The sequence below is a fragment of the Pleurodeles waltl genome, chromosome 1_2 (genome assembly GCF_031143425.1).
Source record: "Pleurodeles waltl isolate 20211129_DDA chromosome 1_2, aPleWal1.hap1.20221129, whole genome shotgun sequence".
NCBI lineage: Eukaryota > Metazoa > Chordata > Amphibia > Caudata > Salamandridae > Pleurodeles > Pleurodeles waltl.
Window position 1 is genome coordinate 230,844,461 of NC_090437.1, and position 72,089 is coordinate 230,916,549.

Below are 72,089 nucleotides of genomic sequence, written 5' to 3' on the forward strand. Positions count from 1 at the left end.
GACAAACATCTCATTGGACATGTGTGTAGGAAAGTACAATCTTGCCTGGCATGTTACCCCCATATTTCACTGTATATATGTTGTTTTAGTTGTATGTGTCACTGGGACCCTGCCAGCCAGGGCCTCAGTGCTCATAAGTGTGCCCTGTATGTGTTACCTGTGTTATGACTAACTGTCTCACTGAGGCTCTGCTAATCAGAACCTCAGTGGTTATGCTCTCTCATTTCTTTCCAAATTGTCACTAACAGGCTAGTGACCAATTTTACCAATTTACATTGGCATACCTAAACACCCTTATAATTCCCTAGTATATGGTACTGAGGTACCCAGGGTATTGGGGTTCCAGGAGATCCCTATGGGCTGCAGCATTTCTTTTGCCACCCATAGGGAGCTCTGACAATTCTTACACAGGCCTGCCACTGCAGCCTGAGTGAAATAACGTCCACGTTATTTCACAGCCATTTTACACTGCACTTAAGTAACTTATAAGTCACCTATATGTCTAACCTTTACCTGGTAAAGGTTGGGTGCTAAGTTACTTAGTGTGTGGGCACCCTGGCACTAGCCAAGGTGCCCCCACATTGTTCAGGGCCAATTCCCCGGACTTTGTGAGTGCGGGGACACCATTACACGCATGCACTATACATAGGTCACTACCTATGTAGAGCTTCACAATGGTAACTCCGAATATGGCCATGTAACATGTCTAAGATCATGGAATTGCCCCACCAATGCCATCCTGGTATTGGGGAGACAATCCCAGGATTCCCCGGGTCTCTAGCACAGACCTGGGTACTGCCAAACTGCCTTTCCCGGGGTTTCCCGGGGTTTCACTGCAGCTGCTACTGCTGCCAACCCCTCAGACAGGTTTCTGCCCTCCTGGGGTCCAGCCAGGCTTGGCCCAGGAAGGCAGAACAAAGGACTTCCTCATAGAGAGGGTGTTACACCCTCTCCCTTTGGAAAAAGGTGTCAGGGCTGGGGAGGAGTAGCCTCCCCCAGCCTCTGGAAATGCTTTGATGGGCACAGATGGTGCCCATCTCTGCATAAGCCAGTCTACACCGGTTCAGGGATCCCTCAGCCCTGCTCTGGTGCGAAACTGGACAAAGGAAAGGGGAGTGACCACTCCCCTGACCTGCACCTCCCCTGGGAGGTGCCCAGAGCTCCTCCAGTGTGCTCCAGACCTCTGCCATCTTGGAAACAGAGGTGCTGCTGGCACACTGGACTGCTCCGAGTGGCCAGGGCCAGCAGGTGACGCCAGAGACTCCTTCTGATAGGCTCCTTCAGGTGTTGCTAGCCTATCCTCTCTCCTAGATAGCCAAACCTCCTTTTCTGGCTATTTAGGGTCTCTGCTTTGGGGAATTCCTTAGATAACGAATGCAAGAGCTCATCAGAGTTCCTCTGCATCTCTCTCTTCACCTTCTGCCAAGGAATCGACTGCTGACCGCGCTGGAAGCCTGCAAAAACTGCAACAAAGTAGCAAAGACGACTACTGCGACCTTGTAAAGCTGATTCTGCCGCCTTCTCGACTGTTTTCCTGGTGGTGCATGCTGTGGGGGTAGTCTGCCTCCTCTCTGCACTAGAAGCTCCGAAGAAATCTCCCGTGGGTCGACGGAATCTTCCCCCTGCAACCGCAGGCACCAAAGAACTGCATCACCGGTCCTCTGGTTCTCCTCTCAGCACGACGAGCGAGGTCCCTTGAACTCAGCAACTCTGTCCAAGTGACTCCCACAGTCCAGTGACTCTTCAGTCCAAGTTTGGTGGAGGTAAGTCCTTGCCTCCCCACGCCAGACTGCATTGCTGAGAACCGCGTCTTTTGCAGCTACTCCGGCTCCTGTGCACTCACCTGTGCACTCACCGAGGATTTCCTTTGTGCACAGCCAAGCCTGGGTCCCCAGCACTCTAACCTGCATTGCACGACCTCCTGAGTTGTCCTCCGGTGGCGTGGGACTCTCTTGTGCAACTTTGGGTGAGCACCGATTCACTCCACTTTGTAGTGCCTTTTCTGGCATTTCTGTGGGTGCTGCTTGCTTCTGAGTGGGCTCCTTCTCTTGTTGGGTGCCCCCTCTGTCTCCTCACGCAGTTGGCGACATCCTGGTCCCTCCTGAGCCACAGCAGCATCCAAAAACCCTAACCGCGACCCTTGCAGCTAGCAAGGCTTGTTTGCGGTCTTTCTGCGGGGAAAACACTTCTGTACGACTCTTCACGACGTGGGACATCCATCCTCCAAAGGGGAAGTTTCTAGCCCTTGTCGTTCGTGCAGAATCCTCAGCTTCTACCATCCGGTGGCAGCTTCTTTGCATCCACAGCTGGCATTTCTTGGGCATCTGCCCACTCCCGACTTGATTGTGACTTTTGGACTTGGTCCCCTTGTTCCACAGGTACCCTCGTCTGGAAATCCATTGTTGTTGCATTGCTGGTGTTGGTCTTTCCTGCAGAATTCCCCTATCACGACTTCTGTGCTCTTTGGGGAACTTAGGTGCACTTGGCACCCACTTTTCAGGGTCTTGGGGTGGGCTATTTTTCTAACCCTCACTGTTTTCTTACAGTCCCAGCGACCCTCTACAAGGTCACATAGGTTTGGGGTCCATTCGTGGTTCGCATTCCACTTCTAGAGTATATGGTTTGTGTTGCCCCTATCCCTATGTGCCCCCATTGCATTCTATTGTGACTATACATTGTTTGCACTGTTTTCTATTGCTATTACTGCATATTTTGGTATTGTGTACATATATCTTGTGTATATTTGCTATCCTCATACTGAGGGTACTCACTGAGATACTTTGGCATATTGTCATAAATATAAAGTATCTTTATTTTTAGTATATCTGTGTATTGTGTTTTCTTATGATATTGTGCAAGTGACACTAGTGGTACTGTAGGAGCTTCACTCGTCTCCTAGTTCAGCCTAAGCTGCTCTGCTAAGCTACCTTTTCTATCAGCCTAAGCTGCTAGACACCCCTCTACAGTAATAAGGGATACCTGGGCCTGGTGCAAGGTGTAAGTACCCCTTGGTACTCACTACAAGCCAGTCCAGCCTCCTACATTGGTTGTGCAGCGGTGGGATAAGTACTTTGCAACTACTTATCCCTTTTGTCATTGTACCTTTCATAAGAGAAAAATATACAAAACAAGTTCAGTGTATGTACACCTAACCAAAAAGTTTTGCTTTTCTCCTCTCACTTCTTTTATTAAGTGCTGAAAAGTACCTCTAAACTTTCAAAAAGTTCTTTAAAAGTTTTTAAAGTTTTTTTTCTGTCCTTTAACAAGTTCTGAAAACCTTTTCCTTCTTTTTCTGTCCTTTAAACACTTTCTATAATGTCTGGCACAGGCCAAATTGTTGATCTGTCCAAGACTGCTTATGGTCACCTTAGCTGGAAGGCAGCAAGGAGTCTCTGTGTAGAAAGAGGTTTAGGGGTAGGGAAGAATCCCTCTAGAGAACTATTAGTTAACATGCTAGTTGAACAAGATAAGACTTTTGTTGGTACTTCTGGTGAGAAAGTAGCTGATGGTTCCCACTCTGATTCTGGGGCACCCCTAGCAAAAGATTTGGGAGGGAATCTTTCCAACCTGCCCCTTAACAGGCCACCTAGCATAGCTGGTACTGATGTGAATTCACATCACAGTAATAGTGTTGTTTCTCATCACAGTAGAAGTATCACTTCTGTAGGCCAGAATGTTAGTGTGACATCTGTTAGGGCCAGGTCTCCTTCTGTTCATTCTCACCATTCTTCTGTTTCAAGACATGCCCTACCCACCCACCCTGATGACAGAGTGTTAGAAAGGGAGCTCAATAGATTGAGAGTGGAACAATCCAGGCTGAAGCTCAAGAAGCAACAGCTGGATTTAGATAGGCAGTCCTTAGAGATAGAAAGAGAAAGACAGAAATTGGGTTTAGAAACCCATGGTGGCAGCAGCAGTATTCCAAATAGTCATCCTGCAAAAGAGCATGATTCTAGGAATCTGCACAAGATAGTTCCCCCTTACAAGGAGGGGGATGACATTAACAAGTGGTTTGCTGCACTTGAGAGGGCCTGTGTTGTTCAGGAGGTCCCTCAAAGGCAGTGGGCTTCTATCCTATGGCTATCTTTCAGTGGAAAGGGTAGGCATAGGCTCCTTACTGTGAAGGAAAGTGATGCCAATAATTTTACAGTTCTTAAGAATGCACTCCTAGATGGTTATGGCTTAACCACTGAACAGTACAGGATGAAGTTCAGAGAAACCAAAAAGGAGTCTTCACAAGACTGGGTAGACTTTGTTGACCATTCAGTGAATGCCTTGGAGGGGTGGTTACATGGCAGTAAAGTTTCTGACTATGAAAGCCTGTATAACTTAATCCTGAGAGAGCATATACTTAATAATTGTGTGTCTGATTTGTTACACCAGTACCTGGTAGACTCTGATCTGACCTCTCCCCAAGAATTGGGAAAGACGGCAGACAAATGGGTCAGAACAAGGGTGAACAGAAAAGTTCATACAGGGGGTGACAAGGATGGCAAGAAGAAGAATGGTAAGTCTTCTGACAAGGGTGGGGACAAATCTAAAAATGAGTCTTCATCAGGCCCACAAAAACACTCTGGGGGGGTGGTGGGCCCAAATCCTCTTCAAATCAAAACAAAGCAAAGAAACCATGGTGCTATTTATGTAAAATAAAAGGCCATTGGACAATGGATCCCAGTTGTCCAAAGAAAAGCACCAATCCTCCTACCACTACAACCCCTGCTGCTACACCTAGTGCCCCTAATAATAGCAGTGGTGGTGGGAGCAAACCTACTAATAGCCAATCCAAGGGAGTAGCTGGGCTCACTTTTGGTAATTTAGTTGGGGTTGGTCTTGTTAGGGAGACCACAGAGGCTGTGTTAGTCTCTGAGGGGGCTATTGATTTAGCCACCTTGGTTGCTTGTCCCCTTAATATGGATAAGTACAAGCAACTACCCCTAATAAATGGTGTTGAGGTCCAGGCCTACAGGGACACAGGTGCCAGTGTTACCATGGTAATAGAGAAACTGGTCCACCCTGAACAACACCTACTTGGTCACCAGTACCAAGTAACCGATGCTCATAACAACACACTTAGCCACCCCATGGCTGTTGTAAATCTCAACTGGGGGGGTTACTGGTCCAAAGAAAGTTGTGGTTGCCTCAGATTTACCTGTAGACTGTCTACTAGGAAATGATTTAGAGACATCAGCTTGGTCAGATGTGGAGTTGGAGGCTCATGCAGCAATGCTGGGCATTCCAGGGCATATTTTTGCTTTAACCAGGGTTCAGGCCAAAAAGCAAAAAGGACAGGGTGACTTGGATCCTGAAAGAATGGACCAAGTGCTCCCTAAAGCTAGGGTTAGTAGAAGTAAATCACTACCTACTACCCCTCCCTCTACAGTGGATTCTACTTCTGAGAAAGAAGAATTTCCACCCTGTGCGGAACCAACACCAGAGGAGCTGGAAGCAGACACTGCTGAGCTTTTTGGTGAAGGGGGGCCTGCCAGGGAGGAGCTGAGTGTGGCACAGCATACCTGTCCCACACTAGAGGGTCTAAGGCAGCAAGCTGTCCAACAAGCAAATGGGGATGTCAGTGACTCTCACAGAGTTTACTGGGAGGACAAACTCTTGTACACTGAACCAAGGGATCCAAAACCTGGAGCTGCCAGGAGATTGGTGATTCCTCAGGAGTACAGAAAGTTCCTCCTAACTCTAGCCCACGACATTCCCTTAGCTGGACATTTGGGGCAAATGAAAACTTGGGACAGGCTTGTTCCCTTGTTTCATTGGCCTAGAATGTCAGAGGACACAAAGGAATTTTGTAAGTCCTGTGAAACCTGTCAAGCCAGTGGCAAGAAAGGTGGCACTCCAAAGGCACCCCTTATCCCACTGCCTGTGGTTGGGGTTCCCTTTGAAAGGGTAGGGGTTTACATAGTTGCCCCCCTTCACCCTCCTACTGCTTCAGGCAATAGGTTTATCTTGGTGGTAGTGGACCATGCCACCAGATATCCTGAAGCAATTCCTCTAAGGACCACTACAGCTCCTGCAGTGGCAAAGGCCCTCCTGGGAATCTTTTCCAGTGTGGGCTTCCCAAAAGAGGTGGTATCAGACAGGGGAAGCAATTTCATGTCTGCTTACCTAAAGGCCATGTGGAAGGAATGTGGTGTGACATACAAATTTACCACACCCTATCATCCACAAACAAATGGACTGGTGGAGAGATTTAACAAAACTCTCAAAGGCATGATTATGGGACTCCCTGAAAAACTCCGCAGGAGATGGGATATCCTGTTACCTTGCCTTCTTTTTGCTTACAGGGAGGTACCCCAAAAAGGAGTGGGCTTCAGCCCCTTTGAACTCCTATTTGGACACCCTGTGAGAGGTCCTCTAACACTTGTTAAGGAGGGTTGGGAACAACCTTTAAAAGCTCCAAAGCAAGACATAGTGGACTATGTACTTGGCCTAAGATCTAGAATGGCTGAGTACATGAAAAAGGCCAGTAAAAACCTTCAGGCCAGCCAAGAGCTCCAAAAGCAATGGCATGACCAGAAGGCTGTTTTGGTTCAGTACCAACCAGGGCAGAAAGTGTGGGTCTTAGAGCCTGTGGCCCCAAGAGCACTCCAAGACAAATGGAGTGGACCCCATATAATTGTTGAAAAGAAGGGAGAAGTCACCTACTTAGTTGACTTAGGCACTGCCAGGAGTCCCCTTAGGGTGCTCCATGTCAATCGCCTGAAACCCTACTATGACAGGGCTGATCTCACCCTGCTCATGGCAACAGATGAGGGACAGGAAAAAGAGAGTGACCCTCTCCCTGATCTCTTCTCTTCCACAGAACAAGATGCTCTAGTGGAAGGTGTAGTTTTGGCAGATTGTCTTACTGCTGAGCAGAAAGACCACTGCATAAATCTCCTGGGTCAGTTTTCAGAACTCTTCTCTACTGTGCAAGGCACCACTTTTTGGTGTGAGCACACTATAGATACTGGAGACAGCTTGCCTGTCAAAAGTAAGATCTATAGGCAGCCTGACCATGTCAGAGACTGCATAAAGCAAGAAGTACAGAAAATGCTTGAACTGGGATTGGTTGAGCACTCTGAAAGTCCATGGGCCTCTCCTGTGGTACTTGTACCAAAACCTCATTCCAAGGATGGAAAGAAGGAAATGCGGTTTTGTGTAGACTACAGAGGTCTCAACCAGGTAACCAAAACTGATGCTCACCCTATACCCAGGGCAGATGAGCTAATAGATACACTGGCATCTGCCAAGTCTCTAAGCACTTTTGATTTGACTGCAGGGTATTGGCAGATCAAGTTATCAGAAGATGCAAAAGCAAAAACTGCATTTTCAACCATTGGAGGACATTACCAATTCACAGTAATGCCTTTTGGATTGAAAAATGCTCCTGCCACTTTTCAAAGGTTGGTGAATACAGTCCTGCAAGGGCTGGAAGCTTTTAGTGCAGCATATCTAGATGATATAGCTGTCTTTAGCTCCAGCTGGGATGATCACCTGGTCCACCTATGGAAAGTTTTGGAGGCCCTGCAAAAGGCAGGTCTCACTATCAAGGCTTCAAAGTGCCAGATAGGGCAGGGAAAAGTGGTTTATCTGGGACACCTGGTAGGTGGAGAACAGATTGCACCACTTCAGGGGAAAATCCAAACTATTATAGATTGGGTTCCCCCTACAACTCAGACCCAGGTGAGAGCCTTCTTAGGCCTCACTGGGTATTACAGGAGGTTCATAAAGAACTATGGCTCCATTGCAGCCCCTCTTAATGACCTCACTTCTAAGAAAATGCCTAAAAAGGTATTATGGACAGCAAACTGTCAGAATGCTTTTGAGGAGCTGAAGCAGGCCATGTGCTCTGCACCTGTCCTGAAAAGCCCCTGTTACTCCCAAAAATTAATTGTCCAAACTGATGCATCTGAATTAGGGGTAGGGGCAGTCTTACCACAACGTAATTCTGAGGGCCAGGATCAACCTGTTGCTTTTATCAGCAGGAGGTTGACCCCTAGAGAAAAGCGTTGGTCTGCCATAGAGAGGGAGGCCTTTGCTGTGGTCTGGGCACTGAAGAAGTTGAGACCATACCTGTTTGGCACTCACTTCATTGTTCAGACCGACCACAAACCTCTACTTTGGCAAAAACAAATGAAAGGTGAAAACCCTAAATTGTTGAGGTGGTCCATATCCCTACAGGGAATGGATTATACAGTGGAACATAGACCTGGGAGTACCCACTCCAATGCAGATGGACTCTCCAGATATTTCCACTTAGACAATGAAGACTCATCAGGTCATGGCTAGTCTTATTGTCCTTCATTTGGGGGAGGGGGTTGTGTAGGAAAGTACCATCTTGCCTGGCATGTTACCCCCATATTTCACTGTATATATGTTGTTTTAGTTGTATGTGTCACTGGGACCCTGCCAGCCAGGGCCCCAGTGCTCATAAGTGTGCCCTGTATGTGTTACCTGTGTTATGACTAACTGTCTCACTGAGGCTCTGCTAATCAGAACCTCAGTGGTTATGCTCTCTCATTTCTTTCTAAATTGTCACTAACAGGCTAGTGACCAATTTTACCAATTTACATTGGCATACTGGAACACCCTTATAATTCCCTAGTATATGGTACTGAGGTACCCAGGGTATTGGGGTTCCAGGAGATCCCTATGGGCTGCAGCATTTCTTTTGCCACCCATAGGGAGCTCTGACAATTCTTACACAGGCCTGCCACTGCAGCCTGAGTGAAATAACGTCCACGTTATTTCACAGCCATTTTACACTGCACTTAAGTAACTTATAAGTCACCTATATGTCTAACCTTTACCTGGTAAAGGTTGGGTGCTAAGTTACTTAGTGTGTGGGCACCCTGGCACTAGCCAAGGTGCCCCCACATTGTTCAGGGCCAATTCCCCGGACTTTGTGAGTGCGGGGACACCATTACACGTGTGCACTATACATAGGTCACTACCTATGTGGAGCTTCACAATGGTAACTCCGAATATGGCCATGTAACATGTCTAAGATCATGGAATTGCCCCACCAATGCCATCCTGGTATTGGGGAGACAATCCCATGATTCCCCGGGTCTCTAGCACAGACCCGGGTACTGCCAAACTGCCTTTCCCAGGGTTTCACTGCAACTGCTACTGCTGCCAACCCCTCAGACAGTTTTCTGCCCTCCTGGGGTCCAGCCAGGCTTGGCCCAGGAAGGCAGAACAAAGGACTTCCTCAGAGAGAGGGTGTTACACCCTCTCCCTTTGGAAAAAGGTGTCAGGGCTGGGGAGGAGTAGCCTCCCCCAGCCTCTGGAAATGCTTTGATGGGCACAGATGGTGCCCATCTCTGCATAAGCCAGTCTACACCGGTTCAGGGATCCCTCAGCCCTGCTCTGGCACGAAACTGGACAAAGGAAAGGGGAGTGACCACTCCCCTGACCTGCACCTCCCCTGGGAGGTGCCCAGAGCTCCTCCAGTGTGCTCCAGACCTCTGCCATCTTGGAAACAGAGGTGCTGCTGGCACACTGGACTGCTCTGAGTGGCCAGGGCCAGCAGGTGACGTCAGAGACTCCTTCTGATAGGCTCCTTCAGGTGTTGCTAGCCTATCCTCTCTCCTAGGTAGCCAAACCTCCTTTTCTGGCTATTTAGGGTCTCTGCTTTGGGGAATTCCTTAGATAACGAATGCAAGAGCTCATCAGAGTTCCTCTGCATCTCTCTCTTCACCTTCTGCCAAGGAATCGACTGCTGACCGCGCTGGAAGCTTGCAAAACTGCAACAAAGTAGCAAAGACGACTACTGCGACCTTGTAAAGCTGATCCTGCCGCCTTCTCAACTGTTTTCCTGGTGGTGCATGCTGTGGGGGTAGTCTGCCTCCTCTCTGCACTAGAAGCTCCGAAGAAATCTCCCGTGGGTCGACGGAATCTTCCCCCTGCAACCGCAGGCACCAAAGAACTGCATCACCGGTCCTCTGGGTCTCCTCTCAGCACAACGAGCGAGGTCCCTTGAACTCAGCAACTCTGTCCAAGTGACTCCCACAGTCCAGTGACTCTTCAGTCCAAGTTTGGTGGAGGTAAGTCCTTGCCTCCCCACGCCAGACTGCATTGCTGAGAACCGCATCTTTTGCAGCTACTCCGGCTCCTATGCACTCACCGAGGATTTCCTTTGTGCACAGCCAAGCCTGGGTCCCCGGCACTCTAACCTGCATTGCACGACCTCCTGAGTTGTCCTCCGGTGGCGTGGGACTCTCTTGTGCAACTTCGGGTGAGCACCAATTCACTCCACTTTGTAGTGCCTTTTCCGGCACTTCTGTGGGTGCTGCTTGCTTCTGAGTGGGCTCCTTCTCTTGCTGGGTGCCCCCTCTGTCTCCTCACGCAGTTGGCGACATCCTGGTCCCTCCTGGACCACAGCAGCATCCAAAAACCCTAACCGCAATCCTTGCAGCTAGCAAGGCTTGTTTGTGATCTTTCTGTGGGAAAACACTTCTGCACGACTCTTCACGACGTGGGACATCCATCCTCCAAAGGGGAAGTTTCTAGCCCTTGTCGTTCATGCAGAATCCTCAGCTTCTACCATCCGGTGGCAGCTTCTTTGCATCCACAGCTGGCATTTCTTGGGCATCTGCCCACTCCCAACTGGATCGTGACTTTTGGACTTGGTCCCCTTTTTCCACAGGTACCCTCGTCTGGAAATCCATCGTTGTTGCATTGCTGGTGTTGGTCTTTCCTGCAGAATTCCCCTATCACGACTTCTGTGCTCTTTGGGGAACTTAGGTGCACTTGGCACCCACTTTTCAGGGTCTTGGGGTGGGCTATTTTTCTAACCCTCACTGTTTTCTTACAGTCCCAGCGACCCTCTACAAGGTCACATAGGTTTGGGGTCCATTCGTGGTTCGCATTCCACTTCTAGAGTATATGGTTTGTGTTGCCCCTATCCCTATGTGCCCCCATTGCATTCTATTGTGACTATACATTGTTTGCACTGTTTTCTATTGCTATTACTGCATATTTTGGTATTGTGTACATATATCTTGTGTATATTTGCTATCCTCATACTGAGGGTACTCACTGAGATACTTTGGCATATTGTCATAAAAATAAAGTACCTTTATTTTTAGTATATCTGTGTATTGTGTTTTCTTATGATATTGTGCAAGTGACACTAGTGGTACTGTAGGAGCTTCACTCGTCTCCTAGTTCAGCCTAAGCTGCTCTGCTAAGCTACCTTTTCTATCAGCCTAAGCTGCTAGACACCCCTCTACACTAATAAGGGATACCTGGGCCTGGTGCAAGGTGTAAGTACCCCTTGGTACTCACTACAAGCCAGTCCAGCCTCCTACAATGTGTAGGAGCGGAGTGCTCCAGTGAGGAGGAGGACTACATTGCCATAAGGGTAGATTTGCCACAATGACAGTCCACAATTGTCTCTTACATTTGTGGACTGTCATTGTGGCCAACAGAGGGAGAGTCGAATTGAGGACAGTGTCAGTTGTTTGGACACTTGCATTATCTTAAGCACAGAGCAAAGGAGAAAGTGGGTATGTACCACGGATAAATGTTACTGGACAGTTTTTCTGGTGAAAGACGTGCCTTCCACATATTCTTCCTCTGATGTATGTGGTGCCTCCTGTGACAGGGGTGTGGTAGATGGAGGCACACACACTTCAGGGGCTGATGATGTGAAACCCCTGTCTACGGGAGCTCTTATCTGTGGCAACACATAAGGCATCAAGGAGTATCTGCTAGTTTTTCAATGCAGTAGCAATGTTAAGGTGGTGGGCAGCCATGATGGCAACAAATGAGTCCTGTTTCCCCTCCATGGACGTCAAGACATTTTTAATTGCCCCCAGCTTGTTGACAGCCTTGCTGGTGCCACTTTGGCAGGGTATTGCTCATGCCTCTGCCTCATGACACCATTGATGTCAGCCGGGGATTGCTGGAGGCCATGAAACAGTGAGTAGATGCCTCTTATAGTGGCTGAGTTGTCCTTACTCAGACTGAGGTACTTATGGACTGCCTCTAGGGTGTCTGCCATGGTCCCCATCCACACCTGATCTACCAGCTCCCACTGGACTCCTCCCACAGTCTCTTAGAATGTAGGTTGTGGGTCCTGGGAGTCCAAGGCTCTGGGTGGGCTGGCCGGTAGTGAATGTTGGGTGGATCATCTGGAGACCCCACAATGCTGCCAAGTCTCTATGCGACCAGAGAGGTGTCTGTATTGCATCTGGTATTTGCTGGGAGTTATCAGGATATATGGTGTGCAGCTGGTCATCCACATCATCAGAAAAGACGGTCAGCTGGCCAGGAGGCATGGGTTCATCGTCTGCATTGAGATAGAGATAAGTTAATGATGATCTCTGCTAGATGTTGAAATGAGTAATCAGGTTGACATTCAAGTTTTCAGATGTAGCACTTTCAGTGCTTCATTTACGGGGCCTTACTAGCACACTGTGCAACTGGAGTGTCATTGTTTTTGATGCTCCAGTGGTGCAATGTGCTGGGTCATATTTACAAGACCGCGCACCTGGTGTGACTTTTCTTGGCCCTGTAAATCTGGACCCCTTTCACGCATAACACTGTGTGAAAGATGCCTTCCATGGGTGTTGCTGTGGGTGGGCCCATGCAACACTCATGGAATTGGAAGGAGTTTGACACATTCCCAGAATTACAAGTCTGGGAACGTGTCAGAATCCTACACCACCTCTGGTGTGGTGTTGAAGTGGTGCACAGGGAGAAATAACATTTCTCCCCCCTGTTTTTTCCTCTTTCTTTGTATGCTGAATTCTGCCACACAGTGATCCTACCCAGATCATACATTGCTTCTAACATGCCTATGACACGTGGATTATGCATGGCCATATCCAGTGGTACTACATTTTGCTTTGTTATAGAAAGCTGATGTTGGGGCCTTACCCACTTCAGCGGCCTGGGTTCTTCCATAGGTCCTATCATTTGTGTTGGCTAAGTGACTCTTGGTATCCCTTGTCAAGTTCTCGTTTGACATCCTCAAACCTTTACATGTGGCAGAGTGAGACAATGTTGCATTAGACTCCCTCCTGGCACCTGGTACATGTTCCCCCCGTGCACATGACACGTAGGTTGTAGTCCCCCAATGGGAAGTTCTCTGCCATCCCTTCCCAGGTTTGCTACAAGCGTTACAAAATCAGAACCAGTAAGGCATGTGTATTTGTGTAACTACAATGCAGTACACATATCCATTGCCACCTCCCCAGTATGCTCAGTCTCCCCATTCAAACTGAATGTAATTTTGCTGTGCACAGTCAGGACCTACCATTCGGGGCAGTAGCAGTGGCCCACCATGCCCACACAGCATCATTAGTTTGTACACACATGTCTTGTGGTGGGCATCTCTGACATTCCCCCCTCCAATTGATTATTTGCAAGTAGTTCCTGTGGTCCCTTCCATGGCAGCTGACACCTGGGGGAACTCACCCTGCCTGCTATGTCTGCTGGGAGCAATATAGGTTAATGCAGGGCACTATAGATTTGTCTCTTGCCATGTCCTTATGTGTGAATAACTCCCATCTCCCACATATGGTCCCCCTCTCAGATGAGTTGTTTCTTGTGTGACACAGCTATTTCATTCTGAGGATTTCAATTCTAGATTAGTGTGCATGAGCCCAAATGAGATTGAGTAGCTACATGAAGCAAGGTGTCCTGCATTGCAATAGTCAGGTTGTGCAAGGAAGCAGCATGCATGCTTGGTGTATTGTTCCAGTCCATGTTTTTTGCTGTGTATTCTGGGAGTTGTAGTTTTGGTGAGTACTGTTGTACATTGCACTGCCAGTGCCAGAATACAAAGTAAGGTAAATGTGGACTTATGCAGCACTTCACACAATAAAGAGAGTGAGGTGATGGTTCTGGACTGGTCTACGCAAATTATCAGTGTGGTCAGTGTGTAATACATGCTTTTGGTGTTTAACCATAAATGTTTCAGCATACTACCCCTTGGCCTGCAGTCAGTGCATTTTAGCATTGAGACACAGCGGCCTCTACCTTATGACATTGCCTAATTGGCACATCGCTCCCCGGTGCGACTTTTGCTGTGGTTCTTGTTGATCGTAATATGCCACACTGTCCTATCTTGGGACTCCTGCCACCAACTCCTCAGGGATGATGGCTGCCACCATCTCCTCCAACTCATCCATGTGCTCCTGGGGCACCAAACTTCCACCTCCAGTCTGCATTGCTGCCTTGCGGTTGCTGGCCGGTCTCTCTTTTGTTCTGCGCTTGCAATCATGTCAGCGATTTTTATAGTCGATCACTGTAAACTTGACTTCTGCTACACTGTTGACTTTGTCCACAATTGACTGCCATACGGCCTCTTTCCTCCCTAATGGCAATTTTGAGGAGACAAAGAGCTGGTGGTGGTGCTCAGTCACCTCAGTGATCAAAATTTTATTCTCCTCTTCACTAAATTTGCATTTCCTCTTCCCCTCGTCCTGGGATTCTGTCTAGACATCCTGGCTGGTATTGGGGTTGCTGGGGTTTTCCTGGGATCTCTGGGTTTCTGTGTTCTCCATGCTTGCTGAGCGTCTCCTGTTGTGTTTGTTTTTCAAAGGAAGCATTTCTGCCTGTGTTTTATGCTTTTAGCAATGAAAAGTGATGCTATGATGTCTTGCATCAATTTACGTGCCGCAATTCAGCCTAGCATCACTTTTGTAGCATGAGCGTAATTTTAGTTTCTGATGTGGTGCACATGCTAGCGTAATTTTTTTCTGCAACCCAGATATTTTGTAAATTCGGTGCTAACATGGTGGTTTTTGATGCATCACCGGGTTGCAGCAGTGATGCGTATTTTTTTGTAAATGAGGCCCGAAGTTTTTTAGCATATGACAATGTACACAATGCACACTTTCACATTTCCACCCAAAAGTGTTCATTTTTTGAACTAGAAGTATAAATTGCCCAAAGGAAAGATGGGCTGTGGGTCAAAGTTTGGGTCTTATATGGTAAGAATCCACAAGACCATCTTCAGTAGGCCTGGGCTCAGTTTTTGGAGTTGTGCTACACGGAGCTCTGCAATGTTCGCAAAAAACTCTGCCACCCTACGCGGAGTTCCACAGGCAGCGGAGTGCACTAGGTTGCACCGTTCGCGATAATGTTTTGCTTCAGCTGTTTGTTCTGCGCTGATAAATCAGCGCTAACGGCTCCCTGTGCAGCACAATATGGCGCTGCTTCTTTTCTGCCGCTCAATTTGATTTCCTACTTGAGAGGCAGCCACCTCAACCATCTGCGACCACTTGCATTGAGAAATCTCGCCTGGAGGTGGTCTTGAGTAAGATTTTCACTGTTACCGAGCCCGACAAGGAAAAAACTAGTTTTTCACACCTTCGCGCTCTAAGTGGAGGGCGGACTGGGAAAAACTCTAAAAACTCCGCAAGCGGATCCGAGTTTACCACCCTCCCCTAATCTTCAGTAGTAAGATGTTTGTACAGGGACCTACCCCAATCTAAAATTGAGAAGGAACAAAACTGTAGTAAGACATACATGTAGGCTTATATACTAAGGCACACACCTGCAGTGATATGAGCAGTGAAAATAAAAGTGCTGCTCGTAATCATGCTAGGACAGATACCACCACCTGAGTTAAAAGACAATAAAATCAGTGTGTTCCCTAGGGACGGTATCAAGGGTGAGAAAAAGTCAAAAATGAATGGAGCCAGTTTGATTTAAAGCAAGAACAAATAAGAATATCAGAGTACATTGCCTTTGGTGATCTTACACTCAAGAGCATGTTATTGGTGACTTGTGAAATTATATACAAATTCAGATGGAAAATACTGCACTTACTGTAGGAATATCAAAGAAAGTGCTTCACTAAAGTTAATAAAACTTTGAATCACCAATGTGTCCAGGGTTGAGTCAATTTTAATCTCTGAAAACGAAAGTAATCCATTGACTTGAACATGAAATTAGCTATTTCTAATTTTCCAAGAGATAATTGCAGTGCACTTACAATTTCTAGAATTACCACTGTAGATCAAAGTTTTACTTCAGGAGGCTGGGAGGCTGGAAAATCGAGCACTGTTGGTGCTTCAGTGAATGGTGTACTTACAATTGATTCCAGCACCTCTGTAGACCTGAGTGTTACTTCAGGAAGTTGAGAGTCTGGGATGTCAAGTACTGTCTGCACTTCGGTGAAAAGATTTGAATCTGAAAGTATGAATTAGGAAAAAGGGGGCTATTCTGTGAGCATAAACAACGCAAGGTTAAAAAATGTACTAGTAACTCTAGTTGAAAGAAGTGAATCAGGAAAACAAATCAGGTCATTCAGTGCCAGCATCCCATGAGTCTCAAACTGTTATCGAGCAGAGGCCTTCTAAGAGACAATAAATGCCAGTGTCAAAAAATGAACAGTGCATGGAGATTTATATGTATTGTCTCAGACTGTTGTCTGACAGATGTAGGTGTCAAAGCTGGCAGTTACTGCTGATCAAAAGTGCCGGGCACTTGCGTAATCCATGCAGCTATGGAAGGTATGAGACATTTTTCAAATGTTTAGGTGTTCCAAAATATAGCTAACGACTTACTTGAACCTCTATGTGGCCTTATGATTTGTACAGCCAACAGGACAAAGTCAGAATCTACAAAAAGATAATAGTTATTTAAAATACTTACCCCCACAGTTGTAGCACAGGTCCCACACTCATGGCGGGTCCTACACTATAGGAAACTGTAGTACCAAGACCCCTACTACAATTGTGGGGCTCAGTAACTACTGTGGAGTCCCAGTCTGAATCAGGCCCAGAGTAGTTTATTTTGGGGGTCTGCTTCTTTGGACATGTCTTCAGCTCTACCTTTCCTCTAGGAATAAGTGTGTGACAGCAGGAGCATCTTCAGATCTGACAGTCCCACCAACAGGCCATGGGAGTAACTAGAGGTATACTCCTTGATGTCAGCAACAGTGATATGTGTCAAAAGATTACCCAGGGGTTCAGCCCTACTATTTTTTATTCTCTTATCAGCCCCATGCTCCTTCCAAGTGATCTCTCTTTCCTAATCAAAGAGCATACTTTAAAGTGTACTGAAGAGCCTGGCTCTCCCTTTTGCCAATGTTTCCCACAGGAATATAGCAATCCCTAAATCTCTCTGTAGGTAATCCTCTACCTTCTCATTTTAAATTAACTCCAGAATCTTCCATGTAGTGTACCCGCTTCCCTTGCACACAGACACACAGCACATGCATGAAACACAGGCACACACTTCACAGACACACAGACACCCAGCACATGCATATAACACACAAACATTACTCAGCTATCCACCATCCCTGTATTGTGCCATTCATAGGCACACTCAGACCGAGCACATGTACAACACACATGTGCTGCGTAGCACTGCACACCAAGCCTTTGAAGGCCAAGGGTGAGTTAAGCAAGCAGCAGCAGAACTTTACACAAACGAATCTGTAGGCCTTAAGGTAGTAGCACAGGTAAAAAGGACCTGTTCACTCCTACTGATCATTAATGATATGTGGCCACCACCACGCTCGAGCTGCTTAACTCTTAGTAAAGGTGGTAGCCTAGCACCACAATAGGGGCAGCACTTTGGGTTCAACTTCCTGGTCACAAAATAACACAAACAATGAGACAGGCCTATGTCATGGCATACATGAATCATCTGTGCTCGCCCATGACAATAAAAACTAGCATGAGGGATCAAGACATCATTATGGCTAGGACACTTAGGGGTGCACCTCCATCAGCATGCCAGGGAATATTTTGTCAGAAGAGATCCGAAGTAAAACATTTGTTGTATCCTCTTCAAATAACCTAACTGGTGTTGAATTTAATCTTGCCAAGTTCACTTTTTGTTGCTATTAGGTAGGTGTCACACGATTTATCGAACCTATTGTTATTCAGCAATTGCACTGCTCATTTGAACACCTTTTGAACACTGGGGCTCCATAATGAGTAGGCCATACTTTGATGCAGGGGTATTAGGGGCTCCAGTTTAACTTACCAATTAGTATCTTTGCACCAAAGTTTGTCCATTACAATTTTTTCCCCAAAAGTGCAAACAATTGCTTAAACCTATAGTTACGGGATGTGTTACCCAGCAGTTTTTCCCATTTCAGCTGAAAAGAACGGATTGGGATGGAACCGGTGTTCTGGGTACCCTTGGCTCTGTCTGGTGAGCATTGTCTGCTCACTGAGGACTGCAGTGAGCATAGGCAGGGGGAAAAGATGTTACCCATAGACTCTGCCCTACATCATTTGTGACAGGGTTAGGGCCAGATTTACAAACCCTTGCACCTCCAGAGAGTCACTTTTAGAGACACTCTGTGGCGCTGTTCACTGAACCATATTTACAAGGAGGCGTTAAGCCCCATTTTTTGGCTTAACACCTCCTTGTAAATATGGGCCACTCCGATGCAGTTTTCTGTGGCAGAGGGGAGTACAACGGATGTTGCTGTGGGCCTTCCACCGCAACACCTATTGCTTTTGATTCTGCCCTAAATTTACGAGAAATCTGGCACAACAAGGAGAAAAATTGTAATTCTCCTCATTTTTGCTTTTTCTATGTGTGCTACATTCTGGGTTCTGCAGCACACATAGAAAAAGCAAAAGGCCATGCATGATTGTTTATGTGCAGGAGGGTGTCCCTTGCTGCACATAAACAATCACTCAAAAATGCTGAATTGGTACTTCTATGTGTGCTGCATTCTGCAGCACACTGAGAAGTGCCAAATCACCGTTGTAGATTGTTTATGTGCAGGATGGGACACCTTCCTGCACATAAACAATCTATCCCCTCAACACAGACACCCTTGTACTATGGTGCAAGGATGCCTGTGTTGGTGCTAGCAGACAAATTAAGGGCCAGTGGGCGGGACACAGAGGTGCACCGTATTTTTGTAAATGTGGCGTATCCCTGCATTACAGAAGTGGCGCAGCGCGGTGTTGCAAATTTTGGCACCATGCTGCACCACCTTTTTGTAAATATGTGCCTTAGTGTCTCCAGGCCTGGAATTATTGAGTCTGGAGTTTGCAGACCCAATCATTGCAGGCCTGGACACATCTTAAATAGTAACATGGGTATCTCACCTCGAGTTGGCACTCGGGGTGAAATAACCCATCTTGTAAGAAGATCCACTGCAAGCTTAACGGTGTCAGCAACCTCCAACAAAGTAGCCTCAGTGCAAAAGCCCAACTAGTTGGGGTGCAGCAACGCATTCTGCTGTAAAATAACAGAGTTGCTGGTTAATGAGCTTCTCCAATATTTTTGCAAAGCCCTGTAGCATATAGATTGATCTGAAGTTAGACAGGTTGGATTTGTCAGCTAACAACCTTTTGAGGAGAGGAATTCATTTGGCCTGATTCGAACGGCGAGGAAACATAGACTTCGGGGTGGAAAGGTTTATTAGCCGATTTAGGGTAGGGTTGATTACAGCGCTGTTAGAAATGAGGATGTGAGGGGGGCATGGGCCATCCTGGGACCCAGATCTGCATGTGCTGAGCACCTGGATAGAGTCCTCCAGAGAGATAGGGGCAAACTCATGCATGGAGGTGCAGCTATGTGTAGACAAAACCTTCTGCAGCCACCACGGATACACTCTTTCCCAAGAAGTCGAGGTCCACAGAATGTAAAGAATCGACAATCATTTTTATTTTTGTATCAAGAAATCTGTAAGTTGGGTACACAATTGAAGTGAGGGTGTAAATGGCTGAAGCAGGGTGCCAGGGTGTGGTGATTTTCTGACAGTTTATGATAGCTCTCCCGATTTTTTGTGAGAGATTTCGATTTGAGCAGTGAAAAAATCTGTTTGAGTTTTCTTAATTTTTTGGTGGTATTTATTTAAGGCATTGTTGTAGATTAATTTATTGTTCGGGAGGTAATGGCACCTCCAATGTCTTTCGAGCCTCTTACTTTGTTTGTGAAGCTCTTTCAACACCTCCTTAAACCAGGGTGCTTATTGTTGTGTGTCCATGGAGGTGGTTTCACTAGGTTTGATGGATGCGATGATATCAGCCATCTATGTAAGCCAGGCATTAACCAACAGAACATCAGAGTCAATGTCCCCACTCAAGTGTGAAGTGTGTTCACTGAGGGACAGACTAAACTCTGAGGGCGAGACTGTGGCCCAGTTTCTGTGGGATAAACAGGGGTACATCTTGCATCCATGATGGCAATGGTCCACCTTTCATTTAAAGTAAATTAGAAAATGGTCAGACAAAATCAGCGATTTGATATCTAACACCAAAACTTGGCAATTATAAAAAATGGTGTTCAAGATATGACCTGGTACATGAATGGGCTGGTTCACAATTTGCTACATGCCCCAAGAGGACATGTTATCTAAATGTAGTTGACCATGGTGGTCAGCGGGTGAGTTCACATGTATGTTGAGGCCTCCTAAAATCATAAATTTGGAATGTTTTAGCATGTATATTGATACGGCCATACCACCCTAAATGTGTCTGATCTCGTATGATCTCAGAAGCTAAGCAGCGTCGGCTGTTTGTTTTGGAAAGATGCTCTCTGTTTTATTGAACACCACTTCGTTCAGAATAAATGAACTCATCTCTGGAGACAAGATCTGAATACCGTTGTGCTTGATTTTCGCATCCATTTCTACCTTACAACTATAATAATTTTTTGATCCTCTTTTGTGTTTTACTATTGTATATTGTGTGCTGTGATCTCTTTTGCGCAATAATTGCTAGGAACCCATCTAGGGAAGACAGAATTTCACTCATAGGGCCAGGGGGTACAATAAATGGAAACTCCGATCAGGGCTTTGTTTAAGGAAAATGAAAAGCAAAAACCCATTGATTCTGCCACCTGAAGCACTTTTGTGTCAAAAGTGTGTTTGGAAATAATAGCAATGCTACCCCCTCTTTTTCCCACTTTGTTGCAGTGTAACATGGAATATCCAGCTGGGATGGTGATTGCAACATCCGCCACTGAACTATTAGACATCCATGTTTCAGTGAGGAAAAGTATATTGACCAAGTCATCACTCAGTATATCATGGATGTGCCAGGAGTTCTTCTACAGTGGGCATATATTGCAGAGTAAAGCATGTATCCCAGGCCCATGATTAGGGCCTACGGGGGCCACAGGAAGGTAGATGTGTGTCTTTAAAATACCTATGTGTGCCACGTAGGGCGGAGGCACAAAGGTGATAGGTGGGGGTAAGGCCCAGCCTGTTGATTCAGACCTACCTGGACAAGATGCATGCATCCACAAATGGCCCAAGATCTAGACCGCTAACCAGCTCAAGATGGCGGTCGGAGTGTTAGTTATTATCGTGAAAGCCCCTTCCCTCATTAAAGGATAAAGTGCCAAAGTGATTTGTGCAAAAGTTCTTAAGTGAGCAAAAGTGCTTCTATTACAGCCCCCAAGTATGTATTGATTTGTTATTAATTTCACCTAATGAGTATGTTTAGTGCAAAATACGCAATTTAACTGTACAAATTTCAGTAAAATACTTTTTGTAAAGTAAAAAAAAATGGCGCATTAGAGCCCACATCAAAAAGGATAAGCACAGACTAACCGATGATTCTCATTGTCAATATGCCCCACCAGGCAGAAAGCCTGAAGGGTCTTATCCCTGTCCTTATAGTGTGAACGTTAGCCACCAAAGGCCACAGGGGCACACCTGGAGGAGGATGGCCGGATGAGACACAATATGCTCTTTCAGTTGAAAAAAGGGGTGAGAATTTTGGAGCTGGCATGAGGGATCTGATCAAATGATCCAGGTAGTCTGCTGCATTTTGACCCTCAGCTTCCTCTGAGAGACTAACTAGATACAGGTTATTTCTTTGGAAGTGACTCTACCCTTGAGGAATCAGACATGATCTGTCAAGCCCAAAAGCAGATGGCTATGATCTTGAGTTGCTGGGTGAAGGTCATGCAGATCTCTCACAAATAGGCTGACTCAATTTGCAGGCTTGCCTTTGTCAGCACACACACAGTGATGGCAATTGAGTTGATTTTGACTTCCAGTGCTAAGTACAAGATGTTTATGGCCTGAAGGATAGGCTTTAGCATGTTGGTGACTGGAACTTTGGAAGCCCACCAGAGAGCTGTGTGGACTGACTAGAGAAGGGATTATCATGGTGAGTTGCTCAGAATCTCCCCATGATGTGTTGAACGAGAGAAGAGGAACAAGGAAACTGGTTATAGCAAATGAGGCAGGACTTCAGTCCAACAGGGACATGATTTATGGACATCCCTGTCTGGGGGGGACACTAAATAGCCTAAAACATGAGTGGACTCAGCCCACCATGTCAAAACGGTCAATGGGGACATCCAGCCCCATATGAAAGCATAAATCCGGGCTACCCCAAGCTCACCAACAATCCCCCCTCAAAAGGCATGAGAAAGGAAGTCCACATGTAGTCCACATGTAGGAGTCTATGACAGTTCTTGGAAAGGCCCACATGGTATTTGAGTAGAGTTCAAAGGTACAGGGCCCGCTAGTTGTGATCAGGTGTAGTCCTCACAAGGAGATGGACCAGGGGGTGGAACACTCAAGTTGAGATATAAGGCACCAGTCCAGCACAAGCAGAAGATTGATATGATGTAGGGAGGAAGGTCCCAGTAGATGCACCAGGAAAATGTACCTAAATCAGATGAGATGTTGTTCTCACTCCAATGGCAAGGAGCCAGAGGCAACACCTTCCTCAGAGGCCTCCAATGTACCTGCAGAAGAGCCTTCAATTCACCAGTAGATGCAGGTCATTATTGCAGGGTGGACTTAGTGATCATGGGTCCAGAGCCCTCCCAGGCAGGGCTGGTAAAGTTTGCTGGATAGGTTAATGCAGATGGAAGGGAACTGTCGAATGGCCACCATGGAATTCAGAAACCTCCGATGGAGAGGATTTACTTGGGCAGTAGTGCTGGCTGATCACATGCACCTGTGCTGGGTCAGCCCAACACTGCCAAAGGGGGTGACACTTGAGTCCCCACCTGAAGTGCCAATGGAAGAGGCAACTTGAGCTAGGCTGCCGACAGGGGCACACACGGCCCAAGTGAGGTCACCTATGATGAGAAGTGAATGGAGGAGTGTACCAAGTACAACGGTCCAAGTGAGACCCTATCTTCATCCATGAGGCTAGATCCAGATGGTCATCAGTCTGCAAATAGGCAAAGTGATGGTCCCTCAGTGGGCCCCATGTCACCAAGATGGACTCCCGCAGTCCCATGAAGTGGCATCCACCCAGATTGCAGTGGATGCAGTGGAGAAGAAGTCGGATCAGCAGAAGTGGGCCTTGTGTCCAGCATTTTAGTCACATTGGTCATTTACTCTAAAGCTTATGGTCACCAAGACTGCTTCTTTAGGCCTAGAGGGTTGCTGTGTGCTACATTGTAAATGTGTAGGCTGATAAAACTATATTGCACATACATGATATCGAGTTTTAGAAAATTATATTAATTTGTGCATCACCAAATGCCTTTATCGATGTTAACCTATTAAAATCTTTATTTCCATTACACTTCAAAATGATAAAAAAGTGCTTCATTTTTGCTTTCCTAACTGCTGAATGTGTTCAGTTCATTTACAGATATTACATTTTGTTGTGAGTTACATAAAATGACTGTCAAATATGACACTTAACTTTTCTTTCTCTGACTGAAAAGCAAGAGGAGTTTGCAAACACCAATCTCCATGCTAGAAAAATAAGCAGCAATTTCTGATTTATTATATGTGAGGGTGATTTACATCCCAGCTTGTCACAATGACTATGTGGTAAGTATCATTGCAGACAAAAATATTGTGTCAAACATATTGTTTAACACAATATAGTGCTCCTATACTGTGTTGATAGTAATATCATTCAAACAATTGACATAAATATAGATTTTTTAATATAAGTAGAGGATAAAGCAGTAAATGTTAAATGTTTTGGAGCCAGCTCTTTCAGAACTTGGGAAGTCCTGTGAGTGAATGGTCACTCATTGCCTGCACTTTTATATGCAGTTCTATTAGCTCACACAACCAAGGGCCTGCAACCTCTTCTAGATCTTTTTGTAATTTTCATGGATGGATTTGATCGTTGACCAACTATTCTAAGGCCTGTATTTATGGCAAATGCCACACAACTGCGCTAACGCAGTTGTGCGTAATTTTTTTAACAACATTTCCTAATGCCATCCTTGTGCCATATTTATAAAACGACGCATGATGGCGCTAAGGAATGGCTTGCGTCTCAAAAAAAGATGCTAGCCGGTGAGGGATGGCATTAGGGGAAATAGCACTAGTAGTTCAGAAATGATGTTAGGCTGGTTAGCGGCAAAATATCTGCCGCTACTCAGCCTAGTGTAATCTTTTGGCACACAAGCAGCCAAAACATTACCGCTGTCTAAGTTCAGACAAGAGTCATTGCCCCTACCCCAATGTCCACCAGAGGGGATCAGTGTACCAAGGGCAAGCCCTACATGCCCAGTGCCAGGTAGAAGGCCCCATGTAAAGGCCCCCCTATGGCACACCACACACACACACACAAACACTTACCTGCAACCTACCTGGGATGAGCTCCTTCCTCCTGTGGTGTCCCTGTGGTGTAGGTGGCAGTGTTTCTGGGAGTTGAAGTGGGTATCTTTGTGCCCATTCCATGATGTTTACCCATGGAAATGGGCCTCCCTGCACTTTAACGGCAGGTCTGACCAGGGGTTAAATAATGATGCTAAATGGGCTTAGCGTCATTATTTAGGCCCACCTCCCAGTTGCACGTCATTTCTGCGTCGGGAGATAAATATGGCGCTGGGGGGCTAGCGTCATTTTTAGGAAGGGAATGTCTATCTTGCATCTCATTGACGGAAGGTGGGTTGGCGCATCCTAAATTGGCGCTAACTTCAAAATAAATGGGGCTAAGGTGACGCTAAGCTTCCATAAATATGGGCCTAAGTCTCATGTTATGGTTAAAGGACCTATAAATACAAGCTCCAAAACATTTTTTTGGGACACCCCATCAGTAGGGTAGAGAATTATTCCTATATTGATGATCTGTCATCTTATTAGTTATCCTTCGTTGTTTCTCCGCTTGTTTTATCACTTGAGTGAGCATTTGCATTTTTCTCCAATGATTATGTCATAAAATCTCTTTGCTGTGTATTTTTGTGTTTTTATACAGTTACAATCTCTTTTATGATTGTATTTTTAATTGTGTGGACTTTATTGACTTTAAGACAAAATCGAATAAAGTTTATATTGATTGATTGATTGATTTAAATGTTTTGATATATAAATGTAATTAAATGTAAAGCAAATGCACTTGACTAATATTTTATGCTATACACAAATATAAATATATACTTATATAAACAAAGAAATACATGTATATTTATGTGTTTGTATTGATAAATATATAAATAAATATGTATATATATATATATATATATATATATCAATATATAGTAGGATATACATACACTAACATAATTGATAAAAAGATTTATTTTTCATTATGTTAATATTTTTGTTTTATCTTACATATATGTATAACCTACTGGCATTCACCAGTAGGTAGCTATAGTTAGGACCTAGGGCCAGATGTAGGTAGAAGCCAAATTGCGACTTGCAATTTGCGAGTCCGTGCCACTCGCAAATTGCAACTCGCAATTTGGAATGCAGAAAGGTGTCTCAGACACCTTCTGCAACTCGCAATGGGGTCGCAAAGACCCACCTCATTAATATTAATGAGGTGGGTCGCAGTTTGCGACCCCATTGCGAGTATGGGCACTCACGGGGATGGTGGCCTGCTGGAGTCAGCAGACCACCATGCCTGTGACTGCTTTTTAATAAAGCAATTTTTTTTTTCTAAGTGCATCCCGTTTTCCTTAAAGGAAAACGAGCTGCACTTTGAAAAAAAAAAATGAAACCTTTAGTTTCGGATTTTTCAGGGCAGGTAGTGGTCCATTGGACCACTGCCTGCTCTGAAAAAATATTTTCTATTCCAGTCACAAAGGGGAAGGGGTCCCATGGGGACCCCTTCCCGTTTGCGACTGGGTTACCATCCACTTCAAGTGGATGGTAACTGTGATTCCATTTGCGACCGCTTCTACGGTCGCAAATGGAATTAAATAGCATTGCGAGTCGCAAATAGGAAGGGAACACATCTTCCTATTTGCGAATCTGAAATGCATTTTGCGAGTCGGATCCGATTCGCAAAATGCATTTCTACTTAGCAAAGAGGCATTTGCACCTCGCAAACGGCGATTTTCGCTATTTGCGAGGCGCATTCTCTTTGCTACATCTGGCCCTTAGTTTCCATAGGAAGATAATTTTTTGTTTTGCCAATAACTGGCACCACGCAACAAATCTGCATGACTATTTCAAAACTAATACAACAATTGGTTCACCTGTTGACTTGAAAGTTTACGGATAATCCGTCAGGTGGGGGCTTAGAAAAAGGGGGGGTCCCAAACTCATTTTCCCCATAACTTTTTCCATAGGGTCTCTAGACACGCTTACGGCCCGAACTGCTGAATGGAATAACACCAGATTTGGCAGGAAGCTAGATCCTGGTGTGCAGATTGTGCTTTTTGTGATTTGGTGTACATCCGTTAAGTAGTTTTTGAGACATTAAAGGTTAAAAAATATTGATATTAAAGGATGCAGACGATTCGTGGATCCAACTGTCCCCGTGCTGATTGGCTGGCAACAATTCAACAAGGACGCATTGGCAGCCATTGTGGTACTTGATTTCAGCTGAGTCCTACAAAAATCACATAAAAAAGAAAAGGGGCCAGGGTAGGGATACCTCACCCCCCTAAACCCCACAGGGCTAAAAAGCATTTTTTTTATAAATCTCGGAAAAGTCAGCAGATGGATCCATGGATTATTCTGAGATTTCTTTTTTTAAGTGTTTTTTTTCCACACACTTCATTTATTTTGCCCCTGGGTGGGTCAGGTCCCGGGGGCATTAGGGGCTAATAAAGGGAGAGGGGCACACAGGAACACCCCTTCTACAGTTCATAATAGCCCAAGGGACCACCACCTCCCTTGAGCTAGGATACAAAATATTCGGGGGGCGGCGACGCCCACCTGTACTCCAAAGACCATCACCTCCCCAGGACAAGATAAGATTATTTTAGTATAAGTGGTCCCGGGGACCCTCCGGGCCCAAGGAACCATCACTCGGGACTAAGTTTGTCTTATTTGCGGAGGGGCTGTGCCATCCTCCGTTCCCTGGGGACTACCTCCTCCATCTGGCAAAATGCTCCTGCGGGCTTCAATGAAATTAAAGCAGGGGGCCCATTCTGGACCCCCAGACCTGGTAACCACCACCTCGCCCAGGATGAAATAGAAAGCTAGAGGTGGTCGTGCGTCCCCCCCTCATGGAGCCATGCATGGCCCTGGGGACAACCACCCCCAAGGGCCAGCTCCTGCTCACTTCTGAGGTGCCCACCCTCAGGGAGTAACTGTTTACTTTTGCTTGGTGGAAGCTGATAGCTTCCAAAACCACCAAGCAAAAGCAAACACTACTCCGCTTTCAGCAAGCAGGAGCTATCAAAGAGCTCATGCATACTGAAAGAGTTTTCATCTCTTTCCCTCATCCTCTTTCCCAAATATGTTTGCAGTGAAAGAGATGAAAACATTCCTCCTGCAAGCAGGGAGCTACTATTTAAAGCAGCTCCCTACTTGCAGGAGCAATGCTGGCTCCCACAGGACACTGGATGCCTTCTGGGACAGTGGGGACATTCAGGCTCCCCCTGCCATCCTCTCCTGGCAGCAAGCATCTTGCTTGTGTGCCACTTTGAAATTATTCTATAGAGAGACGATTGCAATAACAATAGCCTTTTCTCAGAATGACCTCAAACCGGTAGACAAGCAAGATGTTTGAAACAAATGTTATAGTTACGTTATCAGGCACACCAAAATAGAATGACATCTGGCCTACTGGTAAAGCTCTTGGACTGTTGTTCAGGAGGTTGAAGATTCAAAGCCTGGTATCTCATGGCAGTGTGTCTGATTGACATTCCTTGAAATAAAACATTGAAGTTTTTTTCCCAGCAAAATCTTTGGTTTCATGTCAAAGTAGTTTCTAGACACTAAAAAGCCTGGAGTAACCTCTGGTGTAGTGGTTAAGGTCATAGACAAACACAGTGAAGATTGAGTATTCTAGTGGAGCTGTGTCTGTGGTCATTTCCCTGTTTGAATTTATTTTCAACTTTAAATGTTTAAGGCACATACTATAAGGTGATCTCACTTTTTTAAATTGACAAATACGTTTTTCTTTTCAATTCGTCCTAAAATATCTCATTCTAAGTATATAATTCATCAAAGTCTAGGAAAACTTTCTCTCCCACTGCCCCCTCTCAATTTATCTCTGTCAAAGTTTTTCTCCAAATTTCTCTCTTTCGGGATCTCTCAATTTCTCTCTTTCTCTCTTCCATCCCATAATGGGATAGAAGAGAGAGTGAGGGAGATTGATTTTGCAATGGTCTCTCTATATATGGACTTCAAAGAGTCAAACTAGAGAGATGTTTGGTTTGAATATTTTAGCTATATTTTGATATACAGTACAGCACAGTCACTTCTGGCCTCCTGGTAAATCTCTTAGAATGACACTCAGTAGGTTGAGAGTTCAAATCTTCCTACTGCATGGTGCTGTGTCTGTTTATTTACTAGTGTTTTGAATGTTAAAAATTCCTTGTGATGGAACATTGAAGTCTTAGGCCCTCATTATCAACTTAGCAGTAAAAACTGCCGACCGCCGTACTGACGGCCAACAAAAGACCGCCAGTGGTGGTGGGTGGCATACCGGCATATAATGATGCCAAAAATGGAAATCGCCCAAAAATTGTCAACCTCCACCCACCGCCAAGGCCAACGACGGTGTAAATGGAGGACACATCACACCGCCACGCAGTCAAACCCCCCACCCACCAAATAATGATGCACAAATCAGCGCGGCAGTCAGTGAAAGTAGAACGACCATTGGCAGTACCGACCGCCGCGGTCAGCAATGGGAACCGCCAATAACAAATATACACATTGGCCGATTAGAAAAGCACACACCTGACACAAATCCACACCACTATAAAACACATACATACACACGTCACCATCCTCTTCTACGCCAAGACCATGACACATATTGACACCCCAGCACACATACACTGAACAAACCATCACACAAAATCACACACACAAAATCACTACTAAAACACTGTTAGAAATTGGGTTTTTGGTTAGCAGTCAGGTTGCCCTCTGTCCAAGCAAGAACCCTCACTCTAGTCAGGGTAAGTCACACACAATCCAAAATCAGCCTGTGCTCACCCTCCGGTAGCTTGACACGAGCAGCGAGGCTTAACTTAGAAGGCAATGTGTAAAGCATTGGTGCAATAAATCATACAACACCATAGCATAACACCACAAAAATACACCACACAGTGTTTAGAAAAATATATAATATTTATCTGGGTATCTTCAGGTCAAAACGATCAAAGTTGCAATACGAATTTGTAAAGATATCACTGAAAAGTGATATAAAGTGTCTTAAGTCTTTAGAAAGTAAACAGAGTCTCTTTCAAACACAAAGTACCTGGTTTCTGGTGGGAAATCTCCTCAGAGGGCCACAGGAGAAGAGGTACGTGGAAAACTGGTGTGTGCGTCGATTTCTCCTCAGCACACACAGACTTGCGTCGTTATTTTCCACGCGGGGAGTCGTGCGTCGTTTTTCCGGCACGCGGACAGTCTCTTACTGTGGTTTGCGGGGAGTACCAGATGTCCCGGGTCTGTGAGTGGATTTTCCTGCTTGTTTTCCGGCTGCGCGTCGTTCTGCGGGGCTGCGCGTCGAAGTTTCGATCTCACGGCAGGCGTCGCGTCGATTTCTCCTGCGGAGTCGGGCGGCGTTGTCCTTGCGAGGCCGTGTGTCAAAGTTTTGATCTCACGGCAGGCGTCGCGTCGATTTCTCCTGGGAAGTCGGGCGGCGTTGTCCTTGCGAGGCCGTGCGTCAAAGTTTCGATCTCACGGCAGGCGTTGCGTCGATTTCTCCCGGGAAGTCGGGCGGCGTTGTCCTTGCGAGGCCGTGCGTCAAAGTTTCGGTCGTCCCGAAGGCGTCGCGTCGATCAGCGTCAGTGTGCGGCGTTTTTCTTGCCGCGGAACAAGCTGTGCGTCGAAAAGTTCGGCGCACGGAGCGTCCAAGAGGAAGACAGAAGTCTTTTTGGTCCTGAGACTTCAGGGAACAGGAGGCAAGCTCTATCCAAGCCCTTGGAGAGCACTTTTACAGCCAGACAAGAGTTCAGCAAGGCAGCAGGCCAACAGCAAGGCAGCAGTCCTTTGTAGAAAAGCAGACAGGTGAGTCCTTTGAGCAGCCAGGCAGTTCAGCAAGGCAGCAGGCCAACAGCAAGACAGCAGTCCTTTGTAGAAAAGCAGACAGGTGAGTCCTTTGAGCAGCCAGGCAGTTCTTCTTGGCAGGATGTAGTTTCTGGTTCAGGTTTCTTCTCCAGCAAGTGTCTGATGAGGTAGGGCAGAGGCCCTGTTTTATACTAAGTTGTGCCTTTGAGGTGGGGGTGACTTCAAAGAGTGTCTAAGAAATGCACCAAGCCCCCTTTCAGTTCACTCCTGTCTGCCAGAGTCCCAGTAGGGGGTGTGGCAGTCCTTTGTGTGAGGGCAGGCCCTCCACCCTCCCAGCCCAGGAAGACCCATTCAAAATGCAGATGTATGCAAGTGAGGCTGAGTACCCTGTGTTTGGGGTGTGTCTGAGTGAATGCACAAGGAGCTGTCAACTAAACCTAGCCAGACGTGGATTGAAGGGCACAAAAAGATTTTAGTGCAAAGAAATGCTCACTTTCTAAAAGTGGCATTTCTAGAATAGTAATATTAAATCCGACTTCACCAGTCAGCAGGATTTTGTATTACCATTCTGGCCATACTAAATATGACCTTCCTGCTCCTTTCAGATCAGCAGCTGCCACTTCAACAGTGTATGAGGGCAGCCCCAATGTTAGCCTATGAAAGGAGCAGGCCTCACAGTAGTGTAAAAACGAATTTAGGAGTTTTACACTACCAGGACATATAACTACACAGGTACATGTCCTGCCTTTTACCTACACAGCACCCTGCTCTAGGGGTTACCTAGGGCACACATTAGGGATGACTTATATGTAGAAAAAGGGGAGTTCTAGGCCTGGCAAGTACTTTTAAATGCCAAGTCGAAGTGGCAGTGAAACTGCACACACAGGCCTTGCAATGGCAGGCCTGAGACAGGGTTAAGGGGCTTCTGAGGTGGGTGGCACAACCAGTGCTGCAGGCCCACTAGTAGCATTTAATCTACCTGCCCTAGGCACATGTAGTGCACTCTACCAGGGACTTACAAGTAAATTAAATAGTCAATCATGGATAAACCAATCAGTAGTACAATTTACACAGAGAGCTTATGCACTTTAGCACTGGTTAGCAGTGGTAAAGTGCCCAGAGGTCAAAAGCCAACGACAACAGGTCAGAAAAAATAGGAGGAAGGAGGCAAAAAGTTTGGGGATGTCCCTGTCAAAAAGCCAGGTCCAACAAACACAAACACTGCACACCCACCATCACAAACCACACTCCCAAACACATAACAGCACCATCACCAACTCATTTAAAACACATCACCCACAACACCCCATGGTACCCTCTAAGCACCCTCACTTCAGCGACAGGGAGCTAAGGACCATGGTGGTCAAGCCACAGCTATTCGGGGCACAGATACAGCAGAGGATCATCAACAAGGTCAACCATCCACGCACAAGGGATGACATCAGGAAGCGATGGAACGACCTGCGGGGGAAGGTATGCTCCATGGCATCATGACACAACATTGCAGTACAGAAGACTGGCGGTGGTCCCCCACCTCCTCTGCCCGAATACACAGACTGGGAGGAGAAGGTCTTGGCTATCCTGCACCCGGAGGGCCTCACTGGACTCCCTGGAGTACTGGACTCGGGTAAGTCAACGATAATACCCTGACAGTCACAACACCTGTAATACATGAATTACCCCATCCCTCTCACTACCACCATGCCCCATCCCCATCCCCTACCCATCCCACAACACCCAGACACTCCTATCCATGTTTTCAGCATGTCCATAACCCCCCATACAAATCACTATCCAGCCCCCTGTGCACAGTCACCATCCGATGCATGTAATGTCAGGAGCACTACAACACACAGAATGCACCACCACACCCTCACTAAATGCATCAAAAAGAAAACAAAGGGACCCTGCATGCTACTACATGGGAATGTAACCACCAATTACTACTGAGCACTGCTGCAAGGGACAAAAAAGAGAAAGACACCCACATCGCCATTCTCTCACACACAGGTACCAACACCCATGCCCCCCAGATGGAGACATCAAGGAGTGCCAGTCTTCCACCTGAAGATGAAGGCCCCACTTAGGAGAGTGCAGAGGTATGTCTGGACACAGAGGAAATCCCTGGCCCATCCCACAGTCCTGGACAGTCACCTTCCAGAAGCCCCACCCAGGACACCACTGACACCCCTACCACTCAACCACCACCATCAGCACTGGCCCAAAGCCCCCACACCAGTGTCTCCAGCCACGGACTGGCTGCCCACATGTCTCCACCCACTACTGGGGATGATGATGAAGGGCCCAGTACAAGTGGGACTGCCAGACCTGTGCAGGGGGCACAGGCACAGGGGGCTAGGGCCAGTGAGAGGGTATCAGTGGCCCAGGGGGTGGGCCAAGGATAGATGCTGCTGCCCAGGAGGTCATTGCTGAGCTCCTGGGAGCATATCACCATTCACAGGATAGGATGGGCCAGATCCTGGCCATATTGGAGCAGAATCAGAGGCTGCAGGTAGCACACCACCAGGAGGCCATGGAGCAATGGAAACAGCTCAGTGCCAACATGGCCTCCATTGCAGGGGACAAACATCCAGCCTGAGTCTTCCACCAACCTGCAGGCCCCTTCCACTAGCCAGGACACTGCTCTGCCATCAACAGCTGCAGCAGCTTTTGGAGTGGTGGCATTGCCAGAGGTCTCACAGGACACCAGCACCCCTTCCCCTGCAGCCCAGGTACCCCCTCGCAAACGTGGCCTCAGACCCAGACATCCCAGTCAAACACCAGCCAAGACCAAGCCCACCCCCAGGAATTGACTCTGCCCTGAACTGTCTTCCTTGTGTGCCATTGTGCTATCTTGTTGACATGGCACTGCCATTTCACCATTTCCCAATGGCTCCATGAACTTTGCCCCTGTAATACCAACAGCTGTGGAAATGTACCTGAGTATATTGTTCACCATGTGCCCACTTCCTTCCACCGTCCCATCACTCATGTATGTTTTATCTTCAAATATATACACTTGTACACACAAACAATCTGTCCTCATTTAATGTCAGCAAGCAAATGTTATTGTGTATGTTTTAGCCAGTTTCCATCATAATGCCGCTTTTATTTCAGGAGGGGGTCTTACAGATTGTCATGTTTGAAGTATATCACATTGTACATTCCATTGTTGTAACACACATCTGTTTCTTAAGTCATAGAGTTGTGACATCACTGGTAAGGGATGCCACAGCACTTAGTAGCATAAGTCACCCTGAAACAATGTAGGAAACCCATTTGCAGAATAGGAAATGTACCTCAGAGTCACTGGAAGTATAGCAGGATTAGCTGGGTACTGGAGGTGATGTCTTTCCCCTCTTCTTCTTCATCACTCTCATCCATCCTCTGAGGTGGCAGGGGTGGTTGGACAGCATCCTCCTCTTCCATAAGTGGGATAGCTTTCCTCACAGCCAAGTTGTGTAGCATGCAGCAGACCACCACTGTCTGACACACCTTGTCAGGGCCATAGCACAGGGATCCTCCAGAGAGATGCAGGCAATGAAAACTTGCCTTCAGGAGTACTATGGTCCGCTCTATCACCCTCTTAGTGCGACCATGTGCTTCATTATAATGGATTTTAGCATCTGTCCTGAGATTTCTCACAGGTGAAAGGAGCAATTGCATGTTTGGGTAGCCAGAATCCCCTGGAAAAGTGGGTGAAAGAGGGTTAATATACACACTTACTACTTGCATGCAGCCTGCCCCCCTTTAGCTGTCCCATCATGTGTGGCACACTGATGTTTCTCAGGACATAGGAATCATGGAGTGATCCTGGGAACCTTGCATTGACATGAGAAATGTACTGATCAGCAGAACACACAGATTGGATATTCATGGAGTGAAAGTTTTACGATTTCTGAACACCTGTTCATTTACTCTTGGGGGTATGAGGGCTATCTGGGTACTATCAATGGCACCTATCACATGGGGGATATTTGCAAAAGCATAGAATCCTGATGTGATGGTGGTGAGATCAGCCCTTTGAGGGGACTGGACATAACTTTGCAGGTATTGTACAAATGCATAAACAAATGTGGACAGAATGTGGCTGAACATTGGCTGAGAAACACCAGCTGCAATGCCCACTGTCACTTGGAATAAGCATGTGGCAAAAATATGTACCACATGTAGTACCTGCACAGTTGTAGGTATGGCATGGGGATTCCTATTCACTGGGATCAGAACAGGCTCCATTTGTGCACAGAGTTCCAGGATTGTGGCTCGATTCAGACAGTAAGTGATGAAGATGTGGCATTCCTCCAGGGTGGCAAGATCTACCATGGGTGTGGAAACAGATGGGGGCCCCCCTCGCCACATGGGTCTGAACCTATGTGGGAGGAAGAAAGACACATTGAGTTGGGACATACAATTCCAAAACAAGGTCCCACTATTCATGTTGTACATGCAACACAATTGTCTCTCACACAGACACAAAGAATGTGTTAATCCGGTCAGGGCAATGTGTGGTGAGGTGTGTATGTTTTATTGCATCACAGTGTAGGCACAATTCCCAACATGATTCCATGAGGAGGACCAGTAATCATAACAGAACTCGACGAGGGAGAGATGGAATGAAGTCATGGACTAGGACACCGGCCCGACAATAAAGGCGTGGTGGATGCAAAATGGTGGCTCCCTGCCCTACAGGTAGTGTAATGTAGGAAGTGACCTCATTCTGCTGGCGTTAGTCATCATGGTGGTAGGCTGTGTTCCTGAACATTGGATAACATTGTAGTCAATGAGAAAGCAGGGCCAATCATGATCACCGCCGGAAGTGATGGTGCACACCGCTGTGGTATATACTGCCATTTTGACATGCCCTTGCCACTTGACTCCTGCACCTCGAGTAGGGAAAAACTTCTCTGTGTGTGCTGCTGTGTCGTGACTCTGGTCCTTGAGATTGCCCGTGCTACAGGGGAACGGGCCCCGGCCTTCATCACAGAGGAGCTGGAGAAGCTGGTGGATGGAGTCCTACCCCTGTATGCAAAGTGAGTGGATGGGCCACTGGCTGTTTCTCATGTACTTCATTATGTGGCGGTCTGGACCACCAGCCTGTTGATGCTAGTTACTGCGACCGCCAGTGGTACGCTCTTTAGTGCCAGGTTCAAAATGATCACCTTAGTCCCAGCAAAATCTTTTGGTTGCAGCAAGCTCTCTATGACCACCCAACCCCAGGTGAGGCGCTGCAGGCTACTCCCATCATGCATGGCTAAAGGCCATGCATGGTGTGGGGTTGAGTGGTCATAGGGGATTGGTGCAGGGCCTGGCCACAGGCCAGAACCTGCACCCAACATGTGCCATGCATGGCCAAAGGCCGTTTATAGGCCTGTGTTTGGGTGGTGTTAGGGAGTTGACCTCAGGGCCTGGCTCAGGCCAAGCTCTGCGGCCAACCTCCACAGTGCATGGCCAAAGGTCATGTGCGGCAGGGGGTAGATTAAAGTATAATAATTATAATGACTTAACATTAAAAAAAATCGAAATTCACTGAAAAAAACAAAGGTTACAAAGACATTATAGTTAGGAAATAGAATTAAAAAACATAGATATTTACTTTAAAAAAACTACAGGTTACAAGGACCTGTAGTTCTATAGTTAGATTCACATTTCAAACGTACAAAACCATAGGAATTCAGCAGTTATAGTTAGAGTTACTTCAGGAAACTATGGCACAGATTTAAGAGGGTCCAGCGCCTCCTTTTGTCACTTTAGCCTCAGACCAAAGGGTATCCTTACAAATGTATAAGTGTCAAAAGGTTTGACAAATGAGGTTAACTCTTGAGATTATGGATGCAGTCTAGTCTGACAAATCCAGAGAAGAAAAAGGTGTGACATCATCTAGTGAGCACAACATGTTATGTAAGACAGGGGATAATGATCAATCATCACACATTTGTTAAGCTCACTGATATCCACACATAGTCTAGCCTTACTATTGGCCTTGCATGCAACCATATTCATTCGTGCAAGGCATTCCAAAACTTGTACTTTCTGAATTACCCCATTCTTCCTAAGGTTTTCAATTTCATGGCCTCTTTTATCATTACAGTGTCATTCCTTAACTTCCCTATTTTGGGCAGTGATCCTGGTTTTAATTTTATATTATGAGCATAGGTCCTCAAACAAACTAACCCTTTTTTGAAATTTTCTGGAAATGTATCCTCATACTGCGAGGCATTTAAACAATTTTGAAAAACATCCACACTTTCCCTCAACTTTACCAAAGGTTCTTCAACATGCTCAACACATACAAAATGATCCCTTTGATGAAACTAATAGATGTTTTAACCTCCTTTAATGGATACATAAATCTTTTCTGGACTTAATCTCTCTTGAGGTTCTATTGTATTCCAATAACAGCCTAGAAAGTTAATAAGTAAATAAGTTGTCCACCCTACCGTTTTGGCCTAATGTCAGGTTTGAATAACTTTACTTCAGTTTTGAAATGTTCTTCAAAGAACATCATTGGAAATATGGTTATTTTAGCACCAGAGACAAAAGACATATTAACATGAATTCCATTCACCAACACCTTTTCAAATGGACCATCAAATCTCTTCTCCTTAATCTACAAGATTTACAGTCATCATCATACTTATAATCAACTTCACTTCAGTTGGAAAATGGCCCTCTCTGAAGGGTCACTCCAAATTTGTTGCCTTTCTCCTCTGCTTTTTCTGACCTCATTTATGACTCTGTGCACTTTGGCACTGCTGAGCTAAAGCGCTTGTGCTCTCTTCGAAAAAAAAATGTAATACTGGCTGATACCCAATCGACATACTACATATACTGATAATTCCCTAGTAAAGTGCACTGCATGTGTCCAGGACCTGTAAATTTAATGCTACTAGTTGTCCCTGCAGCGTTAGTTTGCCACCCACTTAAGTAGCTCCTTAATCATGTCTCAGGTCTGCCATTAGAGGGCCTGTCTGTGGATTTTACTGCCACCTCAACTTGGAATTTAAAACCTCTTGGCAAGCCTTAAACTCCCCTTTATTACATATAAGTCACCACCAAGGTAGGCCATATGTGACCCCTGGGACAGGGATCAATGTATTTAAATGGCAGTATATGTACTTTTAAGTTTTACATGCTCTGGTAGTGAAAACCTCCCAAAGTCATTTTTCACTACTGTGAGGCCTACTCCTCTCATAGGATAACATTGGGAATTCCTAAAAATACATAAAATCTGTATTCCTGATTAGAAAGGAGTAGCTGAATCATGTTTCATATCTTTGGAATGCCAAGCTTGAGGTCTCTGACCTCAGTAAATAGGAGTCCATACTCCAAATAAACCCTGTGGGTACCACTGACACTACCCTGTGCAGCTTTCTGCCAAGGGCCTTCAAGAGTAGGACAGGTTCTCTGCCCCTGGCACATATCTTCCCTGGAGAGCCCCCCTGTGTCCAAGAGCTCTGGATGGTAAGGCACAAGCTCTGCAGTTTCAGTTCCCTCTGGGAATAGCATGTCCTCTTCCTGGGAAGAGGGGTTATGACGTCTGATGTGATTTGAAGCTAATTCCCCAGTCTTCTTGCATTTTGTCTTGGGAGGCTACTCCTCTATTTCAGGATCCTCCTGTTTATTTTTATTTTGGTTCCCATCCTTCTCCGGGGGGGCTTTTTGGCCTCTTACTTTTGGTCCCCTTCACCAGTGCTAGTTTTGGTTACCCTTGTTTTGGCCCAGTGGTCTGCCTTCCGCCAAAAATCTTTAGAGGAAAGTGTACCTTGGTCTACCAGGCATTGATGTAGCCTCTCATTGTAACAATTAATCAGCAGATGTTCTTTCATGAATAAGTTATACAGCTCAACACTGAATGAGGCAGATTATAAATCCTATGATCCTATGAACTCTACCCTGATTAAGGACTTTAGATTTACAACTGAAGAGTACTGCATACTTTTCAGGGAGTATCAACAAACCCAGAGCAAAACTTGGGTAGAGGTTGTGGACTATTCAGTGAAAATGCTGGGTGGTTGGTTAGCTGGTATCAAGGTACAAGGTTATGATGAGCTGTATAACTTATTCATGAAAGAACATCTGCTGATTAATTGTTATGGGCTGCACTTTCCAGAGACTAACTCCCATAACAATGTTTCCTAGTGTTTTTCAATTTCTGACTCATTCCAGGCTCTTTCAAAGACAGAAAACCATTTTACTATATCATCCCCTTCTGTGAAGAGAGGAACAACCCTTTTTGGGAGTCTGAGATTGAAAGGTTTGTCTCTCAGATTTTGTATGCTGCCACTGGAGATGGGGACTAGGCCCAACTCTTTTCTCTTGGTTTCAATTTCCAAAAGCTGAGCCCCAGGGCCAGTCTTTTGGTGAGCTTGGCAAAGGGAAGGTCTTCCTCTGTGGGTGCACTAATGATGGGGCTAGAGGAGTTACCTGAATCCCCATTGTCCACAGGGTTATCTTCTCCCCCCTAGAAACTTCATCATTGACTCCATCTGTTGGGTGATCTTTCTCATACTGGGCCACCAGAAGCCTAGGCTTATTGGTGGTGGGCCTTTTCCCAGTACTAATATGGTACATCGGACAGAGTTTCCTTAAGTGGTCAAAGTTGTATGCCTGGTAAGGGGCCAAATAGAGCTCCTGGCTCTGATTCTCTCCATCAAACATGTTTACTTTATTAAAGTTGGGACCGTTTTATAATGTTTGAATAAGCCAACTAAAGTAAGGACTTTACAATTTGTGCTAGTATTGTAGGGACCTAACCACAGCCCTATCATTTATTTTTTTAAATGTTCAAAACTTTCAGTCAACTGGGAAAAAATGCAATTAAGCTAAAGACAATTTGGAGAGTTATTCATGTGCTCACAAACTGACAAAGTGGTATCAGCAAATGCAAAGACTTTATCCCATTGCTGAAACACCAAATGTAGGAGGCTAGCCCTCTATGTAGTGTGCAAAACCAGGCACATTGTGTAGAGGGTCTGGGCAATCAAACCTTGATTTACAGAGGAAAAAACTAGACTACCTAATGCCCTAATTTTATGGTAGCTTGGTCAAGCAGTTAGGCTAGTCTTAGAAAGTGCAAAGTATTTGTTGTACTCACTGTATAAATAAAGCAAAACACACACCCAAAAGAATAACTCAAGACCAATTTACAAAAAGACTTTAGAGTTTTATAATTTTTTTAAGACCAATATCATCAACATGGTATAAGTACTTTTTAAGTTATGAATTTCAAAGTTTAGAAAATGTCTCAGTTCTGTGTGTAATTACGCACCATAGCAATCAATGGTGAAATACTTTGAAAATGTCTCCCTTTGCAGGTATGTTGAGGTCATCGGTGGTCCCTACGGACCAGCTGGAGAAGTTCGGGCGGAATCCTATTTTGGTGGGAGCAGTTGGAAAAGCACTGCACTGGTGAACTTCAAGGTGAGTCTGGTGGGTCCCCTTGGAGTGTCGAGGTCACAAGGGGTGGGTGACCCTTAGGGAACAGCTGGTTCTTTGGTGCAGGGCACAGGGCGGCTGGGCGCAGAGAGAATGGAGGAGCCAGGAGCTGTGGGGAAAGGTGCCGTTGGAAGCTGGAGGGTCGCTTTCAGGTCAGTAGGGCACTCTGGTGGTAGGTCCTGGTGTTTTCTTGAGTCCCCCAACTGGGGCTTCCTCCTGGTCCTTTTTCAGTCCAGAGTGGACTGTCCTTCTTGGTGTCTGATTTTAGGTGACCAGCACCATAGCAATCAATGGAGAAATACTTTGAAAATGTCTCCTTTTGCAGGTATGTCGAGGTCATCAGTGGGCTCTACGGACCAGCTGGAGAAGTTCGGACGACACCCTATTTTGGTGGAAGCAGCTGCAGAAAGTAATTGAAGCTTGTTTAAGGCCACTGAGTGGGACCACTTGGAAAAGCACTGCACTGGTGAACTTCAAGGTGAGTCCGGTGGGTCCCCTTGGAGTGTCGAGGTCACAAGGGGTGGGTGACCCTTAGGGAACAGCTGGTTCTTTGGTGCAGGGCACAGGGCGGCTGGGTGCAGAGAGAATCGGGGAGCCAGGAGCTGTGGGGAAAGGTGCCCTTGGAAGCAGGAGGGTCACTTTCAGGTCAGTAGGGCACTCTGGTGGGAGGTCCTGGTGTTTTCTTGAGTCCCTCAACTGGGGCTTCCTCCTGGTCCTTTTTCAGTCCAGAGTGGACTGTCCTTCTTGGTGTCTGATGTTAGGTGACCAGCACCATAGCAATCAATGGAGAAATACTTTGAAAATGTCTCCTTTTGCAGGTATGTCAAGGTCATCAGTGGGCTCTACGGACCAGCTGGAGAAGTTCGGACGGCACCCTATTTTGGTGGAAGCAGCTGCAGAAAGTAATTGAAGCTTGTTTAAGGCCACTGAGTGGGACCACTTGGAAAAGCACTGCACTGGTGAACTTCAAGGTGAGTCCGGTGGGTCCCCTTGGAGTGTCGAGGTCACAAGGGGTGGGTGACCCTTAGGGAACAGCTGGTTCTTTGGTGCAGGGCACAGGGCAGCTGGGTGCAGAGAGAATCGGGGAGCCAGGAGCTGTGGGGAAAGGTGCCCTTGGACGCAGGAGGGTCACTTTCAGGTCAGTAGGGCACTCTGGTGGGAGGTCCTGGTGTTTTCTTGAGTCCCTCAACTGGGACTTCGTCCTGGTCCTTTTTCAGTCCAGAGTGGACTGTCCTTCTTGGTGTCTGATGTTAGGTGAGCAGTACCTGGGGGTGATTGCACGGTTTGGCCACTGGAGGGTGCAGTGCCACCAAACTTGGAACACTTGCAGGGTTTGCTCTCCTGGCTTGTCATGCTGGACTTTTGTCTGGCTGCAGCTTCCAGTCCCTGATCAGAGCCAGTCAGTGAACTGTACTTCACTGGTCTTGTGGTCTTTGTTGCAGGAGAGTGATGCCTTCAGTCTAGAGGGCGATTTTCTGGCAATTCTCAGAAGTGTGGAGGACCTCTTGGGGTTTGTAGATTCTGTCTGATGTCCAAGCAACCCCTCAGCATCAATTGTCAAGTCCTGGGTGCAGCAAGCAGGGTTTGTCTCCTTCTTCTTGTGCAGCAGGACTTCAGTTCTCAAGACTTGGGTCTTCTTTGTAGCTGGTCTTCTTTTTTTCCTTGGAATCTGATTCTCTGGTCTAGGGGTGCCCCCTAAATTCTATATTTAGTGGGCATTTAGGGGATTACCTAGTAGTGACCAATGGGTCATCTACCTTAGGGTGGCTACACCCACTAAGTGACTACTTCCTGTGGGCAGAGGTCACTTCCCTACATCTGATTGGCTATTTTCCTTACATGCAAGATGGAGGAAAATGAAATGGAGGGGTCACCTCACATGCAGCACCTTAGAGGTGGTCAATGCTGGGGTTGACCATTCCTCCTGTCCTTTGTGTGTTTTCCTGCTGTTGCTCCAGCCAAAAGTGGGGGTTTGCAATTGGGAAGGGCATCTGCTGCTAGCATCAGGCTTGGGGGTTGAGTTTCAAGGGTGGCAATCCCTCTAGCAGGGCATTGCAGATTCCTGGGGGGAGGTGTGAGATCATCTCTGTCCAGGAAGGGCTTTGTTCTGGGACCCAGAGAGCAGGATGTCTCACCCCAGGGTTCCAGAATCTTTACTGGTGATGGCAGGCTGGTTGTGACTGGCCAGCAACCATGCAAGGGTAGTCAGCCTTTGCAGGGGGCACATCTAAGTTGACAAAGGTGGATGAGTCAGGTAGGAAAAAAGACGAAATAGAGGGGGATGGGGATGAGAAAAGGGATGGGAGAGAGAGGGAGAAGAAGGATGCATATAATGGTGGTGGGGAGAGAGGAGTGGTATCCGTTGGTCCCGTGAAAAGGGTGTCCACATTTGGAGGAATATTTCAGTGTGGTCCTGAAGGTTCTGAATGACACTCTTGTGCAAAGTGGCTAGGGACATAGCCAATAGCCATCCTTCATGGGTGGAGGGCATTGGGTAGCACCAGTGACAAAGTATGCAGATTTGGGCTCTGGTGAGGGCTATATGCAAAAGGCAGCACTAGAGGAAGAAAAGGTCTGTGAATTCCCCAGGATTGTGCAGGAAAATCAGGGTACAGTAGAGAGGGGACTTGATCTGCAGGGTCTCTATGAGTGTGGACCCCACACCATCCCAGAAGGACCGTATACAGGGACAGTTTCAGAGGACGTGTAATATGTCGCATCAATGTCCCGGGCAGCACCAGCAGTTTTCATGGGGTACCTGACCCTCCGCATGCAACTTTGCCAGTGTGCAGGCCAAGCATGCAGTGTCTTGAATTGGCAGAATTCCAATTGTGTCTCTTTTGCCCCACGGCCAAGTGCCTCCAATATTTAAGCCCATTCCTCTGCCTCATAGTCCATCTGCAGTCTTCCTGCCACTTGGTACGGAGGTTGCTGAGGAGAGGGGAGGGAAAAAGATGGTGGGTCAAAAAGCCATAGAAACCAGGCATCACTCCACAGAAGCGGCCCCCATGTCCTGAGGTAGACTACTACCAGTGAAGACTGTACGGTCCAGGGGTGCGCTCCCAGATGGCGATTGAGGCAATGTCATAATTGAAGATATCTCCACGACTGCTGTGGCGGGAGGTCAAACCCCTCACATAGCTGTGCATAGGTTTTGAAGTCGCTCTCTTAAATTACTTGCCTCAGACTGACAATGCCTGCCGAGCACCACATTCCCCCAAAAATGTCTTCCCTCCTATACGCAGACTGGCATTACCCCACAGGAGTGTGTGTTTGTGAAGGAGGGGATCCACTCCAAGTAGGTGATGGGCTCGCCTCCAGGATTTTATCATAGCCTGCAGAACCGAATCATTAGTGTGTGGGGAAGGCAGGCCTGCATTGTACAGCAGAAATAGTTCCTGCCAGGAGGACAGCAGCGTGCATTCTGTTACAATCCATTGCTGTGGGTCAGGTGTCCTGTGGACCATATAGGCCAGTTGGGAGAGACAGAGGGCCAGGGCATAGTGTTCAACCAAAGGGAAGCCCAGCCCCCTACTCGAGTGATGCACCAGGAGTTTGGTCTTTGCGAGGCGGGGGTGAGCAGAGCCCCAGACAAGAGAGCTGATGTATTTATCCATGGACCAAAGTATGGATAACGGGGCCAGCAGTGGGATCATGCCAAGGATGTAAGTGAATCTAGGCAGCGTCTCCATCCTCACGTTGTGACAATTTTTCAAAGTCTAGTTTAGTGTCGGAGATCATGGGTTAAGATTGTCAGCCACCACACATTCCAAGCCTTGACTGACAACAATTCCCATGTACTTGAGGTGTGAAAGCTTGCAATGAAAGGGGTACCTGAATATTGCTGAATAGTGGTTTTACGTGCTATGGGCAATGCCTCGCTTTAGTCCCAGTTTACTTGGTAGCCCGATAATGCTGCAAAGTCCTCTATAGTGCATATCAAGGCCGGGAGAGAGTGAGGGAGATCCTTGAGGGTGAGAAGTATATGGTTCGCATAGAGGTACACCATGGAGTCACCTCCTGGGACAGGGACCCCTGATATGAGTGTGGACTGGTGCAGGGAGGCAGCAAGGGGCTTCATAGCCAAGAGGAATGGCAGGGGTGACAGGTGGAATCCCTGCTAGGTCCCTCTGAGAATTGGGAATGGGTCTGATAGGAAGTCACCGCAGTCCACCCATGCTGTAGGTGAATCATAAAGTAAGCAGACTTTAGCTATGAAGCAATGTCCCAGGCCAAACCGGTGCAGGGTTGTGAAAAGGTGCTACCAGTCAATCTGGTCAAATGCCTTCTCAGAATACAGCAAGAGGGTGAGGGCTTTGGTCTGTTGCTCTTTGGCTGCACATAAGGCATGGGCAAGGGTGCGGAGGTGGTTCCTGGGGGAGTGGCCAGGGACAAATCCCACTTGGGTGTGGTGGATCGGGAACGGGATCACCTTGTGGAGGTCCCCATTGAGGAGGGAAATGGGACTGTAAGTACTGCAAGGTAGGGGTCACTCCCTGGTTTGGGGGGAACCGTTATCACCCCTCCATTGGGCATTGCACCTAGGAACCCTGACTGATCCACCTTGCTGAAGGCATTGAAATGGACAACATCTCTGCTTGCCCACTTGTAAAACTCTGGGGAAAGGCATCCTCCCTGGGAGCTTTATAGTAGGGGAGGTCAAACATGGCCTGCATGATTTCATTTTTGCTGATCTCCCACCAAGCAGTTCTCTACTGACTCACTGAGGATAGGGAGGTGGACACAGGCAATGAAGGCCTCCAAGTGTTCTGGGTCAAACATCTGTTCTGGGGTATAGAGGGTCTGATAGAACCCCACAAATTTATTAAAGATATCTTGCGGGTGAGGAGGAACCGTACACGTCTGACAACTATATGGCGGGGATGGTATGCGTTGCCTCCTGCTGGCAGAGTTAGGTTACAAGAGGATGTCCTGCCTCTTCACCCTGTTTATAGCGGTGGCCTTCAATCCTCTGAAGAGCATATTCATCTTTGGATGTGAAAAGAGCATTGAGGTCCATTCAGGCTTTTTCTAGATGGTGGCTAGTGGGTATGGAGGGTCAAAGGCACATAAGGGTCAGAATCTCACCCTCCAGGTCCTTTTGGTGCACCACTTTCTGAGCATTGACCAGGGCCGCATCCCTCATGAGTTGGCCCCGGATGGTTGCATTCACTGCTGCCCACAACCGACCCCTTGTTGTCCTCCAGGTACATGGAGATGTGCCATCCAAGCAGAGATTTGCCCTGAGTTGTGTGATATCGGGACACATTCAGGCACCAAGGTTTCCGGCCTGGCAAGACAAGGCCAAGGTCCAAGTAGAGCAGAACGGGGAAGTGGTCAGAGATCGCTGCCTCTAGTATCTGAGAGTCTGAGACACGATCCACTACACAATGGGAAACCAGAAAGTAGTCCAGCCTGCACCAAAGGTATATTCCCGGACCTCCAGGTGCACAAGGTGCTAGTGGTCCAACAGGCCATGATCAACGAGTAAGTCTGCCAGGATGGCCCTATTTGCATTATTAGCTACATCTACGGCACCAGGTTTCAGCCCCACCTCAGTAAGAAGTGGGAGGCCCCAATCTCCCTGAGAAGGTGGGTGAGCTGAAGCAAAAAGGGGCACTTAACACCTGTGTGGATATAGGCAGAGCACACGCAGCTTGTCTTCTAAGTCTGTTCTCCCACCTTCAGTGTGGCAAAAACAGGTCCGATCAACACTTAAGGATGGTGGGAGCTAGGGACCTACAAAGGATTACCACTACACATTTTCTGGTGGGGCTGTGATCCATCACCAGTGATAGTGGGCAGCTGCTATGGAGCACCTTCTCCACCCAGTTTTTTGGACTCCAGATAGGAGAGGTATGTCTTCTGTAGCAGGGCCACGTCCACCCACTTTGTGCGTAAATAGGTGAGCATGTTCTGGCACATGATATAATGTGTCAGACCATGGATGTTCCAGGAGACGGCATGCAAACAAGAAGGAAGTCCGAGGGTGGAAGATGCCATCAATGCAGGTGCAACTTATCATCCAAAGAGAGGTAACAGAATGCACAGGGTGAGGGAGGGGTAGGTGGGGAGGAGGAAATAGAGTGAGTCAGCACAGGGGTAAAGAAAGGAGGGAGGGTGGGCAAGTATAGAAACCCCACAGGCGCAAAGAATGGGGGATGTGACCGATTAAAAGGGTGGTTGATTCAATGGAGGTGGGAGAGAAGGGAGGCAAGGAAGAGGACGTATTCCAGCTCTAAGCTGAGGGTGCACCCCAGGAAGTGCAGGAAACTGTGAACCACAGGAGCAGGCTTGAAACACCAGCACACCGGAAGTCCCAAGGGATTGGGCAGGGAGTGAATTTGTTGAGGGGAAGTCACAATGATGGCAGGCTGGAGTGGGGGAGGGGTATCACGTCTGGGTGATTTGAGAGCCAGGCAGGCCAAGTCATGTTGTCCTGTGGGGGAGGGAGAAGAGGGGAGGACCTTTGTGTCAAAAGGCGGGTGCCAAAGGGGGGCCCATGGGAGCCTGACGTGTAGCGGCGCCAGGCGGGGGCAAGGCAGGAGAAAAACTAAACGTTGCAGGTAGTGAGGACCAGCATATAATATCATAGAACATCACAGAGCTGTGTAGAGCGCCATTAGAGTACTATAATGTATAACAATGTGGAGGCATGCATACTCATAGATATGAAAACATTTTGCAGCAAAGAGCATGGTGAGATGCACAGATATAAAGGCATGTATTAAACGTACATGTGTGTGAACTGATGCATGGAAAACGTACACAAATGCAAACTTTAAACAGTATACTTAGCCTTCGGGGACTTAAAGGTCCAGGGTCTGGCCCTCCACTGTCAATGCAAGGGGACAATAGTCACCTCAGGGAAGAGTACAGTTCAGCCATCTGGGGACCATGATTAGTCATGGCAATAGTCAATTGTAATGTCTGCCACTGCCTTGAAGGCCATGTTTCTGTTGTCCTGCAATTTGGCTAGCCTCTCCACATCTCTGCCTCTTTTGTGGGTGTTGTTGGAACACCAGCTGTTGCTGTGCACTGTGACAGCAGATGGTCTAGTGGAGGGGTGGAAGCAGTCTCTGAGTCTGGTGTAGCGAGGTCCATGTCTTATTCTGCAAGACCATCCCGGAAGATACATAGGGCATCCGGGTCGTAGAAGTCCTTGGATCTGCCAATCTGCATCCTTCATGATCCGCATCCCGGCAAGTCCGACTTGGATGTCCATCTTGTGGAGCCAAGGTCGAAGGGCCAGTAAGGCTTTCCTCCTGTCATTGGTTTCCCATGAGAAATCAGCAACTATGCAGATTGCGTGACCTTCATAGTCATAGGTGCTGTAAGTCTTGGCAGCAGTCAAGTGTTGCTGCAGCTGTTCCTGACAGAGGAAGCATGCTATAATAGGTCACGATCACTCTGCTGCAGTTTGGCCTACGGACCCAGGTATTGGGCCCATTGGATCTCCAATGGAGGGTCAAAGGTGAGTCCAACAAGTGAAGGGTGGAGGCCTTTGAGAAAGTCCTTGACATCTGCCCCTGCTACATGCTCTGGGAAGCCAAAGAAGCGAATGTTGTCCTTGCGGCTCCAGTCCTCCAAGTCTGTGAGCTTGTCCCGTAAGTATAAAAGCTCTTGATCCCTGTCCGGGACAGTGTTGAGGCAGTATTTCACAACTGTAAGTCTCCGCTCCACTCCCTCCACTCTGTCCTGGAACCCGGCAATATTGGTGGGGATGGATTTGGTCTGAGCCGCAAGAACATAGATTTTAGTGTCCATGCCTTCTTTTCGGTGGCCAGCGGCTGTGACTTCCTCCAGAATGTGTTCCATGGTCGATTCTTGTGTGGGCATACAAGTGCTGGAGGGGTCTCTATGGCAGCTGAGGTCTGTTAGGCAGCCATATGTCAATGCTGTGCGATGGCCTCCGAGAAGAGTGGTTGGCAGGAAGACTTTGTGGAAGGCTTCCCAGAGAGCATCCATGGGCAAAGTTGCAGGAGAGGGCGTATCTCAAGCCCCCGGGTTAGGAGGACTGGCCCCTAGGTTGACAGCTGACCATCCCTGTGTGCCAAGTGCATGGGAAGCAGCTGGTGGTGCAGATGGATGACCAAGGGTAGACCTCTCCAGAGGTGGGCAAGCCACTAAATACTGTCACAACTCCCAATGGAGTAGCCCATTCTTGTATAGTCCATCACCACTGCAGACGGTTAAGTTAGAGCATGAAGGTCGGCTTCCTTGTGGCAGGCAATTCTGGATTACCAGCAAGGGATGTGTGGCTCCCAGGCGATGCGGCAGTGTTAAGTATACCAGAGTGGTTCATATGCCCCTTATAGCCAGAGGGAGTCCTTGCAGCGAGTCATGTGGGAGAAGTGCTGCACAATGTCCAGGATCCAGGGGAGGAGTAGAGCTACACTTAGATGACATGAGAGGGCCATAGAAGCACAAGGGACTTGTGGCTGTGTCGCAGTGCAGTTCTGTAAGGATGGCCTACGGTGAAGGGGTGACCTCTAATGTTTGCTGGGATGAGTGGGGAGAGCACCCCAGAGGCAGGATCAGCTGCCTTACTGCAATGTGGAGGGAGGATCAGGCGTCCTGTTGTTGCAGCTGTTAGTGGGTCCCCACAGAAGGGGCGCACATCAGACAGGGTTGGTCCACATGGCTCAAAGGTGGATGGTGGGCCCGCTCTTCAAATGTCTGGAAGTGTGGAGGGGGGCGACTAGGAGGTGAAGACCACAGCACCACTTGGAGTCTACTATCTGTGGGTGGTTACCCAGGGGTGCAATGGTCTAATGCTGGGGCTGTGTAGGAGGTTGCTGACTGCACGTTGACACATCTTTCAGGTTGTCTGATGCCCTCACTACCAATGAGTCAGGATGCTTTCAGGCTGTCTGATGCCCTCACTACCAATGAGTCAGGACCAGCCAGGTGGGCAAAGGGGAGAACACGGCAGTCAGGCAGATGGCTGGAGTATGCCCCTTATCAATAGTTGGGTGTTGGAAGGGGCACGTGCCATCAGGGAGGGCTCTCTGGTCACTCCTGTTCAAGATGTGGCACATGCTGCCCCTTCTGTTATGACAGGCCATGGCTATAGGTGTGGTCAGAACCCAGCTGCATAGCAGTTGTCGGGATAGCCTGAGCGTTGGAGCCCCCGGTCTTCAGGTGCAGTGGTGGGGGCCCAGACATTTCCCCAGGATACAGCAGCAAATACGGTGACAATCGCTGGCCCACCCTGCAGTCTCAGAAGCTCTGCCACCACCTGTCAGGCCCTCCTAATGTTCAATAAACAATCCAAGGCACTTATGTCAGATGAATATGATCATTGTCCATATCTTATAGTGCAACAAATCCTCTTGTTTTATTCAGTGCGTTCTTGAAAATCCAGAATGTCCAGCCAACACATTTTGTCGTGGGAACAGCACTCACATTGACTTCATCAAGGCTTTAAGAAACACTAGGAATAATTGTTGCCATATTGTGGAATAAAATTTCCAATATCTATTTGTTTTCTCACAAAAGATCTCTTAGCGGTTAGCGTTACCGAATGGCGTGTACGCAAGTAATCAGTGTCCTAATGTTCAAACTGTCATCTACTATCGTGGCCACAGCATGCCCTATACATTGATTTTGAAAAACCTGATATGGAAAGATAAGTGATATGTTGTGTTGGGTTTCCAGGCTGGTTGTGATTAGTGGCTCCATGTGGTGCTGCACATTACCAACAAACAGGAGAAGATGGAGGTTATACTGATCCAGCTTGCAAGACAACGCAGAGGACAGCAACAACTACACGGCCTTCAAAGGCAACTCAGAGGGCAGGAGAGGGTCTTCAGACCTAGGACAGCCTCCTTGGCCTCAGGGACCAGGACATCATAAGGACCTACAGACTGAACCAACAAGCCATACTACACCTGCCACACCACATTGAGCCACTAATCTCAGCCAGCCTGGAGACCCAACACAACATATCACCTGTGACAAAGCTGCTAGCTGTCCTGCACATGCTGACAAGTGGCTCATTCCAAACAACAGGTGTCCTGTTTGCTTGTGTCTCAAAGCCATCATTGTCTGTGTTCCTGCCAAAGGTGTTAGATGCATTAATCTCCCTGACACCCCACCACATCAGCTTCCCCAACACCAGCTAAAAGCAGCAGGAGACAAAACAGGGGGTGCCCAAATCCATGGCTTCCCGCATATGCTTGTTGCAATTGACTGCACCCATGTCCAGCTCGTTCCACCTGCAGCAACAGAGCACTTATACCTGAATCGCAAGCACATCCATTCCATTATTGTTCTCGCCATAGTGGACCACCGGGGACTATTCACAAACATTTTGGCCAAGTATCCTGGGCGTGCCCATGATGCCTCCATATTCCGGCACAGCAGGATCAATGAACACTTCAAGGAAGGACAATATGGAAATTGGGTTGGCAAATGGGGTCATAATCCATGGCTGTATGCCATAACCCTGATCCATTGCAAAAGATTGAAGGAGTAAGTTGTTGTTAAGGCTTGCAACAGGTGTGTCATGTAGCATGGAAGTTGATATTTTGAGTTGGTTGTGACTCATATGTGTTTGTGGTATGGTGCGGGTTCCTGGCCTTGTGCAGGGTCTTCTCAGCACTGTGTTGTTTGACATCACAATCTTGAGTTTGACTCAAGGACCTGGGACATCTGATTTGGATTCCTAACTGATGGTCAGTATGTATGTGCCATGCATTGTGTAGTGCACCTGTGTATCAGTGTGCCGTCACTAGAGGGGACTTGACACTTCCTCACAACACAATGGGGCCAGATGTGGTGGCAACATGGTAGCACTACAGAGCCTGGACATCCCATCCATTTTGACATGTCATTACAGATAATGTGCAACACTTAGGCCCATTCAAATGAGTAAGTGATGTTGCACAACACATCTTCAACATTGGCAGCACTGTCCTGCAACATTTTGACTATGCAAGAATGCCCCATGTGTGACATGTTACTAGGCAAACATTTGTTTTTCCCTGCCCCAGTAGCTAATATGCTGACGTGCACCTACACTACCATCCTTGCACTAGGGTACATGGCTAGCTGCCCTGTGGTGGTGGATGTATCTGTGCAGGAAGGGACACAGCCCTATACATATGCTATTTTGATGGACAATTGGCTCTTTCTATGTGTGCAGCATTATGGAGCATGCATTGGTGGCACATTCATATGAGTTCAAAGCACAGTCTACTTCCTTATTGCAACCTGCAAATGGCACCCGTGGGGTGGTGTTTGATGTTGACCCTGCCTCAGGTTTTAGGTGACACCTACATCTGAGTCAGCATCATCATGCTATGTATCTTTTGGTGACTGATCTGCAGCAACACACATTGCACGCCCCTTCCACACTACATACTGCATGGGAGAGTGGCCAATTTACAATGTGGCGTCAAGGCACAAAAAAGTGGTTATCTGCCAAGTTGTACATACAGTGCATGCCATGACCGTGGCACTGGGGGCTCTTACATAGGTTCCTTGGTGATCCTGAGTGGCAGCTAATGTTTGTGGTAGCCATCAGTTGTCCAAGGGTGTGTATCCCATTGTTTCAGGGTGATCAACATTACTACCGGTGTCACTCCTGTCTTCCAACACATGATTCAGCATTCATACAATCAACACATGCACAATGCAGGCTATGGGATGGAGCTCAGCTACTTAGAAAATGTGTCCCTGGGCACAGTGCATGTGAGGTCAGTGATGTCCTGTATTCTCCTACCGGGCCCCACTATGCATCTATGATCTGCACTGTCTAATAGTGAATCTTCCCCCTGGTGGACCATTGATTGTTTATGGTACTGACATGATGATGTTGTGGGTCAGTAAGTGAATCTGCCCCATGGTGGACCATTGATTGTTTATGGTACTGACATGATGATGTTGTGGGTCAGTAAGTGGTGCATGTGAGGTGGCACTACATTAGGTGTGGTGCCACTTCTCACATATCTGGCACATGGTATGTGATCAACATTGATTTTGTATTCCTATGTGTGTGACCCAATGCATCAGAAAGGTGTCCATGCACATTACAGGTAAGTCAGGTATGTGTTGATGAGATGTAGTTCGTATTGGCAGCAGTTGTCTGGCATTTGATGTTTGTTGATGTTTGTTCTGGAAGTGACTTGCACAGCATGACTTGAGGGATCTGTGCCTATATGAGACTTATGTAACATGAGCGTGGTTTATGCCACAGACATGACTGTGCTATTCTTTGTTTGGTGTACTGTGTGTGAAGTGTTCGTTGTAGGCAACCTGTGGGCATTTGTAGTGGTCTGTGTAGTTCTTCTGTTAGCAAAGGGTGCATATCTGCACCTGTCCTTCCCGTGCTGTGTCTGTCAAGTTGTGGGTCAGGACATATAGGTGGATGTTTGTTTCTGTGGTGTGCACTGATTGCGCTGTGCCACAGCATGGTACATATGAGTTATTACCTGCACATCCGTGTTACCCTGGCCATGTGTTAATGTAGTGATGTATGTCTTGTGTGTCCTACAGGGTTGGTGTGTTGTGCGTATATTGCTAGGTTTGTTGACTTACCCACAAGTAGGCCATTTCCATATTGTCCTCCATTTGCCAACCCAAGCACAGCAGAGAGGCGTGCATATAATGAGGCACATCGGAAGACACAGAGGGGGTCATTACAACCCTGGCGGACGGTGTTAAAGGTGCGGTAATACCGCAAACAGGCCGGCGAAAAAAAAAAGGGAATTATGACCGTGGCGGAAACCGCCAACATAGACAGCCACTTTAACACTCCGCCCGCCACGGCGGTACAGACAAGCAGCGCGGCGGTCACCGCCAAGAGACAGGCGGGAGACAATGTACCGCCCACAGTATCACAACCCGCCAATCCGCCACCTTTTCCGGGACGGATTCACCGTGGATAAAAACACGGCAGAAACAGCTTTTGCAATGGGAAAACGCTCACCTCTACACATCCCACGAGGAAGGAGGACACCATGGAGCCGGAATTACAAATACTCCCTGCCCTTGTCTTCCTGCTCATCTACGAACACCAGCAACGGCGGCGGCGAAGACAACGGTGAGTACTGCACCTGCGACATAGGGGAGGGGGGAGGCAAAAGTCAGGGGGACACACACGCAACACCCCCGCCCCCACCCTCACCCTCGCACATTACAACACACACACCAATGCATTTCCAAACATCACAGTAACAACCCACAACCCCCCCCGGAAGAATGCAAACACAAAAGGAAATCAGTTCAAAAATTGTAATGTATCAAAATACAGTTACCAAATATATACAGACATATATACGCATTCAAAATTATATACATTACGAGAAGTAGTGCAGGTATGCACATATCAATGTCCGTGCACCACTGGGCCAAAAATGCATGGGCGAGGCCCACACTAAATACCTGTCCACAAACGGAGAGAACACTGCAGGGGCATCAGATAGAAATACAACAGGCACCTCAGGGGGAAGGGAAGGGGGGGGGGCACCTCAGCCGGATTACAGCACCACGCCAGATCCACGACGGGGCTCCATGCCCATTGATGTATCCTGGGGAGTGCAAAGCCACAGTCTCTCAAGTCTCTACAGTGGGTGGGTTGCCCACTGTTCAATCCTGGGGAATGCAAAGCCACAGTCTCTCAAGTGGATAACAGTCTCCACTGGTTCTGGAGGGGGACTGGTGCCCAGAGTGCTTCATCCTGTTAAGGACAGACAGAGTGGATGCATGTCTCCACTGGTTCTGGAGGGGGAATGGTGCCCAGACTACATTAGGCTCACCGTGACGGTTCCTGTTCCGTCACTGTCCCAGCTGCACATGTGATAACGATGCTTGATGTGGCGGTGTTTTCCTTGTTCAGCAGTGCTTTGCCCTTTTCAGCGGTGTCTTGCCCTGTTCAGCGGTCTTCACCATGGCGGTGATTTCCTTGTTCAGCTGTGCTTTGCCATGGCGGTCTCTGGCCTGTTCAGCGGTGCTTTGCCCTGTTCAGCGGTGCTCTGCCCTGTTCAGCGGTGCTTTGCCCTGTTCAGCGGTGCTCTGCCCTGTTCAGCGGTGCTTTGCCCTGTTCAGCGGTCTTCACCATGGCGGTGATTTCCTTGTTCAACGGTGCTTTGCCATGGCGGTCTCTGACCTGTTCAGCGGTGCTTTGCCCTGTTCAGCAGTGCTCTGCCCTGTTCAGCGGTGCTTTGCCCTGTTCAGCGGTCTTCACCATGGCAGTGATTTCCTTGTCCAGCAGTGCTTTGCCATGGCGGTCTCTGACCTGTGCATTGGTGTGTGGCATGACGGTCCCTCGTTGCCCAGCGGGGCTGTGGCAGCCGGGGCCCTCCTGGGCACTGACTCCGGCGGTGGTCCCCTGACCAGTGACGATACTGCTGCCCTCCTGGGCACTGACTCTGACAGTGGTCTCCTGACCAGTGACGATACTGCTGCCCTCCTGGGCACTGACTCCGGCGGTGGTCTCCTGACCAGTGACGATACTCCTGCCCTCCTGGGCACTGACTCCGGCGGTGGTCTCCTGACCAGTGACGATACTGCTGCCCTCCTGGGCACTGACTCCGGCGGTGGTCTCCTGACCAGTGATGATACTGCTGCCCTGACTCCGGCGGTGGTCTCCTGACCAGTGACGATACTGCTGCCCTCCTGGGCACTGACTCCGGCGGTGGTCTCCTGACCAGTGACGATACTCCTGCCCTCCTGGGCACTGACTCCGATGGTGGTCTCCTGACCAGTGACGATACTGCTGCCCTCCTGGGCACTGACTCCGGCGGTGGTCTCCTGACCAGTGACGACGGTGCTGGTGGTGGCGTCCCGGCCGCAGGAAAGGATGGTGCCCTTCTCCGCCGTGCTGCTCTTACCAGACTGTGCAGACTTCTTCTGGCACTTCACCACCTTTGGAGGAGTCACAGTTGACTCTGCAATCCCCCTGGGACCCTTGTGAGCATTTTTGCCGCCAGGAGCCTTCACCCTGACCCGTCGGCCACTTTCCAACTTGAGGTGCTTAACTGGGGGTGGACTGGCAGTGCTTTGGCTCCGTGTCACACTGCCTGCCCTGGTGGCCGGTGCACTCCACACACCTGTAACACGCACTACTGGTACTGGAGTCTTTTTGGCTGAGGCGCTACTATGGGACTTATGAATTGGAGGGGTGGGGGTGGGGGCAAAGAGGTCAACGTTGCTGAGGGAGAGTTTCTGACGAACACTGGGATGGGTAGCTGGAGGGGGTCTGGGAGTGGAGGAATAGGAGGTGGTTGTAGGAGGTGTCACTTTAGGTGTTTTGGGTGCAGGTGCAGGTACTGAAGGCTGTCGTGAGGTGGATGGATGTTGGGTGTGTGGGTGCCCGCGTTTGTGTACTTTGGGAGGGGGTGTCACAGACACACTGGGAGAGGACACAGGGGATGTGTAAATGGTAGTGGGGGTGGTGAGTGCAGGTGAGCGGGGTGTGGTGCTGGGTGTTCTGGTGCGAGTCCTAGTGCCTGTAGATGTAGTGCATGCAGGTGAGAGTGTAGACGACACTGGGAGGGAGGAGGGAGACGACGAGGAGGGGGACACAGTGGAGGCAGTGGATGTTGCTGTGTCTGTATGTGGGTGATGCTTGCGTGAGTGCCAGTGGGTTGTGTGGTGCCTATGTTTGCCTGAGCTACTTGTGTGTGTTGAGGTGTATGCATGCTTGTCTGATGGTGTGCTTGGGATAGGCTGGGGTACAGGGGATTGGGTCTGGGTGGAGGAAGTTGGAGGGGGAGGCTAGACACAGGGACAATGGCTGCCATCAGTGCTGAGGCAAGAGATTGCAGGGTTCGATGATGGGCAGCCTGACCAGAATGAATGCCCTCCAGGAATGCATTAGTGTGTTGCAACTCCCTTTCTACACCCTGGATGGCATTCACAATGGTAGACTTCCCAACAGTGAGTGACCTGAGGGCAGCAGGGGTGACAGGGGCAGGGGCTGAGGTGTGTGGGACAAGGTGATGCCCACCCTCCTGGGTGAACGGGCACGGGGCGAACGCTGAGGGGCTGCTGGGAGGGCGGTGCAGGCAGGGGAGGTGGCAGCTGTACCTGTAGAAGTTGGGGGCACAGATGGTGCCGCCACCACAAGGGAGCTCCCATCGGCGGACGAGTCCGTGTCGCCCTCCGTCCCACTGGTGCATTCTGAGTCCATGGTGTGGCCCTCCATGGCCATGTGGGATGCAGCTCCCTCGTGCTCCGGTGCCACTGTACCTACGCCTGATGATGCTGATGCACAAAAGAACAGGGAGAGCACAAAAAGGGGGGGGGAGACGACAGAAGAAAGACAGGTTGAGTGCATGGCTTACCGCTACCGTTGGTGGACAATACAGACACAGCAGCCCCCTGCACTACGCCGTGCTCTTGGCCTCTACAGATGCAATTCCTGGGATATGGCCTACATGGCTATGGTGGACATCTGCACACATGGATGCCACAGGGGCATGTATACCTGTACTTGGCCCTCAACTGAGGTGGTGTGGAGTGGCACATGGCCTGTATTACGGAGGGGCCTAGCCTACGTAAGTCGCCCTGGCCTAGGGAAACGCACATCCCTGCTCCCACACCCAGACCCCTCAACTGCACGCAAAGTCCCCAGAATGAGGGTGTACTCACCCCCTTGTGTCTGCTGTGATGCCCTCAAGCGCCCATCCAACTCCGGGTAGGCCACCGCCAGGATCCGGAACATCAGGGGGGTCATGGTGCGACGGGCACCCCTCCCACGTTGGGAGGCCATCCCCAGCTGAGCCTCCGCCGTCTTCTTGCTCCAGCGGCGAATGTCCTCCCATCTTTTCCGGCAGTGGGTGCCCCGTCTCTGGTGGACCCCCAGGGTCCGGATGTCCTTGGCGATGGCACGCCAAATGTCCTTCTTCTGGTGGGCGCTGACCTACATGACATGCACAGGGGAAGAAGAGAAGTCATTACCAACTGCACCGTCGATGTGAGTGGCCCCCATCCCTACCCTTGCCATGTGGCACATGCATTCACAGTCCTTCAAGTTCCCTGAACTCTGCCCCCTTCCCTCTTACAACCAGCCCTCTCCACCCAGGCATAGCCCATAGAACGTGCTCCCTGTGTACTTACCTGTTGGTCTGGAGGACTGTAGAGTAGCGTGTACTGGGGGAGGACCCCGTCGACTAGCTTCTCCAACTCCTGAGCAGTGAAAGCAGGGACCCTTTCCCCAGACGCAGCAGCCATTGTCTCTTCCAGATCGAGGTCACAGCAGCACTTGCAGTGTAGGTCCTCTCCTGTCGAAGATCAGGTATCGAGTCATTGAACAGATAGAAAATGGCAGTGAAGTCCGCGGCGGTGACGTCAGCGGCAGTGCGTATCATCACCGCTGGCGCACTTCATCATTGGCTCCTGGGACCCATAGGGTCCAATGTTAACCAATGCAGCATTGCGTGGCGGTCTTCGACCGCCTACCGCGACTGTGTACAACGCCAGCGCAGATACCTCACATCCCATTGTCCCAGTTTAGAGGTCAGACAGCCGCCATTTCTGGGGCCCACATGGCTTCATTTACTACTGCGTCACACATACCTAGGCCTACACTCGACACACATACAGGAAGACTTTTGTTTTTGGTGTTGTGTTCTGTGTATCTGTGGGTACATACCTGGGATTTTGTTGACTCTGTGGTGGCTGTTGTCCTTCCTAGGCACCGTCAGTTGGGACATTTGAGAAGATGGCGGAATCCTCCGGTGTACCGACCGCTGGTGGACCTGTTGACAATGGAGGAGCGACATTTAATCATCACCTACAGGTTTGACCGTGCCACTATCCAGGAACTGTGTACCCAGTTGGAGCCTGACCTGATGTCACCAATCCGCCATCACACTGGAATCCCCCCTGACGTGCAGGTGCTGTCAGTGCTCCATTTCCTTGCAAGTGGGTCTTTTCAGACAACAGTGGCCATGGCATCAGGGATGTCCCAGCCTATGTTTTCCAACGTGTTGTCCAGAGTGTTGGCTGCCCTGCTGAAACACGTAAGGAGCTACATCGTTTTCCCTGAGGTGGAGGATTTGGCTACAGTGAAAGGTGACTTCTATGCCCTTGGACATATCCCCAACATCATAGGTGCTATTGATGGGACCCATGTAGCTCTGGTCCCCCCCACAGGAGTGAACAGGTGTACAGGAACCGGAAGAGTTATCATTCCATGAATGTACAGATGGTATGTTTGGCAAACCAGTACATCTCGCAGGGAAATGCTATGTTCCCTGGCTCAGTGCATGACGCCTACATCCTGCGGAATAGCAGCATCCCTTATATGATGGGTCAACTCCAGAGGCACCGTGTGTGGCTATTAGGGGACTCTGGTTACCCCAACCTGTCATGGCTACTGACCCCAGTGAGAAATCCCAGGACCAGGGCAGAGGAACGCTACAATGAGGCCCATGGGCGGACTAGGAGGGTGATCGAACGCACCTTCGGCCTCCTGAAGGCCAGGTTCAGGTGCCTCCATATGACAGGTGGTTCCCTATTCTACTCACCGAAGAAGGTGTTCCAGATCATCATCGCCTGCTCAATGCTTCACAATCTTGCTTTGCGACGCCAGGTGCCTTTTCTGCAGGAGGATGGTCCAGATGGCGGTGTTGTGGCAGCTGTGGAGCCTGTGGAGTCTGTGGACAGTGATGAGGAGGAAGCTGAGGAAGAAGACATAGACAACAGGGAGTCAGTCATACAGCAATATTTCCAGTGACACACAGGTGAGAACATTTTTTTTTTGCCATTACATTCACTTTCACACTTCTACCTCTATCCTGTCTGTCATTTAATAGCAGTATTTGGTCACTGAGTTGTACCTTTCCATTATGGTTTCACAGGTGTGGTTACCAATGTGTGTCATCTGCTTGCATCCTTCAAGGACTTGTGATGTGTGACATAGGTATGTTGGCTTTACAATTGAGAACACATTTTTACACTGTCATTGATAATACAAATTTACCAAATCACAGACTAACTCCAGATTGTTTTGTGGTTCAAGGGTGTTTATTGAAGTGCTCAAAAATGGAGGGGGGTTGTAATATGGTGATGGGGGACGGTGGAGGAATGTCCATGGCAGAGTCCAGTCCATTGGTCACACAGGTGCACTGCCCATATGGGCATAGGAAGTGGAGCTGGGGCAATTTAAGTATGGACAGGGTAACAAAGTGGGACAGTGGGAGGACAATCAGGGTGGTCTCATTTCCTGGCGGGGTCTTGCCATCTTGCTCTGTCCTATTCCTGGATCTCAGGGACCGCTTGCGTGGTGGCTGTCCATCTGCAGGGGGTGGGGTGCTGGTGTGGTGGTCCTATGGCGGGGCGTCCTGTCCACTAGCGCCGGCGGAGATGGTGGGCAGTTCATCGTCCAGGCTAGTGTCAGGGGCCCCTTGGAGTGCCACGGTGTCCCTCATGGTCTTTTGTATGTCCTTCAGCACCCCTACGATGGTGCCCAGGGCGGAGCTGATGGTTCTGAGCTCCTCCCTGAACCCCAAATACTGCTCCTCCTGCAGGCGCTGGGTCTCCTGAAACTTGTCCAGGACCATCGCCATCGTCTCCTGGGAGTGGTGGTATGCTCCCATGATGGAGGATAGGGCCTCGTGGAGAGTGGGTTCCCTTGGCCTGTCCGCCCCCCTGTCGCACAGCAGCCCTCACAGTTCCCTGTGTTCCTGTGCCTCCGTCCCCTGGACCGTGTGCCCACTACCACTGCCCCCAGGTCCCTGTTGTTGTTGGGGTGGTGGGTTATCCTGGGTTCCCTGTCGTGGTGGACACACCGCTGATTAACGTGTCCTGGGTACGGAGGTATGGGCCCGCTGGGTGGGTGCTGTGCTGGTGTTACCAGAGGGTGGAAGGTCAGTGTTGGGCTGTGCCTGTGCAAGGGGAACCGACTGTCCCGAGGCCCACGATGGTCCGGGCTGGTCATCAGGATCCAGTAGGGCAGAGCTGCTGTCGTCACTGTGGGCCTCTTCTGTGGGTGGAGTGGAGATGTCTGAACCCTCCGGTGTGGTGACGTTCCTTAGTGGTCCTGCAGGGATATAAGAGCATGATTATTGCATCTGTGTGTGTAATGGTGTGCAATGGGTGGGTGTTTGTGTACCCCAGTGCAAGCATTCCTGTGTGTGGGTTTGTGTGATGATGGTTAGGGGGTTGTTATGGGTATGTGCAGTGAGCATGCTTTGGTGAGGGGTGACCATGCTTAGTTGTGTCATGCAGGGCTTGGTGTTGGGATGAGTGGTTTGTGTTATTAGTACATTAGTGAGGAGTTTGAGTGATGGGGCAGGGGGTGAGGGTGGGGGTGTGTGATAGCATGCAGGTAGGGTGGGGGATATGATAGTTAAGATTTGACTTACCAGTGTCCATTCCTCCACCGACTCCTCCGAGGCCCTCTGGATGCATGATAGTCAAGACTTGCTCCTCCCATGTTGTTAGTTGTGGGGGAGGAGGTGGGGGTCCGCCGCCAGTCCGCTGTACCGCGATGTTGTTCCTGTAGACAACTGAACGCACCTTACCCCGTAGGTCATTCCACCTCTTCCTGATGTCCTCCCGATTTCTTGGATGCTGTCCCACAGTGTTGACCCTGTCCACGATTCTGTGCCATAGCTTCATCTTCCTGGCTATGGAGGTGTGCTGCACCTATGAGCCAAATAGCTGTGGCTCTACCCGTAGGATTTCCTCCACCATGACCAGGAGCTCCTCCTCGGAAAACCTGGGGTGTCTTTGGTGTGACATGGGGTGGTGTGGGTGATGTAAGTGTTGATGTGTGTGGTGATGTGTAGTGGTGTGTGGTGTTTTGTGCGTGTAATGTTGTATGGGTGATGGTGTTGTGTGCCTCTGTGTGGTGGGGATCTCAGTTGCTGTGCTCTCTGTCTCTCTGGCCTTCGTCCGTGAATTGTGGTCGTAGTGGTTTGTGGGTGTGTGTTTTATATTGAATTGGGCGTGTGGGAGCGTTGTTTGTATGTGTATCAGGTGTGTGTATTTGTAATTGTCCAATGTGGCAGTGTTTTGGAGATGTGTGTGTATTTTGAGCGCGGTGGTGTGTACCGCCAATGGAATACTGATACTGCGTTTGAAAGACTGCCGCGTGGATTCGTGGGTCGTGATAGCATGGGCGTGTTTCTGTTGGTGTGACGGTGGAGGAATTGTTTTCGCCAGTTTATCACTGACCTTTGGTGTGGCGGACTTGTGTGGGTGTCTGAATTTCGGCGGATTCCGCGGCCGCGGCGGTGTTTTGGCAGTCTTCTGCACGGCGGTAAGCGGCTTTTACCGCCAATGTTGTAATGACCCCCAGAATGTTGTAGAGAGGACATTTGGCATCCCGAAGTAAAGATTCAGGTGCCTGGACCTCACAGGAGGCAGCCTCCTATATGTCCCACACATTTTCTGCAAGATCATAATGTGATGTGCCATCCTGCACAACTTATGTGTGTGGATGAATGTCCCCTTGTATGAGCAGGTTGATGACCTGCCTGAGGAGGAGGAGGAGGATGGTGGTAAAGAAAATGAGGGGGAACAGCACAACACAACCGCTTAGATACACCTTAGACAACACATAGTTGATAACTTCTTCACTTAAAAATCACTTAACTCACCTTGTACATTTTGTAAATAAACACCTAACTTATTCAAACAATCCTGCTTTGGTCGCTTTAATCTCCACAAGATATACCTTAGGATTACGAGTCTAACCTCAAGGAGCATGTTACAAATATCAATCTGAAAAGTACTGTTGCAACATCACATATGATGCGTAAGATTGTATTGCCACCATCATACACATCACTAATAGCCTCATCAATGGTATGTGACAACTGAAGGACACAATCTGTGAACCACAGCATATGAGTTACATCCATGTTGCCAACTTGTTAATCAATAGCTCATCACACACAACTACAACATGTCCAAATAGAGGGCAAGCAAGGGGCCCACACATGAGGCAATGGATGTCAAAAATGAGAAAGATAGTAATGTTGGAACAGAACACTGTCACAACTTAGTGAGAGAGTTGCAATGGCTTCATTGAGCATGTATGACAAGGGGGGGCATCATGATTAGCCCAGATATGACAAGCAATGGAAGAAGTTGGTCCTGCTCAGTACATCCATGATAATCAGTCCTGCCACTGCCATGGGGCACAATTCTGACACAGGATACACATGACCTCACGCTTTGCACGGACACGTTTGTGGAATGCACATCAGTATGGATTGGAATATATGCAGCTAGGACTGCAGTTCCACCACACAAAAACAACAACCATTGCTAAATGTAATGAGTTTAATCAAACATTTGTGGTCAAAACATAATCAGTGTGTCATACACAGTATGTACCAAAGACGTACACATGTCAGACATATGTGTAGACCACACACAAGTCACATAAACTCCAAATCTACATATGGATACAGTTGTTGTTTAACATTTCCTAGGTAGCATTGTTCAGCCATCATCAACAATGCCTGAGCTGTGTATGTCGTCTTAAATATTATGCTCTGTAAGACAACTTTACACATCACATAAGAAAACACAATTCACAATCACAAACCAGAACTATTGCATTGTACCGATTGCCATACATATGTGGATACACTGTTGTCACGCATGCATACATATGCACGACATGCAACTATTTGCATGCTGTTGCCTCTATAACACACACCTCGGTGTAACAGACCAATCACACCCTCATCACATTGTTGCATGGACTACCACATGTGGCCATACACAATATGTCACACTGCAGCACAGCCCATGTTATTTGTGTGTTAATACAGGGTGCATCCATAGATAATGGAACAAAAACACACAATCAGGAATTGAGTCAAAAAAATGTACGCAAATGCATCTAAAACATCCGCAAATGCAAAGTATATGACTCATGGGCCCGTAGCGTGAATTCCACCTTTGCACTCTTCCCCATGCTGATTTTCAGTTAATTTGATGCATAAAGGTGATGCATCAACAACGCAAGTATGTCATGCGTCTAAAACACCCATAGAAATATCACATGCATCATATAAATACACGCAGAACAGAAAATGTGATGTATGGGGACAGGAAGTGATGTAATACGAAATCCTATTTACAAGCATCGTACAGTGGGTGTACTTTCACTTTCTCTTTACAGTCTTTGGCCCTCATTACAGCCAGGGTTGTTTTGGCGATTGTACTGCCAACAGGCTAGCGGTACAAATCGCCATATTTTGACCGCGGTGGTAGCGCCGCGGTCACACCACTGGGACCGGTGGTTTCCCACCATCGTTGTCCAGCGCTGCCCTGGGGATTATGACTCCACTTCCCGCCAGCCTGTCCATGGCGGTAGAGACTGCCATGGAAAGGCTGGCGGGAATGGGAGTTGCAGGGCCCCTGGGGGCCCCTGCACAGCCCATGCACTTGGCATGGGCAGTGCAGGGGCCCCCAGGCACAGCCCCACCCTGCTTTTCACTGTCTTCACAGCAGACAGTGAAAATCCTGACGGGTGCAGCTGCACCCGTCGCACGGCCGCAACACTGCCGGCTCCATCAGGAGCCGGCTGCAATGTTACGGCCGACATCCCCGCTAGGATGTTGTAATGCAGCTGGTGGGATTGCGGCCGCATAGGCGGCCGCTCTGCGGTTCAACCTTGGCGGGCGGCCTCTGCCGCCCGCCAAGGTTGTAATAAGGGCCTTTGTCTTTTTTGACTGTGTAGTTGTGTTCTGGAGTTGGTGGTATGATTTCCCTGCGTATTATATCTTGTGGTGTCCCTTCTGCTGTGTTTTTTAAATGATTGTCTGTACTTTGTCCCAGTTTTGTACATTTGTATGTTTTTTGTGTATAATTTTACCTGTACTGTGGGGTGTCTGTCCAGGATAGTTTATAAATTGGGATATTTGGGATTAGTTATTGGGCTTAGGTTTCCTTTATATTCATTTAATTTTTTTTTTCAACATAGTTGTGGTCAACCTGTACTGTCAAAATAATGATGGTAGGGAGAGGTTGACCAGGATGGGAGAGGAAGGGTTAGGTAGCTTTGTGTGGATGGTAGCCCACTACCTGCCATTGATGTTGGAGATGGGGTCCGGGTCATACAAGGTTAACCGACCGAGGCAAGGTGGCTGCTGTGGGGCGAGGTGACCCACCACCTGAAGGGGGTACTTGGGAGCACCATGAATGAGCACCAGCTGAAGCATCGCCGGGCAGATCTGGCGCCAGGGAGCAGGATCTGCTCGATCATATTGGTGTGGAGATTGGTAGCCCTGTTGTTGAGTCTCCCATTGGCATACTATTTACTGTTCACCGCTCTTGAATGACAGTAGCAGATGTGTTGGAGTGCTGCATACAATGCTTGTAGGCAGGTTGCATGCAATCAGAATGAAGTGTAACTGTTCCAGTCTAGACATGGAGTTCACATATCCTAACATTATACCAATGCAGGTCAGATGCCTGGTGAGTCATGCACAACCATCGTTAAGTCACACATTTCAGGGGCCATGGCAACACCTGTGCCCCAGCATAGTGTCATGTATGATACGCCAAGACACGCTACCCTATCATATTTACCTGGATTGTGAACAAAGAAGGGCAATGCTTATACAGCGCTACTTTGTCATCATCTCACACACATGATCCCTGCCATTATGTTACCAACGGGGGCTTACCTGCCTTAGGGGGCAATGTAAATGGGGCATTTGATACTATCAGACAACTTTGCCACATCAGTCATGGATTACTCAATGCATGACCATTGCTAACTAATAATTGAGCCATATGTCCATCACAAAGTGCCTCTGGGTGCCTTCAGGGACAAGCTTGAATACCTGAGTCAATTGTCTTGCAAAGCACCAGGGTAGTGTCATGTATTTGTCACACAACTCCCCTTTATACCATAGAGTTCCATCTTCTGTAGATTTCTCACATATGGTTGTTGCAGGATGTAGCACTACATGAGTCTCAGGCCCGGTGTAAGTGTACAGATGTGTGGCTCCCACTCACCTGAGTGTCATTGTGTGTTTGCAGTGGTGTGTCTGTTGCTCTGTTTCACACTAGGATAACTAGTTCACTCCTCTAAAATAGTACACACTGTAATTTGTTGCACACGAGTAGTGACAGTGATATGACACTAAGCATGGTTTTCCATTCATATGTTACAGGTGGACCTGCCCCCTACACCATCGGCAAAGTGGCAAGATTTGAGGACCCAGATGTGTACAGTAAGTGAGATAATGTGTGTTCTGTGAATTAAGCCAGGGTTTGGGGTGAGTCATGTGTGTTGCACACAATGCTAGATGTGATAAGCTGTCAAATGATCAGATAACAAAGTAGGCTGGATGGTGACATTGTGTCCTATTCAAAGGTTGACCATGCACGAGCAGAGGGTCATATCTTGTGAGGCTCGTGGTGCTCAGTGGGCAGCATCGTGTAAACAAGGTGATCACAAGCCACATGTAGGGCCATATGTGACTAAGAAGTGCAATGCTCTGAGAATGTTGGCACTGGGGAACTCCGTCATTCTTACAATACAGGGATGCACAATTTTGAACCCAATCTGGTGCATCCCTGTATTGTAATGAATATGGAGGACTGGGTAGGCAATTGTTCCCCAGCATAGCGCTCCATATTTTGCACTCCATGTACGTAACACTTATGTGGAATATAATAAGAATGCATGCAGGTCAAGGCCACACTGTGCTGGCCTGGATATGGTTGTATACGGAATTGTATTGTCAAATCAGGTATTGATGCGTGTCTACACCAGTACACATGAATGTGGATGTGATAGACCTATGGATACCAGCTTCCTAGTTGGCAGCCCTCCTAGCATATTGTCCACTCCCTGACTCCATGTATCAGTGGACATGCCTTGGTGGATGGCCAGGACAGTTGAGATGATGGATTGCATGGCCATCTCCCATTAGGCACAGGGGCAGGGGAACAGCACATTTGTAGGTAGATGTGATGCTCACAGTGTAGGTGACAGTCATAACAATCAGGCTTGCATGTGAACCCTTATGGTTATCAACTGCATCTCATCCTCCCAATAACGTATTCAAGTTACTGGTGGTGTATGATTGAAAATTGACACAGATGATGAGGAAATTTGGGCCTGATCTATGTGAAGTTTACGCTGCCTTTGCAACACTACATTTAGCACAGAAGCAATGCCCACGTCTTTTGGTTTGGTCCTTAATCTTGTTGTGCGTCGCTTTGGTGTCAATGAAATGATGCTAAGGCAGTGTTGTTGTTGCATTTATCAGGACCATTGTCTTTTCTAGAATGTGAGTTGGAGTGCATATGTAATTAGATGTAGAGTGTACACCAATAATCTGTACATACTCCACACAATGCTGACACTGATGGTTGCCTGTCTTAATTTAACAGCTGCCTACATGAGCAATGAGGAACTGCGAGCATTCCAGAAGAGGGCAGTTCGCTATAGACATATCCTGGCAGTGGAATCTAGGTTCCAGAGGATGGCATGACGTATCACACAAAGAGATCAACCGGGGAATGGCAGGCATTTCGCTAAGGGGGACATACACAGGCAGTGGCCACACAGAGGAGACCAAGCTCCACAGTTGTGCAGGGGGATACAGCTGCCACTACAAGTACAGCCCCAGCTGCAACACCTTCCACATCAGTACCACAGCCCACACCACCATGGATCAGAAAATGCTCCAAGATCTGCAGAGGGACGTGATTCTAGTTTTTTTTAAAGGTTGGACAGTTTGGAGAAGGTGGTGGCAGCAAATACCAAAAGACTGAAGTACATAAAAGAAAACCTCAAGAGGGCAAAGCTGTGATGGGCTTGGGAACTCTCACACCCAGTTCTGTCCCCTCCCTCCTCATTTGTATTAATGTTTTATAGTGGGTTTTAGTGGGTTAGTGTTAGGTTAGAGTAGATATGTAGTTTAGTTAGGATAAGTGGGTTTGTGGTGTTTTCTACTTTTTACATGTTACTTTGTGGGTGTGTGGGAGGTTGGGTAATGTTAGGGTATATATGTGTTTTATAAAAAAAGGTTTTTTTTAAATATATTTGTGTAGATACAATTAGTATATATGCAGTTTACTATATGTTGTCCCTTATGTGTCTCGTAACATAAGGAGGGGTGGGGGGTAATGTTTAGAGTGTGTTGTTAAATGTGTTAGGTAAGTTTAGCATAGGGTAGTTAGGGTTACTTGGTGGTTAAGTATAGTTAGAATAGGTTAGGTTAGGATATGTTTTCTTGATTCTTTTTAGTTTAGTCTCATTTTTATTAAAACTCTTTGGGTACTCCCTTGCTTCATGTGTAATATGCTTGTGTCTTAGGGTCTTCCCATGAGTGCACATTGAAAATTGTGTGTTGGCCTTGGGATTCCGTCCTGCCTCCAAATCCCTCTCTTGACATGTTCATCACCTATTTATAACTGAGCTGTCACACTGGCAGCTACAACACATCTACTTATCTATGCATCTGCCATCCAGTGTACCCACCACTCAAGGTGACTATGTTAACTTTGCATTAGACAGGTAGGTGTGGTAATTCAGCTGTCATTGTTAGGGCCCTGTGTAGGAATGTTGGGTACTGTGGCACATCTGACAACAGCCTACATTTAATATCTATCCTGTTAAACTGACCAGGGGCAATTACAGATGAGCCATTCCTGACATATGTAGTGGGTGAAGCATGCATGTGTACTATATTTTTGACATACTCAGTGAACTGCTTGTAGGGGATGAGACCAGCCTTGTCGTTCATCATGTAGAAACCTTGTGCATAGACATGTGCCCCCATATTCCTGCGCTCTTGTTCTGACACTCTGTGACTAAAGACATGTTACACACATCACAATTACTAAGTGTAGTAGATGTGTCAGAATACAGAAAGACATGCTGGTTGCGTAGGTGGTGTTTATTTACAAGTGTTGTAGTGCAATATCTACAATGTCCAGGTCTGTGACGCCATTAGTGAAAAACATACAATTGTGACACAACACAAGTCCCCAGGGTTGAAGGACATGTCATGGGACATGCTTGCGTGAGGTGTTGTTAAGTGCGGATGAACATGATTTGCCAATTTGTAGGTGAGAGATGATGACAGTCCATAGCAGGCAGGTCAACAATGTGTCTTTCAAGAGTGCACATATCCAACTGTGCTTGCACTGGCAGGATTTCTGGCACAGGACAAAGGAAAACACTGGCATTATGGCATGGGCTGTGCTACTGGGAACTCTTATGGCTGAAGATGATATGTTCCACATCTTCATCCTCCGATGTGTGTGGTGTCTCATCTACCTTTGATGGTGGTGGTGGAGAGGTAGAGGGGGCCACACACACTTCAGTGGTTGTATATGTGGACTTCCAATTCCCGGCAGCTGACATCTGTGGAACAACATATGGCATCACTGCAGCAAGGAGGAACTGATGATTTTTTTAAATAGCAGCAACATCCCTAGGGTAGGCAGCCACATCTGCCCTGAGGGAGGCCAGTCCCCGGTGCAAGGAGTTCATCTTCATCTCAAGCACTCTGCTGCCAGTTTGGGGGGGGGGGAGCAGTTGTTGTGGCCTCACCCTCATAGCAGCAGCTATGTCCTTCAGCTGCTGCTGAACTCCATGCATTGGGGAGTGTGTGCCTCATTTGTCTGCAGTTTGTTCAGTGGCCGTAACGATGCATTTGCGCATACCCTCTAGGCTGGCTGCCATAGTCTGCATCCCCACCCACTCCTCCTTGGCCAGCTCCCGCTTGACTCCTACACCTGCCCTCTCAAAGCTGGTCCCTGGGTCCTCAAGTCTTCAGCTGTGTAGGTGCTGGCGGGTCGTACTATTGTGATGGGTGGGGCATCTGGAATGGCTGCTACATCATTACTCCTCCTTGCGACTGGAGGTGGTGTCTTGAGGGATACGAGGACTTCTCGGAGGGTCTCTTGGCTGATGGTTGTCAGCTGGTCATCCAGGTCATCGGGGTACTCCAGGACAGGCAGATCAGCAGGTGAGCCATCATACTCTGCAATGAGATTGTTCAAAATTAATCTTTCTGTGTTGTGGCAGTTGATATTTCATGTCACTGACTTGATATTGGTGGCTCATGTTTGTCTCAGGTCCCAAACATTGTTCCTATACTTCATGGTTGCAGTCTATCAGCCCTTTGCCTCACCTGAGTGTCACATGAGGGGAAGCTCAGGTGGGGCAATGTGCTGCATCATTACTAGGTGTGATCTATATCCTTTCTGTTGCTTGACACATGTTAGCATTCTCAACCCTCCCTATCCATCCATTTACATGGTGAGGCCTTGCAATGGGTATTACAGTGCTTAAGCCACAGCACCACACATGTCAATATGCCGCTGTCCCAGTCTTACATGTTTCACTTACACCCATGCAGTACTGTAATCTTGTGCCGCCCCAGGATTGGAATTGCCAGGACACTATGCTCTTGCTACCATTGATAGATCCTCATGTTGATGTACATGTATGTGTGCTACATTGCAGAGCACACATGGACCTAGCTGAGTTCAATTTAATATTCTGTCTGTGCAGGTCAGTGCGCCTTCCTACACACCTATTATCTGCTCCTCAATTCAGCCATCCTTGCACCTGGATCCATGAGATGCACCATGGTGGCCGTGCAGCTAATTTGACACAGACATAGGGGTGGACCCAGGGATGGCTAGCATGGGTATAATAAGTTAGCTGTGTACATCATTATATATGTGACAGTGCCTGATGGTAAATGAGTTGATGGACATTGCCAGTTAACTGGAGTTGAACTTAGGTCAGGACCTCAAGCTAGTTTGATGGAGATTCTGCAGGTAGTCATACTGGTCCCTCATTTCAAGTGCAGCAGCCCTATGACCACCTGACTGCCATTGTCTATATGACCACCCCAATAGCGCAGGTGGTAGTGGCAACTGTTGTAAATGGGGAATGCCCCATGGGCCAATGGCCTATCACTGGCAGGTTTCAGTATCTCACAGACTGGTAATGGCACCTGCCTTGTGACACCAGACCAGTATTACGTTTAGCGCTACACTCCAGGTCTGTTCCCGCATTTCCACCAGCCTTTGCATGGCAGTGAAACCCCCATACAAAGGTTGGTGGTGATGTGATGTTGTGTGCCCCTGAGGGCCTCTGCACAGCCCATGCACCTGGCATGAGCAGTGCAGGGGGCTCATGCCCTGTCCCTTTGCCCTTTTGACTGCCTGATTTGCAGAGCTAAGTGCATTATGTCCTGCCACACCCAATGCACCCCAAGACTGGCACTGGCTCAATTTGATCCATCAACAATTTTGTGCCAAAGTGCCCCACAGAGCTACCATGGGCAGTCAGATTTCCACCCGGCATCCCAACGTGTGACTAATCATGCCACCCGCAAAATGTACACTGCACTGGCACCTTACCAACACCAGACTTTGCCATGCACCACCCCCACCCGTCAATGTGGCATTATACACCATTATGTACACAGTCATATTCCATGTGTTGCATGTGTGTGTTTATTTCCCAATTCCTATGTGTCTCACATGGTTGTGTCAGAGTAATTGTGTAACTGTTGTGACCTACAGTTTGCTATCTGTGGTACATATTTTGTGTAGTGGCACATTTCTGTTCAGCATCAAGATGTTCCACACTACACCAGTTTAGTTGGTCTGGGTGATGGCATGTTTCTAGTGATACAGGACCACCCTATTATTCCCCCAGTGCCTGCTCAGATTATTGTTGCCTGCAGCCAGAGGGCGTCCTCACTGCATGATGGAGTGGTGGCTGCCTTATCTGGATGTGTTGTCAATGTGCGGGGTGGTGGTGCTATCGGCACATGTATGGGACAGCTGCAATTAATTATGTACTGTGAGATGCACTGCACGTGTTTGAGCAAGAAGGCAAAGCAGTTGCAAGGGTTACTCCAAAGAACACCACCATGACGTGACTCCAGGTATGGCACTGACTGACTACCTAGTCTCAGAAGTCTTGGTCATGTTGGTAAGGTTAATATGACTGTATGCAAGGGATGTTGTGATGACACAACCAAAGGCACAGTCATTATACATGCCATCCATCCTATGTGCTGCATTTGTACATGTTGTTATTTAGGCCTGATGATTGACATGTGCCCAGATTGTGTATGTGTTATGGTGCATAGCACTACCAAAGCGTAGGTACATGTGTAGCGTACTTCAGCATCGTGCAACTTGCTAAATGTGCAATGTGTCGCTCCTTTGACATACATTGTGTGAGTCCTATGTGCCTCCCCCTTCTAGAACTTGACAATATGACATTAATTTCCCCCATGCAATCTATGCTGCATTTGTGGTGTTTCCTGGTAGTCTGCGCTGTCCTGTCCTGCGATTCCAGTGACCAGTTCCTCCCGGGTGACCGCTGCAACCATCTCCTCCATCTCGTCCAAGTCCTCTTGTGGTGCTGGACTCCCACCTCCAGTTTCCAGTGCTGCCTTCCTGTTCCTTGTCATTGTTTCCTTCGTCCTTCGTTTACAATCATGCAAGCATTTCTTGCACTCTGTTACGGTTCTCCTGACTTCTGCCATACTGTTAATCCTGTCAACTATCTGCTGCCAGATTGCCTCTTCCCTGCAATTGGCAATTTGGAGGTGACGAAGAGTTGATGTGGATGCTCCGTCACCTCTCTCACCAGTATGTCATGCTCCTGTGCACTGAAACAACACTTTCTCTTTTTCTTCTCCCTCCCTGGGTCTTATCTGTGTCCTCCTGGCTTGCTCCTGGTTGGTTGGGGTACCCCTGGGGTATTCCCTGGCTTTCTGGGTCCATTTTGCCCCTCCTTTGCACTGTTTTCTCCTTTAGCATCTGTATTTGACACTAATGTGGTTAAAAATGGTGCATTTCTGTTTTGCAACATGTGTACGTGTCGTAAAACATGTTAGAGTCATTTCTCCGGCGTTAACGTAATTTTGCCTTACGACAAGGCGCAATGGTTAATGTCAAAAAAATTGACTCTAACCTATTTTTGGCGCCACCCAGTGTCATAGAATAAATATGACGCCCGGATGGCATTGAAAAATGGCGCTAATCGTAGCTAAAACTTTGTGCATTAGCGTAGTTTTGCATCAAAAAGTATAAAGAAGAGTGGTGAAAGAGAAATGGCCCCAAGTTTGCTCAATAGTAATTCTGAGTCTCGCTTCTCTATGCCAACTTCTCTGCAGTATCTTTGCTAACTTATGTTCATAGTAGTTCAGCACGGTTGCATCGTTTAAAAAAAAAAAAAGAAATCAGGCAAGTGAACACTTATAATTCGTCTGGCGAAAAGCATACCAAAAGCATACCAAATGACATGTTTCAAGTACAAACATAATACATTTTATGTAGAATGTATTTGTGTAAATGAGTCCAAACGTGTTATTACATTGTTCAGTGAAAATAACATCCATGGATGTTGTTTGGGCATCCCCCACGTTTTCAAGGGTCCCAACCTGCAAATTAACCAAAAATGCAGTCTAGCTGCTCTATGAGGCAA